Genomic DNA, 70,043 nt, shown 5'->3' with positions numbered 1-70,043 from the left:
CCCTTTCTCTCCTTTCCTCTCTCTCCTTCCCTCTTATTCCGTTCGTCTCTCCTTCCCTCTCTCCATCCCTCTCCTTCCTTTCCTCCCTCTCCTTCCCTCTCTCCTTTTTTCTCTCTCCTTCCCTTTCTCTCCTTCCCACTCTCCTTCCTGCTCTCTCCTTCTCTCTTTCATTCCCGCTCTCTCCCTTCCCCTCTCTCTCTTTCCCTCTCTCACGCTCAAACCTCTCTTGTCAGTAAATGTCCTATTTATAGTTTTGCTGTAACCCAAACTGTTGTATTGGTTGATGTTTCCATGAAGTCAGAGTGCATCATATTTTTTTATTTATTTTTTATTTATTTTTTATTTTTTTATCCCATTTTCTCCCCAATTCTCGTGGTATCCAATCGCTAGTAATTACTACCTTGTCTCATCGCTACAACTCCCGTACGGGCTCGGGAGAGACGAAGGTCGAAAGCCATGCGTCCTCCGAAGCACAACCCAACCAGCCGTACTGCTTCTTAACACAGCGCGCCTCCAACCCGGAAGCCAGCCGCACCAATGTGTCGGAGGAAACACCGTGTACCTGGCCCCCTTGGCTGGCGCGCACTGCGCCCGGCCCGCCACAGGAGTCGCTGGAGCTCGATGAGACAAGGATATCCCTACCGGCCAAACCCTCCCTACCCCGGACGATGCTATGCCAATTGTGCGTCGCCCCACGGACCTCCCGGTCGCGGCCGGCTGCGACAGAGCCTGGGCGCGAACCCAGAGACTCTGGTGGCGCAGTTAGCACTGCGATGCAGTGCCCTAGACCACTGCGCCACCCGGGAGGCCCAGAGTGCATCATATTAAAAATGACAACAGGGATTGGATTTGAAAAGGCTGGGTGTTGGCGTGCAATGTCACATCTCAATGTCTTTGGCTTGCAAACGTACAGGCTAAATGAGTTAAACTATTGAATGTATGTGTAATATTTGTTTGATAGAACACATGGTAGACCTGCCCTGAACTGATCTGAATGACTAGACCTGGGATAATCTCCTCATTCAGAAGACTGTTCAACATGATATACCTGCCCTAAACTGATCTGGCTGACTAGACCTGGGATAATCTCCTCATTCAACATTATATACCTGCCCTGAACTGATCTGACTGACAAGACCTGGGATAATCTCCTCATTCAACATTATATACCTGCCCTGAACTGATCTGAATGACTAGACCTGGGATAATCTCCTCATTCAACATTATATACCTGCCCTGAACTGATCTGAATGACTAGACCTGGGATAATCTCCTCATTCAACATTATATACCTGCCCTGAACTGATCTGACTGACTAGACCTGGGATAATCTCCTCATTCAACATTATATACCTGCCCTGAACTGATCTGAATGACTAGACCTGGGATAATCTCCTCATTCAGAAGACTGTTCAACATGATATACCTGCCCTGAACTGATCTGACTGACTAGACCTGGGATAATCTCCTCATTCAACATGATATACCTGCCCTGAACTGATCTGAATGACTAGACCTGGGATAATCTCCTCATTCAGAAGACTGTTCAACATTATATACCTGCCCTGAACTGATCTGACTGACTAGACCTGGGATAATCTCCTCATTCAACATTATATACCTGCCCTGAACTGATCTGAATGACTAGACCTGGGATAATCTCCTCATTCAACATTATATACCTGCCCTGAACTGATCTGACTGACTAGACCTGGGATAATCTCCTCATTCAACATTATATACCTGCCCTGAACTGATCTGGCTGACTAGACCTGGGATAATCTCCTCATTCAACATTATATACCTGCCCTGAACTGATCTGACTGACTAGACCTGGGATAATCTCCTCATTCAGAAGACTGTTCAACATTATATATCTGCCCTGAACTGATCTGAATGACTAGACCTGGGATAATCTCCTCATTCAACATTATATACCTGCCCTAAACTGATCTGACTGACTAGACCTGGGATAATCTCCTCGTTCAACATGATATACCTGCCCTGAACTGATCTGACTGACTAGACCTGGGATAATCTCCTCATTCAACATTATATACCTGCCCTGAACTGATCTGACTGACTAGACCTGGGATAATCTCCTCATTCAAAGGAAAGATATTAAGTCACCGTACAAAGATCATGTTCCATGAACCAGATCAGATTTACATTTCTATTTTAGTAATTTAGCAGACGATCTTATCCAGAGTGACTTACAATTATCAGATATGATAGATTTTAAGAACCTCCTCAAGTTCAATTATGTTCAGAATAACAATGAGGTTAATAATAAACAATGATTTCCTTTCAGGTCCAGTTGCTCTGCACCTGAAGTATGTAAACATTAAGACTGAGTTCGACCGAAACCATAAAAACCACACGTCTGACCTCTATGGGATAGATCCGGAATCTCCTCATTACCGGCTATCAGAATAAGCCTAGCTTTAGGCTATTGTTTTTATGTGTATTTCACACTATGTTGGGGGGTAAATCGGACTGTAATACTTGTATGGATGTTGTCCCCAAAATTGTAATGTCATCATCACCACAGTTACAAAAAAACATGTCAAATTTGCAGTTTCAAATGTGCACAGGTGAAATAGCTATTTTCACATGTTGAACTTAAATTTCACATGTGAAACTATATTTCCACATGATTACATTTAGAATTCACACGTTAACACCTTCTTTTCACATGTGGGGCAAATAACATGTTTTCACCATTTCACATGTGATGTTTGTGTTTTCACATGTTAACTCAACATGTGGAAATCTCAAGTTCATATGCGGAATTGCATTTTCAAATGTGAAAAACATTTATGTGTGTCACGACTTCCGTCGAAGTTGGTCCCTCTCCTTGTTCGGGTGACGTCGACCGCCGAACGCCGCCCGAACAAGGAGAGGGACCAACTTCGGCGGAACACATAAATGTTTTTCACATTTGAAAATGCAATTCCGCATATGAACTTGAGATTTCCACATGGTTTCCACATCGGGCGGCGTTCGGCGGTCGACGTCACCTACCTTCTAGCCATCGCTGATCCACTTTTCATTTTCCATTGGTTTTGTCTTGTCTTCCATCACACCTGGTGCCAATTCCATCAAGTACATGTTGTGTATTTAACCCTCTGTTCCCCCCCATGTCCTTGTCCGTAATAGTTTGTTGTAGTGCTTGTGCACGGTATGCTGGTATTGACCGGGTTTTGTTTGACCCATTTATTTTATTGTTCTGTTGACGGTGGTTTCTGGTTATTAAACACGACCGTTGTAAATCAGTTTCCGCTCTCCTGCGCCTGACTTCTCTGCCGCCAGTAGCATCACATTACAATGTGAAAATCACATTTGTCATTTCACATGTAAAACAACACGTGAAAATGTCACATTCACATGTGGAATTGCACGTTCACGACACAAACGCTCACAATCAATAAATCGAATTTTATTTATAAAGCCCTTTTTACATCAGCCGATGTCACAAAGTGCTGTACAGAAACGCAGCCTAAAACCCCAAACAGCAAGTAATGCACATGTAGAAGCACGGTGGCTAGGAAAAACTCCCTGGAAAGGCAGGAACCTAGGAAGAAACCTAGAGAGGAACCAGGCTCTGAGGGGTGGCCAGTCCTCTTCTGGCTGTGCCGGGTGGAGATTATAACAGAACATGGCCAAGATGGTCAAAACGTTCATAGATGACCAGCAGGGTCAAATAATAATAATCACAGTCATTGTAGAAGGTGCAACAGGTCAGCACCTCAGGAGTAAATGTCAGGTCTGGGACAAGGTAGCATGTCCGGTGAACAGGTCAGGGTTCCATAGGTGCAGGCAGAACAGTTGAAACTGGAGCAGCAGCACGACCAGGTGGACTGGGGACAGCAAAGAGTCCTCAGGCCAGGTCGTCCTGAGGCATAGTCCCAGGTCTCAGGTCCTCCGGTAGGGGAGGGAGAGGGAGAGGGAGAGAGAGAGAGAATTAGAGGGAGCATGCTTAAATTCACACAGGACACCGGATAAGACAGGGGAAATACTCCATATATAACAGACTGACCCTAGCCCCCTGACACAAACTATTGCAGCATAAATACTGGTGGCTGAGACAGGAGGAGAGACACTGTAGCCCCGTCCGACGATACCCCCGGACAGTGCCAACCAGGCAGGATATAACCCCACCCACCTTGCCAAAGCATAGCCCCCACACCACTAGCGGGATATCAACAGACCACCATCTTACTAGCCTGAGACAAGGCGAGTATGGCCCACAAAGATCTACTCCACAGCACGAGCCCGAGGGGGCGCAGGACCGGACAGGAAGATCACATCAGTGACTCAACCCACTCAAGTGACGCACCCTTCCTAGGGAAGGCATGGAAGAGCACCAGTAAGCCAGTGACTCAGCCCCTGTAATAGGGTTAGAGGCAGAGAATCCCAGTGGAGAGAGGGGAACCTGCCAGGCAGAGGCAGCCGACTCTCTCTCTCTCTCTCACACACACACACACACACACACACACACACACACACACACACACACACACACACACACACACACACACACACACACACACACACACACACACACACACACACACACACACACACACACACACAAACACTCTCACACACACACACACACTGTGATGCCTAGCTTTTGTCTTTGCTCATTCAAAGGGCTTAGAGGACTCTCTCCCTCTGGTTCATGGTGATGACCTTTTATCAATCTAAATGTTCTCTGCACCATAACATTTCGGTGTGTTTTGTGTGTGGTTTGTGCAGTTTAATATATCTGTATTTTTCTGACAAACTTCAATGTGTAAATGTCCAGCTTGTTGACAGTTGAATGTACTGCTGTCTTCTAAATGTATTTTTCACTGGAGACGTGCTCTATGACAGAAACATGCTCTATGACAGAAACATGCTCTATGACAGAGACATGCTCTATGACAGATACATAATCTATGACAGAAACATGCTCTATGACAGAGACGTGCTCTATGACAGAAACATGCTCTATGACAGAGACGTGCTCTATGACAGAAACATGCTCTATGAGAGACGAGCTTTATGACAGAGAAGTCTCTATGACAGAAACATGCTCTATGACAGAGACATGCTCTATGACAGATACATGCTCTATGAGAGAGACGTGCTCTATGACAGAAACATGCTCTATGACAGATACGTGCTCTATGACAGAGACGTGCTCTATGACAGAAACATGCTCTATGACAGAGACGTGCTCTATGACAGAAACATGCTCTATGAGAGAGACGTGCTCTATGACAGAAACATGCTCTATGACAGAGACGTGCTCTATGACAGAAACATGCTCTATGAGAGAGACATGCTCTATGACAGATACATGCTCTATGACAGAAACATGCTCTATGACAGAGACGTGCTCTACGACAGAAACATGCTCTATGAGAGAGACGTGCTCTATGACAGAAACATGCTCTATGACAGAGACGTGCTCTATGACAGAAACTTGCTCTATGACAGAGAAGTCTCTATGACAGAGGCCTGCTCTATGACAGAGACCTGCTCTATGAGAGAGACCTGCTCTATGACAGAGACCTGCTCTATGACAGAAACATGCTCTATGACAGAGACGTGCTCTATGACAGAACTTGCTCTATGACAGAGACGTGCTCTATGACAGAGACGAGCTCTATGACAGAGACGTGCTCTATGACAGAGACGTGCTCTATGACAGAGACGTGCTCTATGACAGAGACCTGCTCTATGACAGAGACGTGTTCTATGACAGAGACATGCTCTATGACAGAAACGTGCTCTATGACAGAGACGTGCTCTATGACAGAGACGTGCTCTATGACGGAAACGTGCTCTATGACAGATACGTGTTCTATGACAGAGACATGCTCTATGACAGAGACGTGCTCTATGACAGAGACGTGCTCTATGACAGAGACGTGCTCTATGACAGAGACGTGCTCTATGACGGAAACGTGCTCTATGACAGAGACGTGCTCTATGACAGGGACGTGCTCTATGACAGAGACGTGCTCTATGACAGAGACGTGCTCTATGACGGAAACGTGCTCTATGACAGATACATGCTCTATGACAGAGACGTGCTCTATGACAGAGACGTGCTCTATGACAGAGACTTGCTCTATGACAGAGACCTGCTCTATGACAGAGACTTGCTCTATGACAGAGACGTGCTCTATGACAGAGACGTGCCCTATGACAGAGACGGGCTCTATGACAGAGAGGTGCTCTTTGAAAGAGACGTACTCTGTGACACTGCATGTTTGCGCTATAGCTGATTATCTATTGGTTGATGTGAGAAAGCATGAAATGGAAACCAAGGTAACCTATCAGCTTGAGGTACACTGTGTGGACGGCCTTTTCTGAACCAGCTCAGCCAACACTAACCCCAAGGTCAACCATGTGAAAACCATGACTTTAATTCATGCTCATATAAACCTTTTAAAAGCAGTAGGTTACAGCAACATAAGGCCTCCTGCAGGTTGATTTTGTAGTTGTGTGGTATTTCTGCTTTCTCTTTGAAATGTGTGTTATTAGATACAAAAAGTGCTTTGTTTTGTACATGTGTAACATGGTTGACAAAGCCCTTGGCACTATTTCCCATGCTTGTTGCGTAACCTTCTCATTGGCTGATGAGGTTCAACAATATCAGGTGTGATGAGACCTGGGTGTGGCCGCCCAGAGGAAGGAGCAGATGAGAGGAAATAGAGCTGTTGGTTTTGATTTGACAAGTTTGACCCAGTTTTTGAAGAAAAATTTATAGTTTGATGCCCAGTTTCCCCCTGACTTTCTCCTGCCCCTTTCTAGTTGTAAGTATATACTGTTCTGTTGATGATGAACGTTGAGTGATGTTAATCCATCTGGTCCACTAATCTACATGTTGAGTGGGCCTTGTCTTTTTCTAACTCTAAAGAACAGAGAAAATAGATACTGTACCGTTCCCTGGTGATGGTTTGCTCATTTCCACATTTGTCAGCTCAACCTGGATTGTTAGAACCTGTGTATAATGTGTTAGGCAGAGCTCCTTATGCTCCTGTTTAAACCTGGGGTGGTTTAGTATGGCAGTGTTACACATTCATAATATACATTTAGCATGATCTATTTCTTGTAATAAGACCCATGATAATTGTAATTTGAAAATGAATTCTAATCATGTTGAACGTTGGTACTGACCATATAGTAGCTATTATGTTTAGTACAATCATTAACCCCCCTCACCCTAAACACCACACCATGTTGTTTCATGTGAAGGGAATCACCACACCATAACTATTTATAGTCATTATTTATTGAGAAATAAACCCACAGGACATGATTTTCAAACTTCCTCTTTCCCCCACAATGGACATAACAATAATCAACAAATTACAAAATGACTAAATATAACTATTAGGTTATAACAACATCACATTGACATATTTTGGGTAAATGGTCAACTGGAAAGAAACACATCCAGCTATTATTTTTGCATAAAAGCGTGTTTAAAGGATTAATCAATAATTCAAGCATAAACAATACCACATCAATCCTTTGAATTAATGAAAAATAAACCAACACATGATTAATAAACTGTAGTAGCTCAAAGAATATGCCTCCATTCAAAAGCAGACAAACTTAGTAAACATCTGTGTAATAAAGGACTTTTTGATAAGATATGAAAATTCAGACCAAATTTAAACCAAAAAATATATGACAATACTCAAAATTGCATATAATGTTTTGACTACACCGTTTCCGTAGAGGCTTGCTATTCCAAAAGTAGAGGAAGGCAACATTCCAGAGAAATAGAATGGAAACGTTGGTAAACAGCAACAATTGGACCATCACAAGGTTAAAGTTTTTCCTCAAGGATATTTATTTTCCTTCTATCTCTATATGGACCTGTGAAGGCTACAGTCCCACCAGAGAACAGAGTAGCCAGTCAGAAACATACAATCTGACTATTAATAACATGACCCTGCACCCTTATAGTTCAACACATTTGTAGAAACTGAATGGTGTTAAATGTCAACATTTTAACATTAAAATAGTAATTTATATTCACTTCATTTATATAAGTAAATGAGAGAAATGAGGAAATGCACCACCCTATTACAAAGAAAAAAAACGAATTACGAAGACAAAAGACATTTAAAAATGAACATGGTTACATATTATTGTAAACACTAGGACACACTACTAGCATGAAGAAATCTGGTGTGTTTGTGGTAACATTCCACTCCTTTGTGCATTTATCAAGAAGGCACGCCAGCGCCTGTTCTTTCTCAGGCAGCTGAAAAAACTTTCTACAGATGTACCATTGAGCTGCATACTGACTGGCTGTATCACCGCCTGGTACGGCAGCTGCACCCCTCTCCACCACAAGGCTCTACAGAGGGTGGTGAAGGCTGCACCCCTCTCCACCACAAGGCTCTACAGAGGGTGGTGAAGGCTGCACCCCTCTCCACCACAAGGCTCTACGGAGGGTGGTGAAGGCTGCACCCCTCTCCACCACAAGGCTCTACGGAGGGTGGTGAAGGCTGCACCCCTCTCCACCACAAGGCTCTACGGAGGGTGGTGAAGGCTGCACCCCTCTCCACCACAAGGCTCTACGGAGGGTGGTGAAGGCTGCACCCCTCTCCACCACAAGGCTCTACGGAGGGTGGTGAAGGCTGCACCCCTCTCCACCACAAGGCTCTACGGAGGGTGGTGAAGGCTGCACCCCTCTCCACCACAAGGCTCTACGGAGGGTGGTGAAGGCTGCACCCCTCTCCACCACAAGGCTCTACGGAGGGTGGTGAAGGCTGCACCCCTCTCCACCACAAGGCTCTACGGAGGGTGGTGAAGGCTGCACCCCTCTCCACCACAAGGCTCTACAGAGGGTGATGAAGGCTGCACCCCTCTCCACCACAAGGCTCTACGGAGGGTGGTGAAGGCTGCACCCCTCTCCACCACAAGGCTCTACAGAGGGTGATGAAGGCTGCACCCCTCTCCACCACAAGGCTCTACGGAGGGTGGTGAAGGCTGCACCCCTCTCCACCACAAGGCTCTACGGAGGGTGGTGAAGGCTGCACAGTTCATCAATGGGGGCGAGCTCTGAAGCATTAAAACTGCTGAACAGCTTATCAATGACTGTCTACCTGCAAACACTGGCTGTCTACACACACCACTCCACACAATCCCACCCACCCACACTCACGCACACCCACATTCATACACAGTGTATTCTGTGCACGTGATGAATAAACTTTGATTTTTGATTGATTCTTGTCATGCCTTGCGGCCAGACTGTTTGGCATGGCAAGAAGTGTCAAGTAGTGGAATGTTAGCACAAACACAGGACTATAACATCTTTAACTTTAAATCATCATAGACTTCCTGCTGTCAGTCATATCTCCCAACACTCCAATGCAGATTAGGAGCATAGTGACTGTAGTATTGTGACATCCTGCTCTGGAAGAGGGACCGCTTGCTGCCCTTTGTCCAGCGGTCGAGGACCAACCCAGGCCATCACATTCATCAGTGGGAAGCTGCTGCTGCCATTGGTAGAAGAACGGGATTAAAAATGTTACTGTAAATGTACATACTTCCCATCAAAATACATAAGACTACACACATAATAATGCACACTATGGGAATACACATGATGAGAATACACATTCCGAATACACACATAAGAATACACACTATGGGAATACACACTCTGAATACACTATGATAATACACATTCTGAATGCACAGATAATAATACACACTATGTGAATACCAACTCTGAATACACACATATTAATACACACTCTGAATACACACATATTAATACACACTCTGAATACACACATAATAATACACACATAATAATACACACATAATAATACACACTATGGGAATATACACTGAATACACACATACTAATACACACTCTGAATACACACATAATAATACACACTATGGGAATATACATTCTGAATACACATATACTAATACACACTATGAATACACACATAATAATACACACGATGGGAATACACACACAAAAATACATACTATGGGAATATACACTCTGAATACACATATACTAATACACACTATGAATACACACATAATAATACACACGATGGGAATACACACACAAAAATACATACTATGGGAATACACACTATTGGAATACACACTATAGGAACAATATACTCAATTCAATTCAATTCAACTCTCTATCCACAAAATGTATTCTGTCTGTACAAGCCCTAAGTGAGGGCCGTCTATTTGAAATATGATGGTTATTTTGGGAAGCTTTGCAATTACAGGGGCCGTTCTAATGTCCCTCCATGTTTCAGGAACTCATAGTGGGAGAGCAATAATAATAAATGATATGACATTTATCAGACACTTTTATCCAAAGGGACTAAATATATTTCTGCATATATTTTTACAAATGGGTGCACCTGGGAATCAAACCCGCTATCCTGTCATTGCAAGCACCATGTTTTACCAACTGAGCTACAGGGGACAGGAGGAGTTTGATCTTACCCAGGTCCTGGACAAGACAAGGTTCATGGTTAAGGAGAGCTTTGTAGAAGGCAGATTTCACTCTTGTTCCTCCTGCTTGTACAGCATCAAACAGTAGTCTCATTTGCTCCTGACTGGGCCAAGCCATGAGGATTCTTGAGTACAATTCATCTGGGATCATCTCCTCCACAAGCAGGTCATCTGCTACATGCACCACCATCCTGACCCTCTGAATGAGATCAGCCATATGCTTATCCACAAACTCCTCACCCGAGAGCTGCTTCAGTTCAGCCTCAGCACCTGAGATTCATGACAGAAAATGCATACACAACTAGGTCATATTATTAGAGTCATAATTAACTAAAACCCTGAAGAACAACTGTGTTCTACATAACAAGCCACTAAATACAACAACACATATCTAATGACCTGAATGTGTCTCTCTTAACACGACTGATCACTTGATGATGTACATAACAAGACACTAAATACAACAACACATATCTAATGACCTGAATGTGTCTCTCTTAACGAGACTGATCACTTGATGATGTACATAACAAGCCACTAAATACAACAACACATATCTAATGACCTGAATGTGTCTCTCTTAACGAGACTGATCACTTGATGATGTACACAACAATAACAATGATTGATTATTTTGCGTAAGACAAGGCTCAAACACATTCCATATCAGACATTTAGCCACAGACAATGAAAGAGAAAACAAAACCCTACCTGGATTAGGGTTGATCGGGTTGACTTGAGGTGGTTCGAAATCTGGAGAAAATAGAAACACATTTATTTTATCCTGTGTGTTGAATACAGTTTAAATAAGTATGGGGTGAGGGGTGTACAGTGTGTTGAATACAGTTTAAATAAGTAGGGGGTGAGGGGTGTACAGTGTGTTGAATACAGTTTAAATAAGTAGGGGGTGAGGGGTGTACAGTGTGTTGAATACAGTTTAAAGAAGTAGGGGGTGAGGGGTGTACAGTGTGTTGAATACAGTTTAAATAAGTAGGGGGTAAAGGGGTGTACAGTGTGTTGAATACAGTTTAAATAAGTAGGGGGTGAGGGGTGTACAGTGTGTTGAATACAGTTTAAATAAGTAGGGGGTGAGGGGTGTACAGTGTGTTGAATACAGTTTAAATAAGTAGGGGGTGAGGGGTGTACAGTGTGTTGAATACAGTTTAAATAAGTAGGGGGTGAGGGGTGTACTGTGTGTTGAATACAGTTTAAATAAGTAGGGGGTGAGGGGTGTACAGTGTGTTGAATACAGTTTAAATAAGTAGGGGGTGAGGGGTGAACAGTGTGTTGAATACAGTTTAAATAAGTAGGGGGTGAGGGGTGTACTGTGTGTTGAATACAGTTTAAATAAGTAGGGGGTGAGGGGTGTACAGTGTGTTGAATACAGTTTAAATAAGTAGGAAGTGAGGGGTGTACAGGTTCATAACAAACTGGCATTTGATCTAACCTGTTGGAACTAGACACTCCCACACTCTTTGGTCGTTACTTCCTCTGTCTAAAAGACTCAGTCTGATGTTCTCTGCACCCGACATGCAGTCTAAAAACACCTGAAATGTGGGGTGGAAGTTTGGGCTATAGTCATAGTCAAACTCCCCACTCTGAAACACAGAATGAAAGATAATATTAACCAAATGTAGACAGTAACAGAGAGCTAGAATTACTGTAGCTGGTCATATAGCACATAGAATGTTTTTTCCTGTGAGAACTTCATGGTGTCAGGTACATGCACATAAAAACTACACATCAAACCCAACACCACAAACCAGTAGTAGCACATTACAAAGGAATACTTACACTGAGTGTACAAAACATTAAGGACACCTTCCTAATATTGAGTCACAACCCCACTCCCCACAGTTTTGTCATCATGGCTGGATGTCCTTTGGGTGGTGGATCATTCTTGATACACACGGTAAACTGTTGAGCTTGAAAAACCCAGCAGTTTTGCAGTTCTTGACACAAGCCAACTTCTGTACCATACCCCGGTCAAAGGCACTTAAATCTTTTGTTTTGCCCATTCACCCTCTGTATGGCCCACATACACAATCCATATCTAAATTGTCTCAGGGCTTAAAAAATAGTATTTAACCTGTCTCCTCCCCTTCATCTATACTGATTAAAGTGGATTTAACAAGATTTATCTGGTCAGTCAATGTCATGAAAAGAGCAGGTGTTCCTAATGTTTTGTACACGTTGTGCATATAGGAATGTATGGTAGTATGTGATGGCCATGCTTACTTTTGGCTGTATGGTAGAATTTGCCACCAACTCACAGCAGAGACCATATTTTCCTTTAGGAGTCAATGTGCAGTTGGAGCTGGTTTTAATGAAAGTACTCCCCTTCTGTTGATGTTTCACCTTCAAAGAATAAAGGTACATTACTTCAGGGTAAACTGATCAAATACATTCACACTAACAGTTCTGGGAGAAGTCAAGTAATGGTAATGAGACATTTTACCACCATTTATCCTTCTAGAACAATATCTACGTTCAAGTTCATTCTACAAAACAGCTCTTGCAGTGTACAGAATTAATTCCTTCATACTGTAAACATTACCTCACAAAGTGGCACATTTCTGGGCAACAAAATAACATTCAGTATGCTCTTCTGGGGTCTGTTCCCTTGTGGTCGGAGGAACAGCAGCACCTGGCTTCGGACCGGGAGGAAGGAGAACACATCCCTGATGAGGCCAAAGAGGGAGAGGTGTGTGACGTTTACAATCACGTGTGTAGCAGTCGTCTTGAGTGGCTGAACAATCTCCATGTTGCCATCAGTAACATGGGCCACGGACAATTTGTCATCCTTCTCTGCAGAATAAGAACAATGCTTTAATTGACTGTAAGTCTCATCCAAAGTATATATTATTATTGAATGTATTATTCAGCGTTATTGTCCCATTATACCTGTTATATAATTGTATTAGAATAATCTTGATATTTTATATTAAAACAATCAATATACTGAAATGATGCATCACTTACCATCACACATACAGTGAGGCATCACTTACCATCACACATACAGTGACGCATCACTTACCATCACACATACAGTGACGCATCACTTACCATCACACATACAATGACGCATCACTTACCATCACACATACAGTGATGCATCACCTACCATCACACATACAGTGACGCATCACTTACCATCACACATACAGTGACGCATCACTTACCATCACACATACAGTGACGCATCACTTACCATCACACATACAGTGAGGCATCACTTACCATCACACATACAGTGATGCATCACTTACCATCACACATACAGTGATGCATCACCTACCATCACACATACAGTGACGCATCACTTACCATCACACATACAGTGACGCATCACTTACCATCACACATACAATGACGCATCACTTACCATCACACATACAGTGATGCATCACCTACCATCACACATACAGTGACGCATCACTTACCATCACACATACAGTGACGCATCACTTACCATCACACATACAGTGACGCATCACTTACCATCACACATACAGTGAGGCATCACTTACCATCACACATACAGTGATGCATCACTTACCATCACACATACAGTGATGCATCACTTACCATCACACATACAGTGACGCATCACTTACCATCACACATACAGTGACGCATCACTTACCATCACACATACAGTGAGGCATCACTTACCATCACACATACAGTGATGCATCACTTACCATCACACATACAGTGATGCATCACTTACCATCACACATACAGTGATGCATCACTTACCATCACACATACAGTGACGCATCACTTACCATCACACATACAGTGACGCATCACTTACCATCACACATACAGTGAGGCATCACTTACCATCACACATACAGTGAGGCATCACTTACCATCCCACATACAGTGAAGCATGACTTACCATCACACATACAGTGAGGCATCACTTACCATCACACATACAGTGACGCATCACTTACCATCACACATACAGTGACGCATCACTTACCATCACACATACAGTGACGCATCACTTACCATCACACATACAGTGACGCATCACTTACCATCACACATACAGTGACGCATCACTTACCATCACACATACAGCGATGCATCACTTACCATCACACATACAGTGCCGCATCACTTACCATCACACATACAGTGAGGCATCACTTACCATCACACATACAGTGCCGCATCACTTACCATCACACATACAGTGAGGCATCACTTACCATCACACATACAGTGCCGCATCACTTACCATCACACATACAGTGATGCATCACCTACCATCACACATACAGTGAGGCATCACTTACCATCACACATACAGTGACGCATCACTTACCATCACACATACAGTGAGGCATCACTTACCATCACACATACAGTGAGGCATCACTTACCATCACACATACAGTGAGGCATCACTTACCATCACACATACAGTGAGGCATCACTAACCATCACACATACAGTGCCGGATCACTTACCATCACACATACAGTGATGCATCACTTACCATCACACATACAGTGAGGCATCACTTACCATCACACATATAGTGAGGCATCACTTACCATCACACATACAGTGTGGGAGATGCAGTTGGCGGACAGACTGCTCAGGACAGTCAATGCTGAATAGGGGTCCTGCTGGTATCCTGGAGCCCAGGAGTCTGCTGTCCCATTGAGTCACCTTGTAAACCACATGTCCCTTCCCTTCCATCAGAAACACCAGTCCAGTGGAACTGCACTGGAAAAGACCTGACTTGGGGCATTGGAGCCTGCAAGGCAGACGAAGGGAAAAGATGACAGTTGTAAACTTTTGGGGGGAATAAAAAGAGTCAAGCACTCTTTCGGTAAACATGACCATAGGAAAAGGCCATGATAAAGCAGTGGACGTTTCAGTGATCAATAGTTACCTATACGTAGGCTTGTGGTTATGTGTTGTAAGATCTTTGACAATCTCAGGATTTAACATTGTTACACCTGTTGGCACCTGTAACAGAAAAAGGAAGACCAGGCAACTCTAGCACATGGGATCAAATACTCTCAGACTGAATTGTGGATGAGATGTGGTTAATCAACTCCCCACAAACATACCTGCACGCGCTTCCTTCTATTCCCAGACTGTGATTCAAATGTAGTAGTTTTTGTGTGTAAATCCAGTCTTTGGGTGAATTGTACTGTACTAGAGCAACCCATCAGTTTCTCATAGTACATCTTCATCTTGTTATACTCCACAGTGACATCATCTGCACAAGAGGAAGGATTCAGAACAAGCAGCAACTTTTAAGATTTTTATAATTTGATGTTAGATAGTGGCCAATCCCCTGAAATTAACTCTATTTGGTTTGATGTTACTTTAAGGTGATTTGACCATTTCATTTTAAGAAGAAAAAACACATGATCAAATGTTCCCATCATTTCTATTGTTTGTTAGCTTGTGGTGGCTAAAGTTCGCTGAAGTTTGTAGTGGCTGTTTAAAGAAAACCAAACATGGATTACAGTTTCTCCTGGCCAATGGATTACTTTAAGGTTGAGGAACCAACTGTCATGGTTCCGCCTGTCACCAGAGGGCAGCAGAGAGCGTCCTGGAGACATTAATGACACTCCGGTGTGTCCTACTACTCATTATGAGTTCCCTGTTAAAAGAGGTGTGTTTTCTGGTTTCCTTTGCAGAAGCTTGAATTGTTTACCATGTACATTTGTCTCCTGAATGAGTTTGAGACAGTGTTTGTTGTTTTTCCAGTGTTACTGTGATCATTCGGTTACCGTTTCTCAGTAAAGAATTTATGTTTATCCTTAAGCACTGATTCCTCGACTTCTCTGCACCTGGGTCCAATCTCACCAGGTCACACTAACATCAAGTTGTAAAATCCTCAACTTCTCCTTTAAGTAAAAAGCTTTCTAGCTGTCATCCAATATTGAGGTTTCTTTAGTCATTTTAGACTGCTATGGACAAAAATCCTGAAATGTTTTTGTGTTCTTGACTTACTTTATTATAACCCAAAATATAAATGTTTATTACTCAATTGTTTACAAACAACAAGATTGAAAGTAACGTGAGTAATGTATAACTTGAAAACATTTACTTATGACACGAGCTAAATGCAGCTCAAGATAAAGTGGACATGGTTTCCAGACTTGTTCTGACAAGTACTTGACTTGATTTCAACTATATTAGAATAGGTAAAGCATTTGGTTCGTTTCATTTACCTGGGAGGAACGAGCTGTTGGGGGTCTTCAGTGAGAGATCCATTGATTCTTGTAGTTTACACTTCAGCTGCATCATGATGTGATCCTAATGTAGTACAGACATTATTATTTAGTCCACTCTCACACTACGTGAAGATTGTGCTTTACCACAACCAAGTCTAAATGCTGTGCACTGGGTGTTCATAAACTAGGTTCTTCTTGAGGGTATTTTGGTGTGCTTTCAAGCCGCAAATACTTGAATTCAGCAAGTGTGATCATAATCTCTATGGTGGCCTGTGGAAACATGCAGATCCCAAGAGAAGTACTAACCTAAACCCATCTGAAAATGCACCCCTAACCTGCTGTGTGAAAGCAGAAATGACAATAGCAACAGCACTTGAGTACATTTACCTTTAGCAAACATCAATCCGTCTGCTGTGTAAACTGAAGGGTTGTTATATGTACAGACACAAATGTACTTCATTTGAACCCTAACATACACTACCGGTCAAAAGTTTTACAACACCTACTCATTCAAGGGTTTTTCTTTAGTTTTACTATTTTCTACATTGTAGAATAATAGTGAGCACATCAAAACTATGAAATAACACATATGGAATCATGTAGTAACCAAAAAAGTGTTAAAGAAATCAAAATATATTTTATATTTGAGATTCTTCTAATAGCCAACATTCTCTCAAACACATAGGCGGAAATCCCAGGGGGGACGGGGGGGACACGACCCCCCCCATCCTGGGAAAAATATGACTTGTCCCCCCCAATATATCACTGTAAACATAACTATGTAATTTCAATAATATTAATAATACGCAATGAAAGCACGTGTGCTGATTATAGACACTTAATAGCGCGTTTTTAAGTTTCACAAGATTACGACCCCCCCGCCTTTTGCCTCACAATGGTTTGATCCACTGCCAGTTCTTTAGCTTGCAAGGTAATATAGGGTTCGTATCTACTGTCCGAAAGGCACTCGATGTACGTAACTGACATGAGGTAATCCAGTCAATCGCGCCATAGCAATGTATATATTTTTTTTAATGTTGCAGGGTTCACACACTAGCTGAATTTGCAGAGCTTTCGCGCAAACTAAAGCAAACATTAACTATCAAGCTAGCTAGTACCAATTCCATTTATGTGGCGTCATCAAAGATGGAATATTTGCTATCGTCAGTTTATTCCAAGATTAGCATGCAGCTGTAGTGCTTCAAAGTCCCTGTGATAAGGTTAGCGATAAACTGAAGTCCAATCTGAACAGAACTACACTCTCTTCTTCTTTAATGGTCTCGTAGCCAAAGCTAAATTGTCGCTAGTGAATTATCTTTTTTTTCACCTTTATTTAACCAGGTAGCAAAGATTATAGCAAACACCACAGAAACGGAGTTGGTGCTCGCTAGCTTTGCAAATTCAGCTATTGTTGGAAGCCAGCCAATATGAAACAAACTATGTTAAAATTATAAAAAGGTTGCAGCATGTGTTGTGTAAATGTGTGTGTGTGCAGCTAGACCAGCCAACCAGGTAGAAACATTTCAGAAAAAAATTAAAAGACGGACATCAGAGTATTTTTCAGTACACCAAAACGCAAAGTAAGAACTCTAGTAGCCTAATATCTCAAAGACAAGTTGATAAAATGTTCATAAGAAAGAAGTGAAATGCTAATGAAAATGTTTCACAATGATGTCATTAGGCAGAGCAGGCAACAGATGGCACACAGACAGCAGAGCTGGGGACAGATATGCAGGGACAGACTGGCAGAGACAGGGAGTCTCAGGTAAGTTTGTTGAGTGTTTGTTTGGCAACATTATGAAAGGTTCTCAATTTTTTTGATTTGTAAAATAGGGACATCATTGGAAAATGCCATGGATACCCCCACTCAACTTAAACTGGTGACTAAACTAAGATTTGTTAAAGGCAATGGTATTGCTGTTGTGATTAATTGTGTAGTTTTGGGTACCGGTAGTTAGGAGTACAGCAGACACCTTATTTATTTTCTAGGAGACAGACTGTGAGTCATTGAGGGTGGTGAAAGGGAAAGAGCCAAGGAGAGAGACTTCAGAGGACCGTGTCATAGCCACGGCAGGACCAGGTGTCACCCTTGTTGCCAGCAGCACCAGTATAGGGGACAGTGGCACAGAATCGTCCAGTTACCTCAGTGATGGCACAAAACCATATCAGCCACACCCACAATTTATAGAACCGCAAACTCTTGCCAACAGAGTGTTGACGTTTCAAGAGAGATGGTTTCGCGATTTCCCCTGGCTACATTATAATCCATCAATAAAAGGAGTGTTGTGTTTTCACTGTAGCCAAGGGTTTTCAAGCCAGCCATCTTTTGGCCAAAGAGCAGATGCTGCCTTCATTAGTGCAGGATTTAGGAACTGGAGAAAAGCCATTGAAAAATTCACAGCACATCAAAACTGCCAAACCCACCGCCACTTTGTAACTGTAACAGCACACCAGCTAAATCCAATCAGTGTCCAGTTATCCAGCGCGTGGGGTAAACAGCAGGAGGACGCAAGGCATTGCTTGATGAAAATTGTTAGTTCGGTGCGGCATGTAGTAAGACAGGGACAAGCCTTTAGAGGCCACACGGATGACAGTGGGAATTTATACCAGCTTTTGAAACTCAGGGCAGAAGAGGATGATCCCATTTTACTGAAGTGGTTAACAGAGCGTACCACAATGTACACAGGCCCCAAAGCACAGAATGAAATTCTGAACATCATGGCCAATACAGTCATTCGAGGCATTGCAGCTGAGATTAGGTCTCTTCCGATTGTACAATTTTCATTAATTGTTGATGGTACTCAAGATGTCTCTGGTGCTGAACAGGAGAGTGTCTGTCTGCATTATGTTGACCATGACCTTGTCCCTCACAAGGAGTTTATTGGGCTATACAGGGTGTCGGAGACAACAGGCGAGGGCATTGCGAAAGTGGCAACTGATGTGTTGTTGAGGCTCAATTTGCCCATGTCTAGCTTACGTGGGCAGAGTTACGATGGTGCCTCAAACATGGCAGGAAAATACACAGGTGCACAGGCAATTGTGAGGAGGCAGCAGCCATTAGCCCTCTATGTCCATTGTGGAGCACACTGTGTAAATCTGATTACACAGGCTGGCTGCTCAGCCTCCCCACTGATCCGGAATTCCCTTTCCTGGTCCATCAGTTAGGTGTCCTCTATGGCCAGTCAGGAAAGTTTAAGAGCATGTTTGAATCAATTGCCACGTCCAAAGATACAAATCTGACCACCCTGAAACCCCTATGTTCAACAAGGTGGACTGTGCTGAATACTGTTATTAGAGCTGTGCTAGGGCAGTATGAGCGGGTACTAAGCAGCCGAGAGGAGATGGCAAAAACTGCATCCAAGACAGCTTCAACTGCCAGTGGCTTATTTGAGCACTTCAGCAAAGGCAAGACTGTGTTGGGCCTCACACTTGCCTCTGCTGTTCTTGGAGAGCTTGAATGTCTAAACATTTCACTGCAGAAGAAAACTCAGACTGTCTCTGGTATGCAGGCTGCAGTCGAGTGTGTGCGGTCATCTCTTAGGGGCAAGAGAAATGACGAAAGCTACCTTGCTCTGTATGAGAAAGCAACAACTTTGATTGACTATCAATTTTTTTAAGTGTTGGATGGTGTGGAGGTTCAGTTTGGCGACTGTTTGGACCAAGACAGTCTAAACGTCCTGCAAAAGTTGGAAAGAGCGCTTCTCACGGGGGAGTTGGATGAGTCTCTAGATCAGTACCCTGAGCTGAACATAGATTCTCTTTCAGTGCAGATCCCTCTCTTTCACAAACAAATACCCCTGTAGCAGCAGTTGAGAGGCAGCAGAGGTCCTCAGGAGGCTTCCAGTGGAGGTGCGGAGGATGTTTGACCGAGTTGAGGTGCTGATCAGAATTTTGTTTGTGGTGCCAGTGTCTTCATGTGAGGCTGAGAGGAGTTTCAGTGCACTCCGCAGGTTAAAGACTTGGCTACGGGCTAGCATGGGCCAAGAGAGACTGAATGGCGTAGTTGTCTGTAATGTACATAAAGACAGGCTGGACAGTCTCAAGAGGGAAAATATCTGCCAGCAATTTGTTGGATCCATTGAAACCCGCAAACATATGTTCGGTTCTTTTGTTCAGTAATGTGTATAGCAGTGGTTCTCAACCTTTTTTGGGTACTGGAACCCCTGCATATTTTGAGGCAAGGCAGGCAAGGTTTTGAGCGGTCCTCAGGGACCTCCACCCCCTCTATATTATATGTAAACGTACTGGAAACCTTGTGGTACTGAATACGTTCATTACACTTTTTTTTATTTCACGGACACCTTGCAATTAGTCCATGGACCCCTGTTTGAGAACCCCTGGTGTAATTGATATTTGTTCTTTTGTTTAGTAGTTTTTAGTACATGACAGTACACTTACAAATTATTTATTTAATGTTATTTTATTTAAAATTGCATACTTTGTGTGACATACTTGTCCATAGCTGCTGTTTGAAGAGTTGAGACACTGAAGGATATTTTGTTTGATTTATTTGGGTTTTTCATTGAAGTAGTTATTTTGCTTTTAGAACTGTACTTATTTTAAGCTTTTTGTTCTTGTAAAGATATTGTAGTAGACTCAGGCCAGGTGCACATATTTAATGACTATATAAATGTATCACAAAGCCAAATTAAAAGGTCAATTCAATACGGAGACCAACTCTGTGATGGAGATTCTTTTAGATGTGATCACACCATGTTCATTGTATTTATGAAAACTACACCCATACAGTGTACAGTACCATTGCCGCCTTCTGGCCTTTCTTGATATTGCTGGTTGTAAGTACGAATACCTGCATACATACTGGACTGATAAGGAACACTGCTATAACTATTATTAGTAGTAGTATTATAATGATTTAAACAAGTTGGGGCAACCCTTCAGTTAACTACTGTGCCTATCAATTATCCAGTAGTAGTAATTATGGTTCCTCAATATACATTTAACATATTACAACGTAGGCTGTGTTACAGCACTACTTTTGGTGTCCCCCTCAGGAATTGCTCTTGAGAAAATTTCATGTAATTGTCCCCTCCAAGGTTGATATCAGATTTTCGCCCCTGCTCAAACAGCACAATGTAGAAAATAGACTGAATTAAGAAAGAGGCTTGAATGAGTAGGTGTTCTAAACTTTTGACCGGTAGTGTACATGCCACATGCTGCTATTCAAGGCAATATGGGCTATAAACCTATATGGCTTCACCAGTGGCAATGTATTTCTTTTGAATTTTCAGAAATTTTGCAGCATGACAAATGAACGTCTATGTAAACGTTTATTTTATGTGATTGTGATGTTGCTGATTAACAGACCTGAAAGTAACTTTTGGGACAGAACCCTATGTACGTAATGTTTTATCCAAGCAATATCAACACTATTTTGCCAAATCTAGATGTGGAGTGGCCCCTCTCTCTATTGAGACTGGTCGAAACAAAGCACTCCCCTAGATAAACGTATATGTACTTTTTGTAACGATGATTTCCTTTGAAACTGAAGCTCATGCATTATTTTACTGTGGGTTATACAACAAAATCCGCGTCATCTGACCACTTCTTTATTGAGCGAGTCACTGGTATTTCCTGCTTTAGTTTTTGCTTGTAAGCAGGAATCATGAGCATCTAATTGTGGTCAGATTTGCCAAATGGAGGGCGGTGGAGAGCTTTGTATGCATCTCTGTGTGTGGAGTAAAGGTGATATTTTTTCCCCTGGTTGCACATGTGACATGCTGGTAAAGATTTGGTAAAACAGATTTAAGTTTGCCTGCATTAAAGTCCCCGGCCACTAGGAGCGCCACTTCTGGGTGAGATTTTCTTCTTTGCTTATGACCTTATAGAGTTGGTTGAAAGTGGTCTTAGTGCCAGCTTCGCTCTGTGGTGGTAAATTGATGGCTACGAATAATACAGATGAGAACTCTCTTGGTAGAATGTTTTGTCGACAGTTATCACAAGGTACTCTACCTCAGGCGCGCAATACCTCGAGACTTCTTTAATATTAGACATCGTGCAACAGCTGTTATTGACAAAAAGACACACACCCCCACACCTCGTCTCACCAGAGGTAACGTCTCTGTTCTGCCGGTGTATGGAAAATCCCACCAGCTCTATATTGTCCGTTTCTTCGTTCAGCCACGTCTCGGTGAAACATAAGATGTTACAGTTTTTAATGTCGGGTTGGTAGGATAATCTTAATAGTAGGTCATCACTTTTATTTTGTAACAATTGCACATTAACAAGAAGAACGGAAGGCATTGGGAGTTTACTCACTCGACTCCGGCTTCTCAGAAGGATCCCCAATCTAGTTACCCTTTTCCTGCGTCTTATCTTCACGCAAAAGGTGTGTATCTGGGCCTGTTCCAGTGAAAGCAGCATATCCTTCTCGTCGGACTCGTTAAAGGAAAAAGTTTCTTCCAGTCCGCTGTGAGTAATCGCTTTTCTGATGTCCAGAAGTTATTTTCGGTCATAAGAGACGGTAGCAGCAACATGTACACAATAAGTAGAAAAATAAGTTACACAAAGCGCAAGCAATATTAGGAAGGTATTCCTATTTTTTGTACACTCAGTGTATTACCATTATTAGAGCGGTCACTTGTGTAACGGCTTTCTTCCTGGGGTGAAGGAGAGGACCAAAGTGCAGCGCGGCTGGTGTTCAACATGTTTAATACAAGAACAAGTGAACACTACAAACAACAAACAAAATAACAAACCGTGAAAACCGAGACAGTCCTATCTGGTGCAGAACAAACACAGAGACAGGAAACAAACACCCACAAAATCCCAACACAAAACAAGCCTCCTATATATGAGTCTCAATCAGAGACAACGACTACCATCTGTCTCTGATTGAGAACCCACACTAGGCTGACATAGAAACAGACAAACTAGACACACAACATAGAATTCCCACCCAGCTCACGTCCTGACCAACTAAACACATACAAAACAACAGAAAACAGGTCAGGAACGTGACAGAACCCCCCCCTCAAGGTGCGAACTCCGGGCGCACCCCTAAAACTCAAGGGGAGGGTCTGGGTGGGCATCTGTCCGTGGTGGCGGCTCCGGCGGTGGACGAGGGCACCACTCCACCATTGTCTTTGTCCACCTCCTTAGCGTCCCTTGAGTGGCGACCCTCGCCCCCGACCATGGTCCAGGAACCTTCACCAACTCCCCTCTACAATAGAGGAGACAACTCAGGACAGAGAGGTAGTTCAGGACAAAGAGGTAGCTCAGGACAGAGAGGTAGCCCAGGACAGAGAGGTAGCCCAGGACAGAGAGGTAGCCCAGGACAGAGGGACAACTCCGGACTAGTGGCAGCTCATGACTGGAGGGCAGCTCATGACTGGAGGGCAGCTCATGACTGGAGGGCAGCTCATGACTGGAGAGCAGCTCATGACTGGAGAGCAGCTCATGACTGGAGAGCAGCTCATGACTGGAGGGCAGCTCATGACTGGAGGGCAGCTCATGACTGAAGGGCAGCTCATGACTGAAGGGCAGCTCATGACTGAAGGGCAGCTCATGACTGAAGGGCAGCTCATGACTGAAGGGCAGCTCATGACTTGAGGGCAGCTCATGACTGAAGGGCAGCTCATGACTGAAGGGCAGCTCATGACTGAAGTGCAGCTCATGACTGGAGGGCAGCTCATGACTGGAGGGCAGCTCATGACTGAAGGGCAGCTCATGACTGTAGGGCAGCTCCTGACTGGCTGGCGTCTCTGGCAGCTCCTGACTGGCTGGCGTCTCTGGCAGCTCCTGACTGGCTGGCGTCTCTGGCAGCTCCTGACTGGCTGGCGTCTCTGGCAGCTCCTGACTGGCTGGCGTCTCTGGCAGCTCCTGACTGGCTGGCGTCTCTGGCAGCTCCTGACTGGCTGGCGTCTCTGGCAGCTCCTGACTGGCTGGCGGCTCTGGCAGCTCATGACTGGCTGGCGGCTCTGGCAGCTCCTGACTGACGGACGGCTCTAGCGGCTCCTGACTGACGGACGGCTCTAATGGCTCGGGACAGACGGGCGGCTCTAATGGCTCGTGGCAGACAGATGGCTCAGACGGCGCTGGGCAGACGGATGGCTCAGATGGCGCTGGGCAGACGGATGGCTCAGACGGCGCTGGGCAGACGGATGGCTCAGACGGCGCTGGGCAGACGGATGGCTCAGACGGCGCTGGGCAGACGGATGGCTCAGACGGCGCTGGGCAGACGGATGGCTCAGACGGCGTTGGGCAGACGGGCAGTTCAGGCGCCGCTGGGCAGATGGGCAGTTCAGGCACCGCTGGGCAGACGGCAGACTCTGGCCGGCTGAGACGCACTATAGGCCTGATGCGTGGTGCCGGAATTGGAGGTACCCGGCTGAGTGCACGCACCTCAGGGCGAGTGCGGGGAGGAGGAACAGGGCTCTGGCGATGCACTGGAAGCCTGGTGCGTGGTGTAGGCACTGGCGGTACTGGGCTGGGGTGGGAAGGTGGCGCCGGATATACCGGACCGTGAAGGAGGACACGCGCTCTTGAGCACCGAGCCTCTCCAACCTTACCAGGTTGAATGGTCCCCGTAGCCCTGCCAGTGCGGCGAGGTGGAACAACCCGCACTGGGCTATGCAGGCGAACCGGGGACACCACCTGTAAGACTGGTGCCATGTACGCCGGCCCGAGGACATGTACTGGAGGCCAGATACGTTGGGCCGGCTTCGTAACATCCGGCTCGATGCCCAACCTAGCCCTCCCAGTGCGGCAAGGTGGAATAGCCCGCACTGGGCTAAGCACGCGTACTGGGGACACCGTGCGCTTTACCGCATAACACGGTGTCTGACCAGTACGACGCCCTCTCACTCCACGGTAAGCCCAACGGGGAGTTGGCTCAGGTATCCAACGCGGCTTCGCCAAACGCCCCTTTAGTCCCCCCCCCCCCCCCAAGAATTTTTTGGGTGAGCCTCTCGGGCTTGCAGCCTCTCTTACGTGCTGCCTCCTCAATCTAGCGCTCCTGGGCTGTGGCTGCCTCCTTCTCCTCCCAAGAGTGGCGATTCTCTCCCACCTTTGCCCAGGGTCCTTCTCCGTTCATGATTTCCTCCCATGACCATTCCTCCTGGTACCGCTGCTGCTGTTGCTCTGCCCGTTGCCACGCTGCTTGGTCTGGGTTTGGTGGGTGTTTCTGTAACGGCTTTCTTCCTGGGGTGAAGGAGAGGACCAAAGTGCAGCGCGGCTAGTGTTCAACATGTTTAATACAAGAACAAGTGAACACTACAAACAACAAACAAAATAACAAACCGTGAAAACCGAGACAGTCCTATCTGGTGCAGAACAAACACAGAGACAGGAAACAAACACCCACAAAATCCCAACATAAAACAAGCCTCAATCAGAGACAACGACTACCATTTGTCTCTGATTGAGAACCCACACTAGGCTGACATAGAAACAGACAAACTAGACACACAACATAGAATTCCCACCCAGCTCACGTCCTGACCAACTAAACACATACAAAACAACAGAAAACAGGTCAGGAACGTGACAACTTGGCTACCTTGGAGTCAATATAATAGCTTTGGGTCAAAACGAAAGGAACTGGTTTCTGTCCATCTCTTAATACGTCCTGTTTTAAAAGGTGTGTAATGTGCAAAAGTACAATGTTAATAGCAAAATTGCAAAATAAAATTACAAAATGTCCCAAATTTTGTAATGTTTATTGACCGAGTTGTAAAACGTGTTGACATTGTGCCAGGGGCTTAGCTAACTTAACTAGCTAGCTTGCTAAGATTAAATTAATGAATATGGAGGAAGTGCTAGCTGGCTATACCTCCCTGTGTTAGTACACTTTACTCACTAAAATAGTTATTGCTAGCTTTGAGTCTGAAATAGGGAATTGAAATTGAATGCTTTGAATATGAATATTTGTTCAATCTATTCAATAAAAGTACAATTTAAAAATGAAAATGGGAGGATTCTGGTAGGATTCTTTGGCGATGTCCTCAGCAATTGTTTTCTGTGCTAGCCTGTTGTCAATATGGGGGCGCTGTTTTCACTTTGTAAAAAATCGTTCCCAAATTAAACTGCCTCGTGCTCAATTCTTGCTCGTACAATATGCATATTATTATTACTATTTGATAGAAAACACTCTCTAGTTTCTAAAACCGTTTGAATTATATCTGTGAGTAAAACAGAACTCATTTTGCAGCAAACTTCTTGTCAGGAAGTGAGAAATCTGAAATCGAGGGCTCTGTTCCAGGGTCAGTTTATAAATTTGCATGGAATCTATGGGTCTACATGCACTGCATACGCCTTCCCCTAGATGTCAGTAGGCAGTGAGAATTGGAATGGGGTGTCTAGCTAGATCTGAGGCCGAACAAGAGCTCTTGGAACCGTGGGTGTAGTCTTTTCACCGTTCGTCTTGGCGCGAGACAGACCTGAGGATTGCGTTCTGAAAAGCTGTCGTTATAGGCCTTAGATATATCCGGCTCTGATTTTATTCGATATATGTGTTAAAAACATCATAAACTAGTTATATTAAACCGACTTATAGCAGTTTATATCGGTTGATTGCGATTTTCTGGAATTTCTTTGTCTTGCGTTATGGTGCGTTGGACACTGCTGCGCCACATGGCTAGGTTTGGCTGCTAATTCTACAGATGAAGAGGGCATTCTACAACCAAACAATGATTATTCTGGACAAAGGAAAACTTGTACAAGATTCTGATGGAAGCTCATCAAATAGTAGGAACCATTTATGATATTATTTTGTATTTCTGTCGAAAAATGTTAAGATATTCTGACCAGATTTCGGGCGCTGTTTCGCTGTAACGTAAGCTGTATGTCGTAATAAGGTTATTTTTAAAAATCTAACACAGCGGTTGCATTAAGAACTAGTGTTTCTTTCATTTGCTGTCCAACCTGTATTTTTAGTAAAGTATATGATTAGTTATTTGATTAGATGATGTGAGTGTCAGAAATATGTCCAGATTATTTTGGGAAGTTTGGCTAGTATTCACATTGTTCAACCACGAATTGTACCGCTAAATATGCACATTTTCGAACAAACCATATATGTATTGTGTAATATGATGTTATAGGACTGTCATCTGATGAAGTTTGAGAAGGTTAGTGAAAAAATGTATATCTTTTGCTGGTTTATTCGCTATCGCTAACGTTCCTTGATTGAATGTGGCTGTGTGGTAGGCTATTGTAGTAAGCTAATATAATGCTATATTGTGTTTTCGCTGTAAAACACTTACAAAATCTGAAATATTGGCTGGATTCACAAGATGTTTGTCTTTAATTTGCTGTACACTGTGTATTTTTCATAAATGTTTTATGATGAGTATTTAGGTAATTCACGTTGGTCTCTGTAGTTATTCTAGCTGCTTTGGTGAGATTTTGTGATGGTGGCTGCAATGAAAACTATGATTTAAACCTGAAATATGCACATTCTTCGAACAAAACATATGCTATACAATAAATATGTTATCAGACTGTCATCTGATGAAGGTGTTTCTTGGTTAGTGACTATTTGTATCTTTATTTGGTCGAATTTGTGATAGCTACCTATGCAGGAAAAAAATGGTGGAAATATGCGGTTGGGTCTTTTGCTATCGTGGTTAGCTAATAGAAATACATATTGTGTTTTCCCTGTAAAAGATTTAAAAAATCGTAAATGATGGCTGGATTCACAAGATGTGTATCTTTCATCTGGTGTCTTGGACTTGTGATTTCATGATATTCAGATGCTAGTATTTACTTGTGGCGCTATGCTAGGCTATGCTAGTCAGCTTTTTTACTGATGAGGGTGCTCCCGGATCCGGGATGGTGACTCGTGAGAAGCTAGCTAGCTAACGTTACATTTGGAAAAAGTTTATAAAATGTTCATATTACTTTTAACATTCTATATTGTAGGATGTCCATATTTCTTTTTGATAAGGAATGATTTATACATGCTGAATGCATGGGAAAATAGATATGACAGTATATTGACTGCATAAAATTCATACACAGAACTTTATTGTTGGTATTATAGATCAGTGGGAAACTGCACAGTTAATTACCACGAAATGATTAGCTATAAATGCTTTATGAATGGGAAAATAGATTTGACTTTACTTTGACTGCATATAATTCATTCATAGACCCTTAATGTGTGCGTTATAGACCAGTATGACCATCTTAATTGTGATGTGGAGGAGGACTGTTAATGAGTTATGATATGAACCTTAACTACACGATTTGATCCATAAAATGTACTCTAGGGATTCAACCCTGTGGGGATCTTCATGCACTTTCGACCTCAGTGAGAGGAAGAAGAAGGTAAGTCATGGGCCTATAGCGGCCGGTGGGAGAAATGGGGCTGGTACATGCTACATTTCAGCTTAATTTTCAAAACGTGGTTTGGCATAGTCTCTAGCACTGGAATGGCAGAAGCACACTTTAGAGAACAGCCATAATGATGACACTAGGCTGTCATTGTAATGATACATCTATTAAGATATTGTACCTAAATATGAGCTTTTGCATAGCATGACACAAACGAGCTATAGATATGCTATGAAAATATTTCATTAATCTTTATTGATGCGTTTGGGACCTGTAATAACAGGTTCATGAAACGCTTAGTGTAATAAATGCATTATGGATATGTAGTCAAAGTCAATCCTTACCCTTTTATTATTTGTTTTTATGCATGCATGTGTATAGATGATGTCATGTATTATAGATGAAGCATGTACCATGTTTAAGTATGATTGTTTTTAGTGCCTCAAAACTCCATTTCATGTGTTATTTGTTTATCAGTATTTTGTATAATTGTTTCATTGTTGAGTGTCACTTAAATGCATTTTTCAAACTCTAACTCGCCGGTACAATGTTTCAAACCTTTAGGTTGGTTAAACAAACCAGCATATCTTCCTTGGCCTTCTGGAATATGTTGTTATTCTTCATGTGCTGATGTAGCTCATCTTTCATCCTTTTCAGAGAATCTTTTCCTGTCTGCTCTGATGCCCCTAAAACACAGTCATCATATTGTTTCCATAACCATTGTATCTGCTATTAATACATTTAAATATGTTTAAGAACGTGTTACTTCCCAAATATCATTATAATTTTCATTACTAGAATACAACACTTTCTCAGATAATACATTTTCATTTTAAGACTTACTTATATAGCATCGATGCATGGTGTCCTTGATTGACTCGGTTAAAGTGGAGTAGATTTTTTTCTTTTTCTCTCGGAGGTCAAAGATTAGTTTTGCCTTCAATTCAGTTTCCTTTCAGATAGAAAAACATGGTCAAGAAGACCCTAATTTAAGTGGTTTCCAGTCTATGGACCAGATAAGAGTAATCTTATTTCTGGAGGGTGTTTACATGGCTACTTTCAAAAAATGTGGTATGTGGGGGTGGGGGGGGTTCAATGTTGCATTTCCTGATTGTTCGTTTAAAAATTCAAAAAGGTACTTGTACATCTGAGCTATCTTCTATCTTTGTAGCAGGTGCATGGTAACAATTGAATACTTGGAAGACATGAGAAAACCGCACAATCCTCTTGCTAGTATCATCGTTCTTTATCAAGCTTTACATATCAGCCTCAAAACTGATTTCTTTTTAAACCCTACCTCTGTCTTGAGGAATGTCAGATGCAGTGACACTTCTGGGTGCTCCCCAACCAAGCTGTTCGTGTCAAGGGTGAATGTCTCAATCTGCTCCCTGATTGGGCCACCTTTGCCCTCGTTTCTGAAACACAATATGTTGAAATCAGAAAGATGGTTACAAGATTTGATTAAACAGGGCCCTAATCATTCCATGTGTATTATTTACACACTGTCACGATCGTGTGGAGGAGAGACGGACCAAAACGCAGCATGTGGAAAATAAGCCATCTTCTTTTATTTATGAAGAAGGCAAAACGAAACAAAACACTTACAAACTATCAAAACAACAAACAACCGTGAAGCTATAAACGTAGTGCACATACACAGGCTACAAACGTTCACCATAGACAATTCCCCACAACAAACTAAAGCCTATGGCTACCCTAAATATGGCTCCCAATCAGAGACAACAGAAACCAGCTGTCTCTAATTGGGAACCCATTCAGGCAACCATAGACTTTCCTAGACAACTACACACAACATAGACACAGCTAGACAACTATACTAAACATAAACCCAACTACTCTAAATAAACCCCCTAAACCTTACAATCACCCTGGACACTACAAAACCCACATAAATACCCATGTCACACCCTGACCTAACTAAAATAATAAAGAAAACAAAGAATACTAAGGCCAGGGCGTGACATAGCCCCCCCTTAAGGTGCGAACTCCGGGCGCACCAGCACAAAGTCTAGGGGAGGGTCTGGGTGGGCATCTGACCACGGTGGTGGCTCAGGCTCAGGGCGAGGTCCCCACCCCACCATAGTCAATCCCAGCTTATATCTCCCCCTACAAATGACCATCCTCATATTACCCCCACTTAATCTTTTGGGTAACATCAACACAAGGGGCAGCACCGGGATAGAGGAATAGCTCAGGACAAAGGGATAGCTCAGGACAGAGGGATAGCTCAGGATAGAGAGGTAGCTCAGGATAGAGAGGTAGCTCAGGATAGAGAGGTAGCTCAGGATAGAGGGGCAACTCCGGACTGAAAGGCAGCTCCGGACAGAGAGACAGCTCTGGACTGAGGGGCAGTTCTGGATAAATAGCCGCTCTGGGCTGAGGGACAGCTCATGACTGGCTGACGGCTCTGGACGCTCATGGCTGGCTGACGGCTCTGGACGCTCATTGCTGGCTGACGGCTCTGGACGCTCATGGCGTCAACTATACTAAACATAAACCCAACTACTCTAAATAAACCCCCTAAACCTTACAATCACCCTGGACACTACAAAACCCACATAAATGTCACACCCTGACCCATGTCACACCCTGACCTAACTAAAATAATAAAGAAAACAAAGAATACTAAGGCCAGGGCGTGACACACACATTCGGAAAGTACTCAGATTCCTTTACTTTTTCCACATGTTGGTGCGTTACAGCCTTGTTCTAAAATGTATTAAATAAAAACAATTCCTCTTCAATCTAAACAGAATACGTCATACCAATTTGTAAGTCGCTCTGGATAAGAGCGTCTGCTAAATGACTTAAATGTAAATGTAATCATAATGACAAAGCACAAGCAAATTTATTAAAACTAAAAAAGTATTCATACCATTTGCTATGAGACTCAAAATTGAGCTCTGGTGCATCCTGTTTCCATTGATCATACTTGAGATGTTTCTACAACTTGATTGGACATGATTTGGAAAGGCATACAGCTTGGCACACCTGTATTTGGGGAGTTTCTTCCATTCTTCTCTGCAGATCCTCTCAAGCAATGTCAGATTGAATGGAGAGCGTCGCTGCACAGCTATTTCCATGTCTCTCCAGAGGTGTATGATTGGGTTCATGTCCGGGCTCTGTCTGGGCCACTCAAGGACATTCAGAGAATGGTCCCGAAGCCACTCCTGCGTTGTCTTGGCTGTGTGCTTAGGGTCATTGTCCTTTTAGAAGGTGAACCGCCACCCCAGTCTGAGGTTCTGAGTGGTCTGGAGCAGGTTTTCATCAAGTATCTCTCTGTACTTCTCTCTGTTCATCTTTCCCTTGATCCTGACTAGTCTCCCAGTCCCTACTGCTGAAAAACATCCCCACAGCAGGATGCTGCCACCACGATGCTGCCACCACGATGCTTCACCATAGGCATGGTGCCAGGTTTCCTCCAGACGAGACGCTTGGCATTCAGGCCAAAGAGTTCAAACTTGGTTTCATCAGAACAGAGAATCATGTTTCTCATGGTCTGAGAGTCCTTTAGGTGCTTTTTGGCAAACTCCAAGTGGGCTGTGAAGTTCATTTTACTGAGGAGTGCCTTCAGTCTGGCCACTCTACCATAACGGCCTGATTAGTGGAGTGCTGCAGGGATGGTTGTCCTTCTGGAAGGTTCTGCTATCTCCACAGAGGAACTCTGGAGCTCTGTCAGAGTGACAAATTGGGTTCTTGGTCACCTCCCTGACCAAGGCCCTTCTCCCCTGATTGCTCAGTTTGGCCGGGCGGCCAGCTCTAGGATGAGTTTTGGTGGTTCCAATCTTCTTCCATTTAAGAACAATGGAGGCCACTGTGTTATTGGGGACATTCAATGCTGCAGAAATGTTTTGGTACCCTTCCCCAGATCTGTGCCTCGACATAATCCTGTCTCGGAGCTCTATGGACAATTCCTTCGACCTCATGGCTTGGTTTTTGCTCTGACATGCACGGTCAACTGTGAGACCTTACATAGACAGGTGTGTGCCTTTCCAAATGATGTCCAATCAATTGAATTTACCACAGGTGAACTCCAATCAAGTTGCAGAAACATCTCAAGAATGATCGATGGAAACAGGATGCACCTGTGCTCAATTATCGAGTCTCATATCAAAGGGTCTGAATAGTTATGTTAGTAAGGTTAATTCTAAAAACCTGTTTTCGCTTTGTCATTATGGGGTATTTTGTGTAGATTGATGAGCGAAAAAAAATATTTAATCAATTTTAGAATAAGCCTGTAGCGTAACAAAATTTGGAAAAAGTCAAGGGGTCTGAATACTTTCCAAATGCACTATATATATATACACAGTGGGGAGAACAAGTATTTGATACACTGCCGATTTTGCAGGTTTTCCTACTTACAAAGCAATAAAATGCAAATTAATTACTTAAAAAATCATACAATGTGATTTTCTGGATTTTTGTTTTAGATTCCGTCTCTCACAGTTTGAAGTGTACCTATGATAAAAATTACAGACCTCTACATGCTTTGTAAGTAGGAAAACCTGCAAAATCGGCAGTGTTTCAAATACTTGTTCTCCCCACTGTATATATATTTAGATAATGATTAAATGACTTACGGGAAATGTATCTTAAACTGCTCATCAATGAGAATTCTCATACATGAGGCTAAACTCTCATTAATGTTGATTCCTCTTCTCCTTTCCTTTTTCCCTTTTGGTTTGTAAACGCCGCCATTCTTGCATAAAGCCTTCACTACTTGATATCCACAGCCTTTTTTCCCTCTCTGGGAATAAAAAATGAACATATGTTAAACGTTTTTAACAGCACAGCACTGGAAATCTGTCATGGATGAGTATCTCTTCAATAGTTGCTGTTCCAGTATCGTGCAAGCCTACAGTATGTCTGTGCGAACCAATGTGTGCTATCGCCAGAGAAATGTGAAAATCGAGAGACTGGATACATGATAACTTCATGTATATAAGAACTTACAACTCTCCCATTTCTTTCTCCCTCTGGTAGTTTGGATAATGACGACTTGTGCACATTACTTCGGTTAATTGTGGGTTCTTGAGTCTTGAAGCACAGACTGAGTCATGAGGGACAGACAAGTGCTTCTGTTGGTGTTTTGGACCCGGGTTTGTGCAGAAATTATATTTTTCTCTGGCTTCAGTTAGATGGTTGCTTCTTTCTCGCTCTAAGTTGCCTTCTGCTGGTTGTCTTTTAAGTGCTTTTTGGGCTGGCCTGTCTTTCAGTGCCCTTGCTGCAGCTCGCCAAAGAAAATCCTTCTTGGGAGACTGTGTTGGGGAAACCTGATGGTGTGGCCAGTCCATTGGAGCTGTGCATTTCTTCTGTTTGCCCTCTGCATTACCTCCAGGTTGGGGACCTTGTCTTACCACTGCATACCCATAATAGATCTCAGAGATTGTGTATGGAATGTTTCCAGCTGTTTGATGTGGTGACTGTTCAGGGTCCAAGTTTCACAGACATACAGCAGGGTTGTGATCACTACCATAGTATAGATTTTCAGTTTCGTGGAAAGAGGGATGGTGTTATGGTTGAGTATCCTGTTCCTCAGTCTTCCCAATGATTGGCTTGAGCCGTCCTCAGAGATGGTGCTCCCCATGTATGTAACGTGTTCGACATTCCGGAACTCACATGAGTTGCGGTAGATCCGTTGAGGCGCAATCGTCAGCAAAGAGGGCCTTATGGACAAGATGTTCTTGTGTTTTGGTCTTTGCACTTGTTGGCTGATTTTCCTTCACTCTGCAGTCCAACTCATCCCAAACCATCTCAATTGGGTTGAGGTCGGGTGATTGTGGAGGCCAGGTCATCTGATGCAGCACTTCATTACTCTCCTTCTTGTTCAAATAGCTCTTACACAGCCTGAAGGTGTGTTTTGGGTCATTGTACTGTTGAAAAACAAATGATAGTCCCACTAAGCGCAAACCAGTTGGGATGGCGTATCGCTGCATAATGCTGTTGTAGCCATTCTGGTTAAATATGCCCTGAATTTTAAATAAATCACTGACAGTGTCACAAGCAAAGCACCCCCACACCATCACACCTGCATCCTCCGCTCACTTACTCTGCATCTCACAAAGACATGGCGGTTGGAACCAAAAATCTCACATTTGGACTCATCAGACCAAAGGATTTCCATCGGTCTAATTTCCATTGCTCATGTTTCTTGGCCCAAGCAAGTCTCTTCTTCTTATTGGTGTCCTTTAGTAGTGGTTTAGTTGCAGCAATTCGACCATGTAGGCCTAATTCACGCAGTCTCCTCTCTCCTCTCTCAGTTGATGTTGAGATGTCTGTTACTTGAACTCCGTGAAGCATTTTTTGGGCTGCATTTGGAGGTGCAGTTAATTGCAGATTTCTGGTAACTCTAATAAACGGATCCTCTGCAGCAGAGGTAAATCGGGGTCTTCCTTTGCTGTGGCGGTCCTCATGAGAGCAAGTTTCATCACAGAGCATGATGGTTTTTGCGACTGCACTTGAATGTCAAGAACTTTCAAAGTTCTTGACATTTTTCGGGTTGACTGACCTTCATGTCTTAAAGCAATGATGGGCTGTTGTTTCTCTTTGTTTATTTGAGCTGTTCCATAATATGGACTTGGTCTTTTACCAAATAGGGGTATCTTCTGTATACCAACCCTACCTTGTCACAACACAACTTATTGGCTCAAACGCATTAAGGAAATAAATTCTTACCGGAAACAAAAATCTCCTTACCGGAAGGCAAAACATTTCCCTGTTAGTCATCGCATCCCACACTCTGTTAACAGATGCTGCCAATACCGGTTATGTTACTTGCATCCGTCCATGAAAGATTACTCTCCCATTTACTTTATGTTTCTATCTCACGCTAAACTGAGTTACAAGAAGTAAATCACATCGCTTTTGGGATCCTGGTTGAGTCTCTTGATTTTCAGCTTCTCTGGCGCTAGCACAAACTGGCTAGCACGGATATACTGTACACTGATTTTACAAAACATTAAGAACACCTGCTCTTTCCATGACAAAGACTGACCAGGTGAATCCAGCTAAAAGCTATCATTCCTTATTAATCTCACTTGTTAAATCGACTTCAATCAATGTAGATGAAGGGGAGGAGACAGGTTAAATAAGGATTGTTAAGCCTTGAGACAATTGAGACATGGATTGTGTATGTGTGCCATTCCGAGTGTGAATCGGTAAGACAAACGATTAAGTGCCTTTGAACGGGGTCTGATAATAGGTGCCAGGCGCACCTGTTTGTGTCAAGAACTGCAACGCTGCTGGGTTTTTCACACTCAACAGTTTCCCGTGTGTATCAAGAATGGTCCACCACCCAAAGGATCATCCAGCCAACTTGAACAACTGTGGAAAGCATTGGAGTCAACATGGCCCAGCAACCCTGTGAAGCACTTTCGACACCTTGTAAAGTCCATGCCCCGACAAATTGAGGCTGTTCTGAGGACAAAAGAGTCCGGGTGCAACTCAATATTAGGAAGGTGTTCCAAATATTTGGCAAACTCAGTGTAGGGTGACAGTGCAAAAGCAGCTATTCTTAAAACATTTTTTTTTTTAAAGTAGCTTACTGGTGCTATCACTTTATTCATTAATTTTTCGCATGATTCTTCTGACTGTCGAACTCCTTCTGAGAGGCATCGTTCAAAAGTCTCATAAGCCTCATCCATAGTTTGACCAATGGACTTGATCTTATCCTTGAGTCTCTGTTCCAGAACCTGGCACACCTCTTCTTTGCTGTCTGTCTGAAATTCAAACTCAACATAATCAATATAAAACACTGATTCACATGTAAGGAGTATTTTAACTTGCTGTAAGTACAATACCATGTCACTGCTTTTGGCTCCTTCTATCAGAGAGAGGATCCCATAGGCTCCAGAAACATAATCTGAAGTCTTTGTACTACGATCATTGAGATTTCTGAGAAATTCCTGAAGTTTGGGTATTTCTGAAACATCAGTTAAAAACAAAATATTTATTTCTACCTTTGGTTGGTGTCAGTGTTCTTTGATGCTCTTATTGATCCTGGATTAAATTCTTGATAATTTAATTTTCCTATTTCTGTTTGAGTTTGATTAACTGAATTATTGATTATGGGCATAATCCTAGTTATGCATGCAGAATTTCAATTAGGAATCAGCGCATAGTAGTGGTCAAAAGAGCAGGATGTTATTTCCCGAGAAGACCAGTCTCCTTAGAATATAGTGAAATGTTTCAGAGGACATGAGGATAGCTTAGCATTCTGTATGTATACACACTACCCACAATATTTGAGAGACAACAACAACCTGCATTATTGACTATCATATGGTCCAGGTTACACTTGTAATTGTTATTGATTAAGACATATTGCATGTTTAAATTTTCCAGATACGACAGGTCATACTCAAATATGCATGCTGCTTAGGTGAAGTTTGTTGCTATGTAAGGTAATTAACAACACAAATAATCTAAAAAAAATGCATAGGCCTAAAAATAGGGGACACAATTGTCTCTATGTTGTAGTATCAATAAACAGGTTCAGTTATCGTACCTGTCTCTTCTTGTTGCAAATGCTTTTCCTTTTGGTATTCCTTGGAACTCACAGTAAACACCTGAAGGAAATCCTTTCCCCCACTGAAGTGTTTCTGAAGGGTGTTTATGAGACAATGACAGCCAATTAAATCATGTCCACACACTGACATTTTGCAAGCTCGAAATTCATTATGCTCATGCAAACAGATGTGCTTCAACCATTTAAAAAAAATAATTCAATACATTTTGAAGATTTTGATATGACTGATAAATATCAGATTATAACAACTTTCTTACCTTATCATAAATACAAATAAGCACCTATTACTCAATTGTTTGTTTTGTACATTAGACAACACAAATGTCTAATGAAAAGCTTTAGTGTACAATGTAATCTTGCTTTCATTTAATTCCATGAAATTCTTAATCTTCACCACTACAACATACAGTATGAGCATGTTGACAAGTCACAAAAGATTCCTTTATGTCAGTTGGGACTTACCTTGACTTCTTTTTGTTTGTTGAATTTGTCCCTCACTTGCCTCTTGGTTGTTTCATTTCTGCGCAAAATCCAGGTACGTGCATTTGCCTTTTGATTCTCCTCAATGTCGTCTGTCTTGGTGCAGATGAAACTGATGCTTCGACATTCTCCACCAGGCCCGATGAGGCTAACGGTGCTGTCTAAAATCTCCCATGATTCCTTTTCTGAAGTTGCTCTTGCAATGTCGCTCACAATCCATACAGCAGAGCAGTTTCCAACAAACTGAAGAAGTGTAACATTAACTTAAAACATCCCAACATTAATGGTGTAAAATACACAATACACATAATATTAATAACATACTTAGGCCTATATAATATGTTTAATCAATTGAATATAAATAAACTCAAATACATAGATATAGCCAGACATTTGGCCCTGTACCTATGATGTTAATCTAACATCAACCAAATTAGAAATTGTATGTATACAATTCTAAATAGAATATCGAACCATTACCAATAAGAATTGTAAATAATTACCGATTTCCACATCTCATCTCTGCTCTTGTTGCTGTCTCCATTGCCTGGAAGATCAACCAGCACAACATGCTCCAGCAGGTCTTTGGAGTTTGGCACCTTGATGGTTATACACTTCACAAGCGGCCAATACTGTCTTTTAAATGTATCACTCTGTGTGTCACTCCGTGTGTAACAAGTTATCTTTTCAGAGAGTTCTTCTGCCTGCAATTGTAATAAAGTATCATTACATGCATTGGTGAAAAAGTGATTTTCTCCTAAAGAACACTTTGACAAAGATCAAAGAGCCTAAAAGATGTACAGTAGTTCCATATTTTCCAGCAATCGCTTACAAAAGGGAATTTGTTGTGGCCAACTTCTCGCAAGTTTGTGGCAAATCTGCTGCAAATTACATAGTGGGCCACGAAATGTTCCCAGAAGTTTGCAAATGTTTGCCGCTAGTGGTGAGTTTGTGGCAATTCTTTGGCCAAAATAATATTTATTCCCACTAGTGGCAAAGAGTTTACTAGAAGCCGCTTCTGGTGAACACATGAGTTCCAAGACCTGTATCCATTGACGACCAATCAGGGGGATTTGAAAATCTGTAGGAAGCTTGGTTTCCATTTATCTAGCTAGCTAGCTACCTACCAAAGTTGTGAGTGTCTAACTTATTACTTAAACATCTTAATAAACTTTGAAATTGTGTTGGCTAAGTGATGCCTAGTAAGCAATGTCATGTTTTATGGGATACAGTGAAACACATTTTGTTGATATCAGTTTTAATCTGTCAGCACCACTGGCTGGCTAGTGCTTAGCTAACTAACGTTAGCTATCCTATTTTTTCACAATTAATGTGATAGCTAGCTAGATAACTAATGATATGCCTAAACACTTATCTTTTTTGGAGAATACATTGCTGTAATTTAATACCAATATACATGTCAATATGCTAGAGTCTCTGTTCACTAGCATGTTAGCTAGCACAACAGCTAAGGTAGCAACAATATGAGCTGACTTGACATCAAAGCAAGACTTCACTTTTGCAGATGGATACCCTTCCCCTATCCGTGGTGTTGGAGGAGGATTCATTAACACCCTGGAAAGATGCTTGTGGTGCACTCACTCATAACACGTTTTCTGAGTGATAAATTGGTTTATCATCTTCAAGCTTGTTACAGGCTTTGGTTTTTCCATTTATGTTTTGAGGTTGGACTTCAGCACGTAGGGCACACCGGTTGGTGTCACCTCGTTAGTCATTATGTGTTACACCAGTGCTGGTTGCCATCTCTTTAGTGGGAAGGTGTTTCAGCTGTGCTTGCCCAGGTGCTGTTTAAGAGTGCCTGGCCCAGTGTTCTAGTTGTCTTGAGAGATGTGTAGGGTCATCACCTGTAGTTGGCGCTCCCTATTTGATTTATAGGAGAAAAAAAATCATTTTTTGGGGGTTGCATCCTGTCTTTATGTTTGGTGTGGGTTTTTCTTTTGTTTGCCTCTTCTTTGTGAGCGCTCATGCTGAGTGTATTTTGGGTTCCAGTTGTTGTTGCTAGTCAACTTTCAGTGGACACCCCCATGAGTGTCTTTCAGAAGCCCTCCTACAACCCCACCTGTTTCGTTTTGGTTGTTGGTCAGTGAGTCTGTTAGTTCCCCCTTCTGTTTGAGCGACATTTTTGGTTTCCTTGCTGGGGACAAGCTTAATAATGTAAGCAAATACATGTATTCTCATAAATGTAGCCCAAATATTAATTCTTTGACATAATTATGTATTTCATTGCTTTAAACTAGTAGCTAGCGCATCTTGATCATGTGCTGTTCCTTCTCTCTTTCTAGAAGCAATCAGTTACAACGCAAATAGACAGATTGAGGCATTCAATAAAACTGAGGACAGATAAATATGTGTACACCAGGTCAAGGCTTCTTGCATGCATAGCGTTGATATGAAGTTAACAATATTACATTTTGGAAAAATTATTTGACTTGCCATATTAGGCATAACTCAATTTTATGTTGCTTTTCTTCAACCAAAGATGTGTTTTTTTTAATGTAATCTTTATTTAACTAGGCAAGTCAGTTAAGAACAAATTCTTATTTACAATGATGGCCTACACCGGCCAAACCCAGACTACGCTGGGCCAATTGTGCGCCGCCCTATGGGACTCACAATCATGGCCAGTTGTGATGCAGCCTGGATTTGAACCAGGGTGTCCATAGTGACACCTCAAGATCTGATTCAGTGCCTTAGACCGCTGCGCCACTCAGGAGCATCTACATTCTGAAGGTATTCAGATCCCTTGACTTTTTCCACATTTTGTTTTGTTACAGACTGTCACGCCCTGACCTTAGAGATCCTTATTATTCTCTATGTTTGGTTAGGTCAGGGTGTGACTCGGGTGGGAAAGTCTATGTTTTCTATTTCTTTGTTTTTTTGGCCGAGTGTGGTTCCCAATCAGAGGCAGCTGTCTATCGTTGTCTTTGATTGGGGATCATTAATAAGTTGTCATTTTACTTTTGGGTTTTGTGGGATCTTGTTTTCTGTTTAGTATCTGAGCCTGACAGAACTGTGCGCTTTCGTTTTTTTTGTCTTTGTTATTTTGTTTGGTGTTGTCAATAAATATACAATGTATGCCTACAGCGTTGTAGGCGCCTTGGTCTCCTTCTCCCAACGAGAGCCGTTACACAGACTTCCTCTAAAATTGATAAAATATGTTTTTTTTCATCAATCTACACACAATAAACCATAATAACAAAGCAAAACGTTTTTTTTAAATGTTCGCAAATGTGTATATAAAATAAATATCACTATTACATAAGTGTTCAGACCCTTTACTCAGTGCTTTGTTGAAAAACCTTTGGCAGCGATTAAAGCCTCGAGTCTTCTTGGATATGACACTACAAGCTTGGCACACCTGTATTTGGGGAGTTTCTCCCATTCTTCTCTGCAGATCCTCTCAAGCTCTGCCAGGTTGGATGGGGAGCATCGTTGCACAGCTATTTTCAGGTCTCTCCGGAGATGTTTGATTGGGTTGAAGTCCGGGCTCTGACTGGGCCACTCAAGGACATTCAGAGATTTGTCCCGAATCCACTCCTGCGTTGTCTGTCTTGGCTGTGTGCTTAGGGTTGTTGTACTGTTGGAAGGTGAACCTTCCCCCCAGTCTGAGGTCCTGAGTGCTCTAGAGCAGGTTTTCATCAAGGATATCTCTGTACTTTGCTCTGTTCATCTTTCCCTTCATCCTGACTAGTCTCCCAGTCCCTGTCGCTGAAAAATATCCCCACAGCATGTTGCTGCCACTACCATGCTTTACTGTATGGATGGTGCCAGGTTTCCTCCAGATGTGACGCTTGGCATTCAGGCCAAATAGTTCAATCTTGGTTTCATCAGACCAAAGAATCTTGTATCTCATGGCCAGAGTCCTTTATGTGCCTTCTGGCAAACTCCAAGCTGGCTGTGAAGTTCATTTTTACTGAGTAGTGGCTTCCGTCTTTCCACTCTACCATAAAGGTCTGATTGGTGGAGTGCTGCCGAGATGGTTGTCCTTCTGGAAGATTCTGCCACTGTGTTCTTGGGGACCTTCAATGCTGCATACATTTGTTGGTACCCTTCCCCAGATCTGTGCCTCGACACAATCCTGTCTTGGAGCTCTACGGACAATTCCTTCGACCTCGTGGCTTGATTTTTGCTCTGACATGCACTGTCAACTGTGGGACCTTATATAGACAGATGTGTGCCTTTCCAAATCATGTCAAATCATATTGAATTTACCACAGGTGGGCTGAAAATCAAGTTGTAGAAACATCTCAAGGATCATCAATGGAAACAGGATGCACCTGAGCTCAATTTCGCGTCTTATGGCAAAGGGTCTGAATACTTATGTAAATAAAGGTATCTGTTTATTTTTAATACATTTGCACGAATTTCTAAAAACCTGTTTCGCTTTGTCATTATGGGGTATTGTGTGTAGATTGAGGGATTTTTTTTAATTACATTTTAGACTGAGGCTGTAACGTAACAAAATGTGGAAAAAGTCAAGGGGTCTGGATACTTTCCAAATGCACTGAGTCAGGAAGAAGAGAACTAGTAGACAACTGTCTTAGTGATGTATAGTGTATACTGTGGATCTCTAGGAACAGTTGGCCACACATTTTAAATGTAGTAGTTTTTAGTAGACCTAAGTCCCAGTTTATTCTCGATACTTTGTTTGTTTATGTAGCATTTATACAAGGCAGAAAAATTGTTTCCATGCTGAAAAATATATAGAATTCCAGTTTCAGTGAGAAGCATTGCAATATCAAGGCAACTTTGTAACAGCTGACCCAGTTTTTCCAATGCCAAACCTGGCAATTAGCCGCTGAGTCTACCTTTTAACTTCTTATGGCTGCAGGGGCAGTATTGAGTAGCTTGGATGAAAGGTGCACAGAGGTGCCTATAGTAAACTGCCTGCTCCTCAGTCCCAGTTGCTAATATAGGCATATTATTATTCGTATTGGATAGAAAACACTCTGAAGTTTCTAAAACGGTTTGAATGATGTCTGTGAGTATAACAGAACTCATATGGCAGGCAAAAACCTGAGAAAAAATCCAAACAGGAAGTGGGAATTCTGAGGTTGGTCGATTTTCAACACAGCCCCTACAGAACACACAGTGGGATATGGATGAGTTTGCACTTCCTACGGATTCCACTAGATGTCAACAGTCTGTAGAACCTTGTCTGATGCCTCTACTGTGTAGTGACTGTGTAGTGGGGCCGAAGGAGACAAGAAATAGTCAGGTCTACCATGACCTGGCCATGCTCTGACCATGCGCGTTCCATCGCACATCTGAAGTCAATGTAATTCTCCGGTTGGAACATTACTGAAGATTTATGTTAAAAACATTCTAAAGATTGATTCAATACATCATTTGACATGTTTCTACTGACTGTTACGGAACTTTTTGACATTTCGTCAGCTTTTAGTGAACGCGCTTTCTGACTTTGGACTGGTTTACCAAACAAGCTAACAAAAAGAGCTATTTGGACATAAATGAAGGACATTACCGAACAAAAGGAACATTTCTTGTGAAAATGGGAGTCCAGGTAGTGCATTCCAACGAAGATCAGCAGAGGTAAGTGAAGATTTATAATGATTTTTATGAGTTTTGTTGACTGCTTCCTTTTGTGGCTGAACGCTGTTCTCAGATTATTGAATGACTCCTGTCTTTGGCTGCAAAAATGACTGTGTTTTTCTGTGATTTTGCGGTGACCTAACATAATCGTTTGTGGTGCTTTCGCTGTAAAGCCTATTTGAAATCGGACACTTTGGTTGGATTAAAAACAAGATTACCTTTAAAATGGTATAAGATATATGTATATTTGAGGAATTTTAATTATGAGATTTCTGTTGTTTGAATTTGGAGCCCTGCACTTTCACTGGCTGTTGTCATATCATCCCGTTAACGGGATTGCAGCCATAAGAAGTTTTAAACTTCCATTGGTTGAAAGCTATTGCTCAATTGTCACTTGGCTCATGTACATTCATGTATTTGCCCTTTTAAACATCCTAAGATCAACAACCCCTTAGTGTTCAAATTTCTCTGATATACAGTAGATGTTGTAGCAACTGCACATAAAACTACAAAATAAACAATTTACTTGCTAAATATCTGGTCTTTGCTCTTATCTTCATTAGCATGCTCACTTCAAGTTGTATTGGATACATTTTATCTGTTAAGACATTGCATACATGTTTAGTCCATTTAGTAATTTTTGTATGTTTGGTTTAGTTTTCTGTGAGAAGCAACTTCATTTAAAGTGAATGTGATTTGGTTTACGTAGATACAACATTTCAATGTTAACACAGAGTAACCAAAAACCTGATTTAATTTCATATGTATACTATGTTTGCAGCAAACAGTTACATTTTTGCCACAAGCTTCCCAGAATTGTTTGCCACAAGTTCACAAGTCACTGCAAATTTGCCGCAGTAGTTTGCCGTGAAAATATGCGCTTGCTGCAAATTTGTGCCAAATTGGCCAAAGGTTTGCCACAACTGTTTGCCAGAAGGCAGTTTTTTTGGTAAGGGAATAAATACATGATTTAATATAATTTGCAATCAGATGTGGTTACCTTCCTAAAATGATTTTTTAAACAATGATTTTCACCAAAGCACACAATCTTCACAGAAGTGAACTAGCATGACAGTAACTTACTGTGTCACATAGAAATATTTTCTTGACTGATAAACGAAACTCTGGAATTTCTCTGAAGTGCTTCCTGTCCATTAGTTCTTCTAAGGTTGCCCCACGTCCATCTTTTCCATACAAAGATGATATCTTTCCATCATCATCGCCATCATCGTCGTCGTCCCTTTCATGGTCTTCATCATTTCCATCCTCACAAGATCTGTCGCTTAAGATGGACCATAGCTCCTCTTTCCATTCCTAATAAAAATGTAAAACCATTACAAATGTGTAATGCATACTCTCTTCATTTGAAAGCTAAGTCCTGCATTACGAAACCACCTAGCCCCCCAAATGGTGACCAACACATAGAATACAAATAGGGGGAAAAAGGCGGTATGCCAAAACTAAAGATTTACACACAAGAAACGTGGGATGGCCCAAGAGGCTACAGTCCAGCATCACTGCAATCTGACTAATTATGACCCACACCTCAAACTCACTCGCAACTTACTACTGCTGTTACTACAATTACTGCTCTGCTATTAGGCCTTCTACTACTACTACTACTCCCTTCAGTCACTATTACACTATGGCAACTAACCCACAACTATTTATAGTAGTCACTACTAGTCTCTCTCTCCACATCAACTCCCTTCCCCTCCCACAGAGGTGTAGAATTGTGGCTAGAAACCAGTTTGCCGTTTCCAGGTGGGCACACCCTTTACCATGTTACTGTGCAAGAAGCATTATCCACAAGGGCACATCCCGTCCCTTTACCATGTTACTGTGCAAGAAGCATTATCCACAAGGGCACATTCCGTCCCTTTACCTCATTACTGTGGAAGGTACCGCAGTGTGCACCCTTATAACTTGTTCAACCTTAAATAATGTTCTGTGGCATGTAGCACAGTTTCTGATCAACTCTCATACATACCTAAGAACTACAGGAATGAAGACTATCAGATACTGCAGTGGGAATCTACCTCTCTATTTGTATAAAACCTTTGTTTCCTCATATCTGTCAGAACATCAAAGTGTTTAACCCTTTTCATCTGGACCTGATTGTGTAACAGCGAAGCACTTTACACCAATCAGAGTGCTGAATTAGCCATCATGTTGAGCCTGCGTGCTGGCCGCTCTGATGAACTCTCATTCTGCCACTGAGTCATTACTAAAGAACTACAGATCATGTAAATCGAGCGCTATTTGCATGTGAAAATGTCACGGGATGCATTTGTTCTATTGTTACCATGTTTGTTGGAGGCCCAGTCTTTGAGGTTACTCACAAATGAAAGAGTGTGACTTGTATTCATTCTCATCAGCAGCTCCACAAACCCTGCTGACTTACTACCTGCAACATGCTATCACCCTGTTTCCTCTATACTGGAAAATGATGATTTATGTGACTTGCTTCAGCAGTCACACTCTACTCTCCAGTCACACTGGATAAGAGCGTCTGCTAAATTACCAAAATGACAAATCTAACACATGGCGTGTGGCAATTCCCTGCAATTCACACCTCCTGTGTAGATGGTGTTGATTAGCATAAAAATCTGTGCTCGCTCCCTCTTTCCCGCCCAAAATGGGTCTGTAGATCAACGTTGACGCGTGAAACCAGCTGATAGGCAACCTCAGCACTGGCCATTTTGCCTGTGATTTCACCTCCTCATGAGGTCAGTATCTTCCAAAACAGAGATTGGAGAAAGGAATATAGGGTGTGTAACAGTTTTCCTTGGGTTTAATTTAAATTTCAACCCTGCCCACCACCCAAATAATCATCAATTCAGAGCACAGCTGCAAGTGACCCATCGTAGCATTAATATTTTTATGTGCAACCTGGAATTGAAATGTAAAAGGACCAGGACCAGGACCAGCACATAGCAAGAAAATCCCCCTCAAATTTGTGTCGTTTGCGAGCAATGTTAAGCTACATTGTATCATTGTTCCTTTTATCATTGCTTCTTCTTTTAAATTAATGCAAGGTGTCAATTGGATCAATGACAGACCTCGATTCAGATATTAGTTTTAGTGGCCCTAACATGTTTCATTCATTAAATGTACTGTTCATCATGACACCACAAAACATTGTGAGATTAGGATATAAACAGATGCTATTACCTCCTCTGTCATGAACTCAATCTCTGCCATGTATTTAGAGTCCGAGTCTGTCATATTGGCCTCCACCTGAATCATGACCGAGGTGCACGCCCCTTGGTTTCCAGAGGGCAGCAGTTTCTTCTCACCCAAGATGGTGTTAATCAAGAAACTCTTACCAGCTCCAGTCTTCCCAAAAACACCCACTATCTCTTTTTTGTCTTTCTCCAAAGTTTGGATTTTACCTCTGTTAGAAATGAAAGACGAAAACAATTAAAGCAATTTAGTGGATTATATGCATCCCCCCACATTTAAAATTGCATACCTGGAGACTCCCGAGTGGCACAGCGGTCTAAGGCACTGTGCTAACTGCGTTACTACAGATCCTGGTTTGATCCCAGGCTGTGTCGCAGCTGGCCGTGACCGGGAAACCCATGAGGCGGTGCACAATTGTCCCAGCATCGTCCGGGTTAGGGAAGGGTTTGGCCAGCTGGGATGTCCTTGTCCCATCGCGCTCTAGCGACTCCTGTGGTAGGCCCGGCGCATGCACGCTGACACGGTCACCAGCTGTACAGTGTTTCCTCCGACACATTGGTGTGGCTGGCTTCCAGGTTAAGCGAGCATTGTGTCAAGAAGCAGTGCGGCTTGGCGGGGTTGTGTTACAGAGAACACACATCTCTCTACCTTCACCTCTCCCGAGTCCGTATGGAGGTTGCAGCGATGGGACAAGACTGTAACTACCAATTGGGGAGGAAAAGGGGTAAAAAATGTTTTTAAATTATGCTTACCTGAGGAAGTCAATGAGTTTGGTAGAAGGCAGATCATCAAGTTTGCTTTTGATACGTTGCATGATCTTCTTCACCTCTGTCTTGGTTTCAGTTTCTGTCAGAGTTAAACACAGGTCACCAGTCAGCTATAATCTTGTTGTGTCAACATGTTTATAAAGATGGAAAGGATATTACAGGGAAATAACGTGAGTAATGCACAGTGGCATTCAGATCTGCTATATAATATATATATCCAGCAGCATACCACCCTGCATACCACTGCTGGCTTGCTTCTGAAGCTAAGCAGGGTTGGTCCTGGTCAGTCCCTGGATGGGAGACCAGATGCTGCTGGAAGTGTTGTTGGAGGGCCAGTAGGAGGCACTCTTTCCTCTGGTCTAAAAAATATCCCAATGCCCCAGGGCAGTGATTGGGGACACTGCCCTGTGTAGGGTGCCGTCTTTCGGATGGGACGTTAAACGGGTGTCCTGACTCTCTGAGGTCATTAAAGATCCCATGGCACTTGTCGTAAGAGTATGGGTGTTAACCCCGGTGTCCTGGCTAAATTCCCAATCTGGCCCTCAAACCATCATGGTCACCTAATAATCCCCAGTTTCCAATTGTCTCATTCATCCCCCTCCTCTCCCCTGTAACTATTCCCCAGGTCGTTGCTGCAAATGAGAACGTGTTCTCAGTCAACTTACCTGGTAAAATAACGGTTAAAAAAATAATACACTGAGATAACCTTTTTCTGTGTGCTGATGTTAGAGGAGTAAAGGAGTACTCCACTCAAACAAGTATATACAGTATCTACTACTCTTAGAGAGATGGCTACAAGAGCAGAGCACTGGAATCTATAACACCACAGACACACTTTGATTTTGGAGTGAACTGCAATTGTAGCTTGTCCTACCGTGCAACATGCAAACAGTGAACAGAACAGTGAACTGGCAGTCATGTACATTTGTATGATTCTGTCTACAATACATCATGTGAAATGGTTTCCAATTAAACGAGTGTTTCTTAAAATGATTGTGGTCCATATAAACACCTTCATCCACCTACCAAATGTTTCAGTTATTCTGGATACAGCAACACGTTGTCGTTTCTTTGTTTGTTTGTTTGCATCGGTCTCATCAGATTTCCTTTTGCCTGGAAACAATTGGAAACGTATTTTATTAATGAATACACAAACCATCCAACAGCAGTAATAGACCTTCCAATCTCCTTACAACCAATGATGTGATGCAAATCAGTTGCATCAGTCGGTGGAAAATAACTTCAGATTATCCACACACTGTGTGCATATGGTAAAGGATACAAAGGGTACATGCAACTCAAGTGTATAGAATCTCATAATTCAATGCGTAACTGAGTGAGTTTTATTATATGTTTTGGAAAGATAGTACCACTACATTTTTCTCCTTGTCATCTTCTAAAACTAGTATTTTAGCATCATTTTTCTGTAAGTGGAGATCTGAAACAACTGTGCTTTTTACCTGGGATATTCACTTGAAGAGGGCGTATTTTACTGGTTGAGGGTTCACTCTGAAGAAACACATAGATAATCAACAGGTTAACAAAGGAATTGTTCCACAAAACTTACAACACAAACATTTCCCTATTGTTACCCTCTATGTAGCTATTATCTGTGGTTTTCTTGCTTTAGTTTGAGATGCATTTTCTTTTAATAATTTGGGTTTCTACCTGTATGTTGTATGTTGTTTTCACTGACTGTTGTTGTTTATAGATTAGATGTTTTCTAGATGTTTTCTATGTTGTATAGGGCTGTGACTATGAGAAAGCGCTTGCTAAATACATTTGATTGTTATTATCTTAAAGTATTATTTTAGTCCCCGTGGAGTGCACTGCTATCCTAATGTATGATAATTCATCTCTGTAAAATGGCCTGAAATCTTTCCAAGTTGTGCCAAGAAGTGATGCCTTAGCTGTGACCACGGACAAATGAGATATAGATTTTACCCACCTGATCATAGACTGTTTCCCCCACTCCAGAGGTGTTCAGTGTGGGCACACTTCCTCCAAGTGTACCAAAGAGTTTATCCAATGACCTGGCGACAGACTCACAACAATTGTCATTTTGTTGACACCAACGGGATATTATATGTAGTCAGTGATGAATAAAGAAATTATGTGTTTCTTACCTTTTAGTCTCTGATCGTTTAGGAGTTTGATTTCTGGGTTTTATGATGGCCTTTTGACAAGACTCTTGATTGACCATCTCACCAGTAACCTGGGGACGGAAGCCGTGTTGAGTTATAGGGTGACAAATATAAAGGTCTGTATACTGATCTAAATAAAACAACTATGCATTTGGTTTAGGTAATTCGGGCTGAGATTTCATGTAATGTATATGGTTATATAAGAGGGTAAAGATGGTACATTTTGTGAGGAACTCTTGGAGGCCTTAATGGATACTGATGACCACGTGGCCGCTTGAATGTTCTTATCATCATCGGGTTGATTCTGTTTCTGCAGTTAAAAAACAACATTCTCTAAGTTGTTAGGCAAAGAACAAGAACGGTACAATAACAGTTCAGACTTTAGTTACAACAAATTCAATCTAATTATATTGGTCACATACACATGATGTTCGTGCAATGTAGTGTATTTGAGGTTTAAAATGGCTTCTGAAGTTTAATTTCCATTTTGAAATTTCACACTTGATTTTTCCTATCGAAAAATGCATCAACCACTACAAAAAAAGTCCATTAATTATAATCAACATAATATTTCACATTTCCTATTGCTGCAAGACTATTTTCATGCTGTAGCAAACTGGCTCAAACAAAGTAAACTTTCTTTAACTAGGCAAGTCAGATAAGAACAAATTCTTATTTACAATGACAGCCTAGGAACAATGGGTTAACTGCCTTGTTCAGGGGCAGAACGACAGCTTTTTACTTTGTCAGCTCAGGGTTTCGATCTAACAACCTTTCGGTTACTGGCCCAACGCTCTAACCACTAGGCTACCTGCCACCCCTTAAAAGAGGATTTTATCCTGACTCTGCCACCTGTGTATAGTCATTACTATATTAACAACATTATATTTTCGTCATAAACATCAATTCATTTAAAAGTTTTGACTTCCTGGGCATTCGTCTGTTCATAGTGCACCACAAAGTCCAGCATTCATAGCAAATGCAGGTACCGCCCGCTAGGTAGATGGGACGTGACCACAACCTTGGTTGATGCCGTTGTTTACTTCGGATGACCAACGCACAGTAATCTCAGAACATATTGTAGCATTTTATGTTTTTAAATGTTTGTTTTTCACTAACGTTTGTCATCATGCCCGTGTGTTGTTCTGTCTGGCTGTGCTAACTACAACAAGCGTGAAAAAGAGTTATCTTTCACTGTTCTACCTACCAAAGATTTGCCCCGATGCTGCCAGTGGTTTGCGGCTATCGAGAATGATGCTTACGGTGACCAAAGATTAACAGAGGGATTTTCTGGCTGAACGGAATCCATTTAGTCGACACCTGAGAAGTGATGCGATACTGTAACAGCATTTTCTCTTTTCACAACAAAATGGAAGATTCTTGATTAGAAGTAACATGACATTCGCTGGAATAGGTAAATTAGCTAACTAACATTACAGTCGTGTATTGAACTCGGCAACGTTAACCCACCAGCTAATTCATATAGCTAGCTATCTTTTGGATGCACACTGTCAATCAATTTCGCCTATGCCATTGTAGTCACTAGAGGTTGACATGGGAGTGAATATTCATTCCTGTCCCATCTTGTCCTGTCAATTTTTTCCAGTATTGTCTTGATCCTGCAACAGTTCTATAACCCTGGAACTTTCCTGTCCCATCTGAATTAAAAATCACTCCTGTCCTGTGAACATTTTTTACACGCGGAAATCTGAAATAACTTCCTACAAGCTGCGTTTCCTCTCTGATTCAGACGGGCTGGGTTAAATGCATTAGACACATTTCAGTTGAATACATACAGTTGGACAACTGCCTAGGTATCCCCTTTTCCCTTATCTTTCCCTTTCTGTCTGTCCCCCTCTGCGCAAGCATCGCATGATGCGCAGAGTCTCTCACTGTTGCTCCCTGTTATAGACCCCCCTCAGCTCCCAGCTGTGCCCTGGATACCATATGTTAATTGATTGCCCATCATCTATCTTCAGAGTTCGTTCTGTTAGGTGACCTAAACTGGGATATGCTTAACACCCCAGCAGTCCTACAATCTAAGCAAGATGCCCTCAATCTCACATAAATTATCAAGGAACCCACCAGGTACAACCCTAAATCCGTAAACATGGGCACCCTCAGAGATATTATCCTGACCAACTTGCCCTCCAAATACACCTCAGCTGTTTTCAATCAGAATCTCGGCGATCACTGCCTCATTGCCTCTCCGCTATGGGTCCGCGGTTAAACGACCACCCCTCATCACTGTCAAACGCTCCCTAAAACACTTCTGCGAGCAGGCCTTTCTAATCAACCTGGCCCGGGTATCCTGGAAGGATATTGACCTCATCCCGTCAGTCGAGGATGCCTGGTCGTTCTTTAAAAGTAATTTCCTCACCATCTTAAATAAGCATGCCCCTTTCAAAAAATGTAGAACCTAGAACATATATAGCCCTTGGTTCACTCCAGACCTGACTGCCCTTGACCAACACAAAAACATCCTGTAGCGGACTCCAATAGCATCGCATAGTCCCCGTGATATGCAACTGTTCAGGGAAGTCAGGAACCGATACACGCAGTCAGTCAGGAAAGCAAAGGCTAGCTTTTTCAAACAGAAATTTGCATCCTGTAGCTCTAACTCCAAAACGTTTTGGGACACTGTAAAGTCCAAGGAGAACAAGAGCACCTCCTCCCAGCTGCCCACTGCACTGAGGCTAGGTAACACGGCCACCACCGATAAATCCATGATAATCGAAAATTTCAATAAGCATTTCTCTACAGCTGGCCATGCTTTCCTCCTGGCTACCCCAGCCCCGGCCGACAGCTCCGCACCCCCCGCAGCTACTTTCCTGAGCCTCCCCAGCTTCTCCTTCACCCAAATACAGATAGCAAATGTTCTGAAAGAGCTGCAAAACCTGGACCCGTACAACTCAGCTGGCCTAGACAATCTGGACCCTCTCTTTCTAAAATGATCCGCCGCCATTGTTGCAACCCCTATTACCAGTCTGTTCAACCTCTCGTATCGTCCAAGATCCCTAAAAATTGGAAAGCTGCCGCGGTCATGACACTCTAGACCCAAACTGTTATAGACCTATATCCATCCTGCCCTGCCTTTCTAAAGTCTCCGAAAGCCAAGTTAATAAACAGATCACTGACCATTTCGAATCCCACCATACCTTCTCCGCTGTGCAATCCGGTTTCCGAGCTGGTCAAGGGTGCACCTCAGCCACGCTCAAGGTACTAAACGATATCATAACCGGCATCGATAAAAGACAGTACTGTGCAGCCATCTTCATCGGCCTGGCCAAGGCTTTTGACTCTGTCAATCACCGTATTCTTATCTGCAGACTCAATAGCCTTGGTTTCTCAAATGACTGCCTCGCCTGGTTCACCAACTACTTCGCAGACAGAATTCAGTGTGTCTAATCTGAGAGCCTGTTGTCCGGACCTCTGGCAGGCTCTATGGGGGTACCACAGGGTTAAATTCTCGGGCCGACTTTTTTCTCTGTATACATCAATGATGTCGCTCTTGCTGCTGGTGATCCACCGCTACGCAGACGACACCATTCTGTATACACCTGGCCCTTCTTTGGACACTGTGTTAACTAACCTCCAAACGAGCTTCAATGCCATACAACACTCCTTCCATAGCCTCCAACTGATTTTAAACGCTAGTGAAACCAAATGCATGCTTTTCAACCGTTCGCTGCCCGCACCCGCCCGCCCGACTAGCATCACTACTCTGGACGGTTCTGACCTAGAATATGTGGACAACTACAAATACCTAGGTGTCTGGCTAGACTGTGAACTCTCCTTCCAGACTCATATCAAACATCTCCAATCCAAAATTAAATCTAGAATCGGCTTTCTATTTTGCAACAAAGCCTCCTTCACTCACACCGCCAAACTTACCCTAGTAAAACTGACTATCCTACTGATCCTCGACTTTGGGGATGTCATCTACAAAATAGCTTCCAATACTCTACTCAGCAAACTGGATGCAGTCTATCACAGTGTCATCATTTTGTTACAAAAGCCCCTTGTACCACCCACCACTGTGACCTGTATGCTCTAGTCGGCTGGCCCTAGCTACATATTCGTCGCCAGGCCCACTGGCTCCAGGTCATCTATACGTCTATCCTAGGTAAAGCTCCGCCTTATCTCAGCTCACTGGTCACGATAACAACACCCACCCGTAGCATGCGCTCCAGCAGGTATATCTCACTGGTCATCCCCAAAGCCAACACCTACTTTGGCCTCTTTTCCTTCCAGTTCTCTGCTGCCAGTGACTGGAACGAATTTCAAAAATCGCTGAAGCTGGAGGCTTATATTTCCCTCACTAACTTTAAAAATCAGCTATCTGAGCAGCTAACCAATCGCTGCAGCTGTACATAGTCCATCTGTAAATAGCCCACCCACTTTACCTACCTCATCCCCATGTTGTTTTTATTTACTTTTCTGCTCTTTTGCACACCAGTATCACTACTTGCACATCATCATCTATTCATCTATCACTCCAGTGTTAATCTGCTAAATTGTAATTACTTCGCTACTATGGCCTATTTATTGCCTTACCTCCTCACGCCATTTGCACACACTGTAAATAGACTTTATTTTTTTCTGTTGTGTTATTGACTGTACGCGTGTTTATTACATGTGTAACTCTGTGTTGTTGTTTGTGTCGCACTGCTTTGCTTTATCTTGGCCAGGTCGCAGTTGTAAATGAGAACTTGTTCTCAACTAGCTTACCTGGTTAAATAAAGGTGAAATAAAAATAAAAATAAAAATATATATATAACAATTATTAGCTGGAAACTTTAGACTGTTCTCAGGGCTTTGTTGTAGCTAGATATGTTTAAGTTGCGTCGGGATAATTTTAGCATTTTAGCAAACCCTATTCCTAAACTAAACCTAATTATCTTAACCTGCCACGTTAATTCTCCAAACCTACCACGTTAATTATCCTAACCTGTTACAGAAAGTCACTTATGCTATTCAAAACTGGAAGATATGCCCAGAGCACGAAAGGGGGTTACCTAGTCAGTTGTACAACTGAATGCATTCAACTGAAATCTGTATGCCGCATTTAACCCAACCTCTCTGATTCAGAGAGATGTGGAGGGCTGCCATAACTGACACTTCCCCACACGAGTTGTAGTCTTTCAGAGACTGGAAAACATATGCCAGTTTGTAGATTTAGCAATTAATCCTCTGATAGGAACATCACTGAAAAGACATCCAATGGATCTATAATTATAATCTGTGTAACAGTAGCTGTTGTACACCTAGTTTGTAAAGTACCTTGAGAAATTCTTTGTGTTTGTTTCTAAATGCAGACCTTGGTCCTATTTTTGGAATCAAGTTGATGAAGTCTTTCTCCTTAAGGAAGAGGAAACTTTCTTCATCAATTTCTTCATCTGAAATTAAGGAAATATACATTTTAGGCATCTCAATATCATAAAATAATAATGACTGTATCAAATTAACAAATAAACATACATGTTTACAATTGAGGTGAAATCTTTAGTTGAATGTGTAATAATACAATGTACAATAATACCTACATTATTTTAATCAAATCAATCAATAATTGTATTAATACACAATGTATTATACAATGTAGAATAATACATCACAAATGTCTTCACCTTCAAACCTCTGAATCAAGTCACTGAGGTTCCACTCAGTTAATTTGTCTCTGACGAAATCAAATGATGCCATGAGACTTTACTATGAAGGGAGAGAAACATAGTACAGTTCACATATTTGTGGTAGGCGATATCACATACATTTTATTCCAAAAGGTGCAAGTGGAACTATAAAGATTAACATGATGATTTATTAAAACAACAAAAGCACATGCCATACAGTATTTAAGCTTCATTTTCAAGAGAAAATCAAGTGCTCATGTTCTTGTGATTCCTAACCATTTTGTTATTGTAGGATGTCCGCAATCATTTTTCATAGACTTCTTTGTTCTCAGATGAGTAAAGTTTCTCTGAATGCAAGTATATCGGTCTTTTCAACCCTTATCTACATATTATCTTTTTAAATATATATGTCAACATTCTACTATTTACTTTGCTATAAGCAGTATGCCAGCAGCATACCACCCTGCATACCACTGCTGGCTTGCTTCTGAAGCTAAGCAGGGTTGGTCCTGGTCAGTCCCTGGATGGGAGACCAGATACTGCTGGAAGTGGTGTTGGAGGGCCATTAGGAGGCACTCTTTCCTCTGGTCTAAAAAATATCCCAATGCCCCAGGGCAGTGATTGGGGACACTGTCCTGTATAGGGTGCCGTCTTTCGGATGGGACGTTAAACGGGTGTCCTGACTCTCTGAGGTCATTAAAGATCCCATGGCACTTATCGTAGGGGTGTTAACCCCGGTGTCCTGGCTAAATTCCCAATCTGGCCCTCAAACCATCATGGTCACCTAATAATCCCCAGTTTCCAATTGGCTCATTCATCCCCCTCCTCTCCCCTGTAACTATTCCCCGGGTCGTTGCTGCAAATGAGAACGTGTTCTCAGTCAACTTACCTGGTAAAATAAAAAAATAAAAAAATAAAAACTATTTCAATTGAGGCGCCTTTCAAGACCCTTGTTTTTTATTATTTACCTCTGCAACACATAAACTTTTAATTTCTCTTTTACTTCTGATCTTCATATTGTTTTGTCTTTTAATTTTCATTAGGGATGCTAATTTCAGTCAATTTTGATGCCGACTAACTAACTAAATGAATTCCAAAAAGTACAATTATGTGACCATTGAAAATACTATGCATGGGTACAAGGACTCAACATTTGTCATTAAGAGGTTAACCTGTCTAGGAACGGGGTTCTGTCTAGGAACCCCGTTCCGCTAGTGGAACCCCTCGCCAACAGCCAATGAAATTGCAGGGCGCAGAAAATCTCATAATTCAAATTTCTCAAACATACAAGTATTAGACACCATTTTAAAGATAAAATTCTCGTTAATCCAACCGCAGTGTCCGATTTCAAAAATGCTTTTCGGCGAAAGCAGAACATATCATTATGTTAGGTCAGCAACTAGTCACAGAAAGCATTCAGCCATTTTCCAACCAAAGAGAGGAGTCACAAAAAGCAGAAATATAGATAAAATTAATCATTAACCTTTGATGATCTTCATCAGATGACACTCATAGGACTTCATGTTACACAATACATGTATGTTTTGTTCGGTGAAGTTATATTTATATCCAAAAATCTGAGTTTACATTGGCGCGTTACGTTCAGTAGTTCCAAAACATCCGGTTTTGTGGCCTGCTGGAGGTCATTTTGCAGGGCTCTGGCAGTGCACCTCCTTGCACAAAGACGGAGGTAGCGGTCCTGCTGCTGGGTTGTTGCCCTCCTACGGCCTCCTCCACGTCTCCTGATGTACTGGCCTGTCTCCTGGTAGCGCCTCCATGCTCTGGACACTACGCTGACAGACACAGCAAACCTTTTTGCCACAGCTCGCATTGATGTGCCATCCTGGATGAACTGCACTACCTGAGCCACTTGTGTGGGTTGTAGACTCCGTCTCATGCTACCACTAGAGTGAGAGCACCGCCAGCATTCAAAAGTGACCAAAACATCAGCCAGGAAGCATAGGAACTGAGAAGTGGTCTGTGGTCACCACCTGCAGAATCACTCCTTTTTTGGGGGTGTCTTGCTAATTGCCTATAATTTCCACCTTTTGTCTATTCCATTTGCACAACAGCATGTGCAATTTATTGTCAATCAGTGTTGCTTCCTAATTGGACAGTTTGATTTCATAGAAGTGTCATTGACTTGGAGTTACATTGTGTTGTTTAAGTGTTCCCTTTATTTTTTTGAGCAGTGTAGTTTTTTGGGGTATCTGTACTTTACTATTTACATTTTTTACTTTTACGACACTACATTCCAAAGAAAATAATGTACTTTTTACTCCATACTTTTTCCCTGACACCCAAAAGTATTCGTTACATTTTGACAGTAAAACGGTCCAATTCAAACACTTATCAAGATTACATCCATGGTCATCCCTACTGCCTCTGATCTGAAGGACTCACTAAACACAAATGCTTCTTTGTAAATTTTGTCTGAATGTTGGATTGTGCCCCTAGCTATCCGTCAATAAAGAAAAACAAGAATATTATTTGTTTGTTTTACTGGGTGACTTTCCCTTTTACTTGAGTCATTTTCTATTGAGGTATCTTTACTTTTATGACAATTGAGTAATTTTCCCACCACTGACACAGGTGAATATCTCCATTAGAAACTTAGAAAGAGGGGAAATATAAATATGCTACAACTAGGATGGGTTGTTAATATGACTTCTTGAGCTGACAAAAATCCTAGTCACCAAAAGTGGCAGCATGAATTAAGTTAGCTTGAATTAGGGTTTAGCTTAGGTCAAATTTGATTAAGATTTTGATTACTATCTTGAAAGATGATAATTCAATGCTAAAGTTATTGCAAATGAGATAAGAAAGTGATACATGTTTTATAGACATTACAAAACTGTTGTACGATAGAAGCAACCTCCACTCTACTGGTGAATTGATGAAACAAGCTCTTTTTCTATGGCCAAATAGAAAGTCACGTCAAACCAAATATCGAGTTGATTTCCGTTGGTTTTATCACTACCGATGATTTTGCTAACTTGCTTGCTAACTCTATGGGTCTTGGGCCAACCTGCAGAGGGCACACTACATCACATATCTCTGCCCAGGTCTCAGTTAGAGACACACACGAATCATCTCCCTCACTAGGGAGACCCATTTCCTGGGAACCACTGTCTATATATTCTCAGAAAATGTTGTGATGTTTTTTCTCCCTGTTCAGAGAAATGAGTCATTGAAGTTGTTAGGTTTATGTCTTAACATACATCCTGATATTACCAGGTTCTGACCAATAGATGGTACTGGTCCCTGATGGTGTTGTTCCCTCAATGTTAAAAGTGTAGTTCACCTAAATTACTAAATCACATATTGGTTTCCTTACCCTGTAAGCAGTTTATTATGGATAAGGTATGACAGCAACCCATGCTTTGGTTGGAGAGCTCTGCTAAGTTAAAATATGGAATATTTTTGTTAAGTGGAACTGAGAGCGTTTTAGCAACATGAAACCTTGTTAAAATATGTTCATATACACCCCAAGAAGAATATCACACTTTTTTATTTTATTTTTTTCGACAAGCAAGCACTTAGATATTGTCATTTTCACATTTTCATACTTTCATAGAATGTTTGGGAATGACGTAGAGTAAGACATTTATAAAAATTCTATAGCAATATAGTGGGAAAGCAGTTGTGCATTTTGACAATTTATAGACACTGATCTTTGAACTGGACTGTGTGTTTACATGCAATAGCAACAGTGCAACTTTAGATAAGTAGAAAGCATTGGCCACAAGCCAAAAAATACACCTGGATGGATTTCTGCAAATATGCAAACACCATGGGAGTCCTATTACATTTGGGAACTTTACAGTCCTATTGATCAAACAACCATGAGAAGTGAGGCTCTCTCTCCCTCAGTTGCCTATGCACATCAACAACAAGATCAACAACTAATACTAGCCAGAGTCAGATAAGCAAATATCTAACAAGGGAACAGTAGATAAACCCTCAAACTTTTTCAGCTTGTAGTTGGCCATCAAAATTGCCTGCTCGCCCTTCTGCAGCTTGCCTGCCAATGCATGATTGTTCCAACCCACATTTTGACAACTGAATGGGAACTTGCCTGCCTGCTCGCCAATTTGATCGATCCCAGATACATTTGATTGACAACTAAGATATATGCTAACTGTGGATAACAGTCGTTCAAGTTCACCATAGCTAGCAAGCAAAGTGATTCACATTTCTCCAAGCTAACCAAATGACACATGCAACTATGGCTGTAGCCACTGAAAAGGGGGCTAAAAGTTGGCCACGCCCAATGACATGACATCCTCCCAAAAGCTAGAAAGTTTGCTACTGTAGCTAACACATTACCAGCCTTAGTTACATTTGTCAATTTTTGTCCAAAGTACTGAGTCATTGAAACTGAAACAGTGATCATTCTGAATGGGTGGAAGCAGCAAACACTGTACCAGGCCAGCTGTGATTTACAACCTGATAGCAGGGTTTGTTGGACTACCAAGAAATGTATTGGTGAATTATATTAATCATGTATTGAACTGCATCTATCTGTTCTGCCAACAATGCCTTACTGTACGTCATGGAATTACCTATTTGTAAAACCTCTTATAAAGGTGGTTTCGTAGCATAAACTAGGAACTTGATATTTTTACTGAAATTATGATTGTCTGTTTGTTTCATATCTGCCAAGTAGATAAATGTGATTTAGCCATGAAAAAATACCATAGTAAAACATACAAACGCACCAGTAGAGTAGAGGTTGCTTCTATAGTAGAGCAGTCTGTAAAACATGAATTACTTTTCCATATCTCATTTGCAATAACTTTATCATTGAATTATAATTTTACAAGATATTACCCAAGCTAAATTCAAGTTAATTTAATTAATGCTGCCACTCTGATTTTTTTTTTTTAATACATGTACTCACATTACATAAAGGGTGCGTTCGTAAATTCACCTTGGCAATCTACTCCAATTTCAGAGCCAGAATAATTGAGGAATTTACAAACGCCCTAAACTCGGTTGTCCTGACAGGTGTAAGTAAACATAAATGGAATAAAACGTTTTCCAATAACACAGTTACAGTCATAAACCCTCTTGATAACACACAAGCAGCTCTACCAGGGCTCTGCCAAGGGCGAGTAAAAGGTTTAGAGAGTGTTTTTTTCTCTTGTTTATTGTACGTCTCTAAGTAGCTAACAAGCTAGCCAACTTTAGCCAGTTAGCTTGTGTGCTTGACTGCCATTGTGAGGTCAGAATGCTTGGATCAACCCTACTCCAACACTCAACGCTCCAACGCTACTCCAATCTGACAACGCTCTAAATTTACAAATGCCCAGAGTGCACTCTGAGCGCACTCTGACACTCTAGAGTGAATTTACGAATGCACACAAAGTTCTCCAATCTCCAAATTACAAAATCTTCTCATTTGAAGGAATTTTAGCATTTCATTATCACCTTTTAAGATATTAATCAAAATTTAGCCCAAGCTTAACCCTCATCAAAGATAGTTGAATAAATGTTGCTACTTATATAAAACAAAAATATATTTTTATACTCACATAAAGTTGCAAATCTCTTCAAAATTACTGATTTGTTTCCTTACTCTGAAAACATGAAATGTGTGAAAAGTTTCAACAAAAACATGCTGATACTTACCACATAAAGGCAAGGTTCAGCAAATGTATATTCTGTGCTACTGACACAGTCCTCTAGCAAGAAAACACACTGAACAACAGGAGCATGTGGTGTTGAAAGGAGTACAGCCGTATGGGTATACTGTAGGTGTGGCTGTTCTTTGTCATGTTGTGACGCAGGTTAACGTTCATTTTCATTTGTCTTGTCCTGGAGGCACAACTGAGCGGTTTCCGTTAGATGGGCCAGCTGCAGACAAAATTGGTTATATCGTAAAAATGTATAAAAACAAAAATGAGCTTTTAGGAATTCATTTAAGGTTAGGTTTAAAATGACATTTTATGACTTTGTGGCAGCTAGTGGCCACTCTGCAGACCGCTAAAATATACCTTTTGGCTGGACAGCCAAAACAGATCATCGCTAATTTTGTTGTATAACCCACAGTAAAGCAAGGCATGAGTTTCAGTTTCAAAGGAAACCATTGTTACAAAAAGTATGTACGTTTATCTAGGGGAGTGTTTTGTAAGGCAACATTTCAGAGAAATAGAATGGAAACTTTGGTAAAAAGCAACAAAAGAAAAAAATTGAATTACGAAGACAAAAGACATTTAAAAATGAACATGGTTACATATTATTGTAAATACTAGGACACACTACTAGCATGAAGAAATCTGGTGTGTTTGTGGTAACATTCCACTCCTTGGTGCATTTATCAAGAAGGCACGCCAGCGCCTGTTCTTTCTCAGGCAGCTGAAAAAACTTTCTACAGATGTACCATTGAGCTGCATACTGACTGGCTGTATCACCGCCTGGTACGGCAGCTGCACCCCTCTCCACCACAAGGCTCTACGGAGGGTGGTGAAGGCTGCACAGTTCATCACTGGGGGCGAACTCTGAAGCATTAAAACTGCTGAACAGCTTATCAATGACTTTCTACCTGCAATAAATGGCTGTCTACGCACACCACCCCACACGTTCCCACCCACAAACACTGACGTACACCCATATTCATTAATTTACACACACACTGACACAGTGAATCCTGTGCACGTGACAAATAAACTTTGATTTGATTTTGATTGATTCTTGTCTTGCCATACAGCCAGACTGTTTGGCATGACAAGAAGTGGAAAGTAGTGGAATGTTAGCACAAACACAGGACTATATCATCTTTAACTTTAAATCATCATAGACTTCCTGCTGTCAGTCTTATCTCCCAACACTCCAATGCAGATTAGGAGCATAGTGACTGTAGTATTGTGACATCCTGCTCTGGAAGAGGGACCACTTGCTGCCCTTTGTCCAGCGGTCGAGGACCAACCCAGGCCATCACATTCATCAGTGGGAAGCTGCTGCTGCCATTGGTAGAAGAATGGGATTAGAAATGTTACTGTAAATGTACATACTTCCCATCAAAATACATAAGAATACACACTATAGGAATACACACATAAGAATACACACTGAATACACACATAATAATACACACTATAAGAATACACACTATGCGAATACACACTATGAGAATACACACTATGAGAATACACACATAAGAATACACACTCTGAATACACACACATGTGAATACACACTATGGGAATACACCCTATGGGAAAACACACTCTGAATACACACATAAGAATACACACCATGGGAACTCATACTCTGAATAAACACACATGTGAATACACACACTAATACACACTATGGGAAGACACACTCTGAATACACACATATGAATACACTCTGTCCACAAAACTGCACTGAACTCTGCAGCAAAACCTTACAATATTGTAGCAGGAATGATCTGGTAACTGATCTTTAATAGTGTTGTATGCTGTCTATAAGAAGGCAGTGATTGCTTAAGCAACAAAATAATTACGAAGTTTAAAGAAGAAAGTGGGGGAAATGTAATGCACGCAATGTTGCTATATTCCAAACACGCAGAAATGAGTTGAACTTTTGATGGACAGACAAATACTTAATGTATTAAAACTGTACAAGCCCTAAATGCGGGCCGTCTATTTGAAATATGATTGTTATTTTGGGAAACTTTGCAAGTTACAGGGGCCGTTCAAATGTCCCTCCATGTTTCAGGTACTCATAGTGGGAGAGCAATAGTAAAAAGTGATATGACATTTAGCTAACTCTTTTATTCAAAGGGATTTAACTAGGCAAGTCAGTTAAGAACAAATTCTTATTTACAATGACAGCCTACCCCGGACGACGATAGACCAATTGTGCGCCGCAGTGCTTGAGGTGTCATTACAGACTTGGGTTTGATCCTAGGCTGTGTCACAACCGGCCGTGACCGGGAGTCCCATAGGGCGGCGCACAATTGGCCCAGCATCGTCCTCGTTAGGTGAGGGTTTGGCCTGGAGGGCTTTACTTGACTCATCGCGCTCTAGCGACTCCTTGTGGCGGGCCGGGCGCCTGCAGGCTGACTTCAATTGAACAGTGTTTCTTTTTTCATTTTTCATTGTACCATTTGCATGTATTTATTCCTCTGCCCCCCCCCCCCCCCCCCCCCCCGTCGTGTCTTTGTATGAAATAGTTTTTGTTATGTGCTTCGTGTGTACGCGCCAGGCTGGGTTTTTCCCCGTTATTCCGTGTTTTTTCCAGAAAGGATGTTTATGGTGTAACATTTGATCATTTTTGTGACTGTTTCGCGCCTTGCACTTTTACCTTTGGCTGGAGGTTTTGACGCAGTGGCGTCTGTGTTTTTTTGTCTCTGCCTAAATAAAGTGTGCACCTGTTCACAACTCTCTGCTCTCCTGCACCTGACTTCTCCACCAGTAGCACACACAATGACACAGTGTTGCAGTTCTCGACATAAACCAACTACCCCATTCAAAGGCACTTAAATATTTAGTCTTGTATGGTAGTATGTGATTGCTATGCTTACTTTTGGCTGTATCCTAGAATTTGCCACCAGCTCATAGCAGAGACCATATTTTCCTCTAGGAGTCAATGTGCAGTTGGATCTGGATTTAATTAAAGTACTCCCCTTCTGTTGATGTTCCACCTTCAAAGAATATAAACTCAGCAAAAAAAGAAACGTCCCTTTTTCAGGACCCTGTCTTTCAAAGATAATTCGTAAAAATGAAAATAACTTGACAGATCTTCATTGTAAAGGGTTTAAACACTGTTTCCCATGCTTGTTCAATGAACCATAAACAATTAATGAACATGCACCTGTGGAACGATCGTTAAGACACTAACAGCTTACAGATGGTAGGCATTTAAGGTCACAGTTTTGAAAACTTAGGACACTAAAGAGGCCTTTCTACTGACTCTGAAAAACACCAAAAGAAAGATGCCCAGGGTCCCTGCTCATCTGCGTGAATGTGCCTTAGGCATGCTGCAAGGAGACATGAGGACTGCAGATGTGGCCAGGTCAATAAATTGCAATGTTCTTACCGTGAGATGTCTAAGACAGCGCTACAGGGAGACAGCTGACCATCCTCGCAGTGGCAGACCACGTGTAACAACACCTGGACAGGATCGGTACATCCAAACATCACACCTGCGGGACAGGTACAGGATGGCAACAACAACTGCCCGAGTTACACCAGGAACACACAATCCCTCCATCAGTGCTCAGACTGTACGCAATAGCCTGAGAGAGGCTGGACTGAGGGCTTGTAGGCCTGTTGTAAGGCAGGTCCTCACCAGACATCACCGGCAACAATGTCGCTTACGGGCACAAACCCACCATCACTGGACCAGACAAGACTGGCAAAAAGTGCTCTTCACTGACGAGTCGCAGTTCTTTTGGAGGGTGATCGTTGGATTCACGTTTATCGTCGAAGGAATGAGCGTTACACCGAGGCCTGTACTCTGTAGCGGGATCGATTTGGAGGCTCCATCACGGTCTGGGGAGGTGTGTCACACCATCATCGGACTGAGCTTGTTGTCATTGCAGGCAAAATCAACGCTGTGCGTTACAGGGAAGACATCCTCCTCCCTCATGTGGTACCCTTCCTGCAGGCTCATCCTGACATGACCCTCCAGCATGACAATGCCACCAGCCGTACTGCTCGACTGTCAGTGTTCTGCCATGGCCAGCGAAGAGCCCGGATCTCAATCCCATTGAGCACGTCTGGGACCTGTTGGATCAGAGGGTGAGGGCTAGGGCCAGTCCCCCCAGAAATGTCTGGGAACTTGCAGGTGCCTTGATGGAAGAGTGGGGTAACATGCTGGTGGCAGATACTGACTGTTACTTCCCCCACACCCCATTAATGGTAATGCTTCATTTTACCACCATTTATCCAGCTAGAGCAATATATAACCTAGAGGAATATCTAGGTTAATTTTCAATCTAGAAAACACCTTTGGCAGTGTGCAAACACCGCTCTAGCTCTGTCATCTTTCACCGCAGATGTGGAAGTGCAACGTAGGGGGATGGGGTGGATTTAGACGCATCCAATGTAAAAAACATATCTCTAACTTAAACTGGAACATTTTTAATGGGTATTTTTTTATTATGCTAATTATTTTTTCCAAGGGGGTGCGGACATCAACATTAGGGGGTTTTAAAGGAGTACTCAGCTCAGATCATCATATATCTAGTACTCTTAGAGAGATGGCTAAAAGAATCATCATATATCTAGTACTCTTCGAGAGATGGCTAAAAGAGCAGACCACTGGACTCTATAACACCACATTTGATGTCTGAAAACATCTGACATTGTTTTTGGAGTGAATTGTAATTGTAGCTTGTCCAACTGTGCAACCTGCAAACAGAGAACAGACAGTCATGTACATTTGTACGATTCTCAATTAAGAATGTCTACAATACATCATGTTAAATGGTTTCCAAATAAACGAGTGTTTCTTAAAATGATTGTGGTCCATATTAACACCTTCATCCACCTACCAAATGTCTCAGTTATTCTGGACGCAGCAACACGTTGTCGTTTCTTTGTTTGTTTGTTTGCATCGGTCTCATCAGATTTCCTTTTGCCTGGAAACAATTGGAAACATCTTTTATTAATACACAAATCATCCAACAGCAGTCATAGATCTCCCAATCTCCTTACAGTCAATGCTGTTAAGCAAATGAGTTGCATCAGTCGGTGAAAAATAATTTTTGATTGTTTACTTACTGTATGCATATGGTACACGGTACAAATGGTACTTGTAAGTGTAAAGTATCTTATAATTCAATAGCATGACCTTAAATTATTTATACTTTATTGTTTATAAATGTAATAAATATAGAATCACTCTACATGCTTCTCATTTTCGTCTTTTAAAACTAGTATTTTTGCGTTGTTTGTCTGTATGTGTAAATCTGCAACATCCGTGCTTTTTACCTGGGATATTCACTTGAAGAGGGCGTGTTTTACTGGTTGAGGGTTCACTCTGAAGCACATCGATAATCAATAGGTTAACAAAGGAATTGTTCCACAAAACTTACAACACAAACATATCCCTATTGTTACCCTCTATGTAGCTATTATCTGTGGTTTTCTTGCTTTAGTTTGAGATGCATTTTCTTTTAATAATTTGGGTTTCTACCTGTATGTTGTTTTCACTGACTGGTGTTGTTTATAGAGTAGATGTTTTCTATGTTGTATAGTGTTGTGACTATGAGAAAGCGCTTGCTAAATACATTTGAGTGTTATTATAATTATTTATATCTTAGTCCCTGTGGAGTGCACTGCTATCCTAATCCTAATGTATGATAGTCCATCTCTGTAAAATGGCATAAAAAAATCCAAGCAGTGCAAAGTGATGCTTTGGGATCACCACTGAGCACCTCCTTAGCTGTGACCACGGACACTGCTTTTTATTGACCATCTCACCAGTAATCTGGGGACAGAAGTGATGTTGGGTTATAGGGTGACAGATATAAAGGTCTGTATGCTTATCTAAATGATAACTATTAATTTGGTTTAGTTAATTGTACTTTCGGGCAGAGATATTCATGTAAATGGTTATATAGGAGGGTAAAGTTATTAATATACATATTAGGCACATTTAGGTAGTCTTGATACAATATTTTTAACAGAAATGCAAATTGTTCATTGGATCAGTCTAAAACTTTGCACATAAACTGCTGCCATCTAGTGCACAAAATCTAAATTGCACCTGGGCTGGAATAATACATGATGGCCTTTCTCTTGCATTTCAAAGATGATGGTACAAAAAAATACAAAAGAACGGTTGTGTTTTTCTTTGTATTATCTTTTACCAGATCTATTGTGTTATATACTGATACATTCCTTTCACATTTCCACAAAGTGCAAAGTGTTTCCTTTCAAATGGTACCAAGAATATGCATATCCTTGCTTCAGGGCCTGAGCTACAGGCAGTTAGATTTGAGAATGTCATTTTAGGCAAATTTTTTAAAAGGGGCGTATCCTTAAGAGGTTTTAAGCCGTTTTGCCACAACTTTGAAAGTATGCTTGGGGTCATTGTCCATTTGGAAGACCCATTTGCGACCAAGCTTTAACTTCCTGACTGATGTCTTGAGATGTTGCTTAAATATATCCACAAAATGTTCCTCCCTCATGATGTTATCTATTTTGTGAAGTGCACCAGCCCCTCCTGCAGCAAAGCACCCCCACAACCTGATGCTGCCACCCCAGTTACCTTATTTATTACAATGACAGTCTACCGGGGAACAGTGCCTTGTTCAAGGGCAGATCAACAGGGGCAGAACAACCGGGGAATCGATCGAGGAACCTTTCGGTTACTGGCCCAACGTTCTAACCACTAGGCTACCTACCACCCCATCTACGCTTTCAGTCTTCCAGAAATTTGAGACCGGGACGGTGGTTCACCTTCCAGCTGGACAATGACCCTAAGCATACTGCTAAAGCAGCACTCAAGTGGTTTAAGGGGAAACATTTAAATGTCTTGGAATGGCCTAGTCAAAGCCCAGACCTCAATCCAATTGAGAATCTGTGGTATGACTTAAAGATTGCTGTACACCAGCGGAACCCATCCAACTTGAAGGAGCTGGAGCGGTTTTGCATTGAAGAATGGGCAAAAATCACAGTGGCTAGATGTGCCATGCTTATGGAGACATGACCCAAGAGACTTGCAGCTGTTATTGCTGGCTCTACAAAGTATTGACTTTGGGGGGGTGAATAGTTATGCACGCTCAAGTTTTCAGTTTTTTTGTCTTTCTTGTTTTCTTTACAATAAAAAAAAAATCTTCAAAGTGGTAGGCACTCCTAGTGGCCGGAGACTTTAATGCAGGGGAAATTAAATGAGTACTACCAAATTTCCATCAACACGTTAAATGTGCAACCAGAGGGAAAAAATTATAGAGCACCTGTACTCCACATACAGAGACACGTACAAAGCTCTCCCTCGCCCTCCATTGGGTAAATCCGACCACAACTCTATCCTCCTGATTCCTGCTTACAAGCTAAAATTAAAGCAGGAAGCACCAGTGACTCGGTCTATAAAAAAGTGGTCAGATGAAGCAGATGCTAAACTACAGGACTGTTTTGCTATCACAGACTGGAACATGTTCCGTGATTCTTCCAATGGCATTGAGGAGTACACCACATCAGTCACTGGCTTCATCAATAAGTGCATCGAGGACGTCGGGCCCCACAGTGACTGTACGTACATACCCCAACAAGAAGTCATGGATTACAGGCAACATTCGCACTGAGCTAAAGGGTAGAGCTGCCGCTTTCAAGGAGCGGGACTCTAACATGGAAGTTAATAAGAAATCCCACTATGTCCTCTGACGAACAAACAGGCAAAGCATCAATACAGGGATAAGATTGAATCATACTACACTGGCTCCGACTCGTCTTGTGTGGCAGGGCTTGCAAACTATTACAGACTACAAAGGGAAGAACAGCTGCGACCCTGCCCAGTGACACAAGCGTACCAGAGGAGTTAAATCCCTTCTATGCTCGTTTCGAGGCAAGCAACACTGAGGCATGCATAAGAGCATCAGCTGTTCCCGACGACTGTGTGATCGCGCTCTCCGTAGCCGACGTGAGTAAGACCTTTAGACATGTCAACATACACAAGGCTGCGGGGCCAGAAGGATTACCAGGACGTGTGCTCCGGGCATGTGCTGACCAACTGGCAGGTGTCTTCACTGACATTTTCAACATGTCCCTGATTGAGTCTGTAATACCAACATGTTTCAAGCAAACAACCATAGTCCCTGTGTCCAAAAACACAAAGGCAACCTGCCTAAATGACTACAGACCTGTAGCACTCACGTCCGTAGCCATGAAGTGATTTGAAAGGTTGGTAATGGCTCACATCAACACCATTATCCCAGAAACCCTAGACCCAGTAAATTTGCATACCACCCAAACAGATCCACCGATGATGCAATCTCAATTGCACTCCACACTACCATTTCCCACCTGGACAAAAGGAACACTTATGTGAGAATGCTATTCATAGACTACAGCTCAGCGTTCAACACCATAGTACCCTCAAAGCTCATCACTAAGCTAAGGATCCTGGGACTTAACACCTCCCTCTGCAACTGGATCCTGGACTTCCTGACGGGCCAATCCCAGGTGGTGAGGGTAGGTAGCAACACATCTGCCACACTGATCCTCAACACTGGAGCTCCACAGGGGTGCGTGCTCAGACCCCTCCTGTACTCCCTGTTCACCCACGACTGCATGGTCAGGCACGACTTCAACACCATCATTAAGTTTGCAGACGACACAACAGTGGTAGGCCTGATCACCGACAATGAAAAGACAGCCTACAGGGAGGAGGTCAGAGACCTGGCCGGGTGGTACCAGAATAACAACCTATCCCTCAACGTAACCAAGACTAAGGAGATAATTGTGGACTACAGGAAAAGGAGGACCGAGCACGCCCCCATTCTCATCGACGGGGCCGTAGTGGAGCAGGTTGAGAGCTCAAGTTCCTCTGTGTCCACATCAAGAACAAACTAGAATGGTCCAAACTCACCAAGACAGTCGTGAAGAGGGCACGACAAAGCCTATTCCCCTCAGGAAACTAAAAAGATTTGGCATGGGTCCTGAGATCCTCAAAAGGTTCTACCGCTGCAACATTGAGAGCATCCTGACTGGTTGCATCACTGCCTGGTACGGTAA

General features: G+C 42.2%; 2 protein-coding genes across 2 annotated transcripts; both read right to left on the bottom strand.

Moving 5' to 3' along the window:
• Nucleotides 1–10,408: 10,408 nt before the first annotated feature.
• Nucleotides 10,409–13,319, bottom strand: LOC129832782 (uncharacterized). The gene is made up of 5 exons (XM_055896779.1): nucleotides 13,076–13,319; nucleotides 12,757–12,876; nucleotides 11,966–12,116; nucleotides 11,230–11,271; nucleotides 10,409–10,788 (listed from the first exon to the last, which is right to left on the bottom strand). The coding sequence occupies exons 1-5, from the start codon at nucleotides 13,280–13,282 to the stop codon at nucleotides 10,409–10,411; spliced, it is 900 nt and encodes a 299-aa protein (XP_055752754.1). The 5' UTR covers nucleotides 13,283–13,319.
• Nucleotides 13,320–15,087: 1,768 nt separating this feature from the next.
• Nucleotides 15,088–55,438, bottom strand: LOC129832781 (nuclear GTPase SLIP-GC-like). The gene is made up of 24 exons (XM_055896778.1): nucleotides 55,366–55,438; nucleotides 55,019–55,134; nucleotides 49,956–50,045; nucleotides 49,718–49,806; nucleotides 49,540–49,624; nucleotides 49,052–49,100; nucleotides 48,618–48,704; nucleotides 47,577–47,670; nucleotides 46,813–47,035; nucleotides 44,722–44,952; nucleotides 38,568–38,768; nucleotides 38,047–38,307; nucleotides 37,564–37,657; nucleotides 36,857–37,011; nucleotides 36,614–36,775; nucleotides 34,007–34,023; nucleotides 33,638–33,802; nucleotides 30,334–30,451; nucleotides 29,880–29,988; nucleotides 29,595–29,722; nucleotides 16,737–16,821; nucleotides 15,621–15,772; nucleotides 15,440–15,516; nucleotides 15,088–15,301 (listed from the first exon to the last, which is right to left on the bottom strand). The coding sequence occupies exons 1-24, from the start codon at nucleotides 55,436–55,438 to the stop codon at nucleotides 15,088–15,090; spliced, it is 3,075 nt and encodes a 1,024-aa protein (XP_055752753.1).
• Nucleotides 55,439–70,043: the final 14,605 nt, after the last annotated feature.

This window comes from Salvelinus fontinalis, chromosome 34, assembly GCF_029448725.1.
Source record: "Salvelinus fontinalis isolate EN_2023a chromosome 34, ASM2944872v1, whole genome shotgun sequence".
In the NCBI taxonomy this organism is placed as follows: Eukaryota; Metazoa; Chordata; class Actinopteri; order Salmoniformes; family Salmonidae; genus Salvelinus; species Salvelinus fontinalis.
This window is presented reverse-complemented; position numbering and strand designations above follow the sequence as displayed.

What these genes read in the sequence shown, in the direction of transcription:
- LOC129832782 (XM_055896779.1), bottom strand. Translation starts at nt 13,282, where the DNA reads ATGGAGATTGTTCAGCCACTCAAGACGACTGCTACACACGTGATTGTA. An exon ending in ATTCTACCATACAGCCAAAA is followed by an intron (nt 12,117 to 12,756) that starts GTAAGCATGGCC and finishes TCTGTGTTTCAG; the next exon opens with AGTGGGGAGTTTGACTATGA. An exon ending in CCCGATCAACCCTAATCCAG is followed by an intron (nt 10,789 to 11,229) that starts GTAGGGTTTTGT and finishes CATGAATCTCAG; the next exon opens with GTGCTGAGGCTGAACTGAAG.
- LOC129832781 (XM_055896778.1), bottom strand. Translation starts at nt 55,438, where the DNA reads ATGGCATCATTTGATTTCGTCAGAGACAAATTAACTGAGTGGAACCTC. An exon ending in AAACTCATTGACTTCCTCAG is followed by an intron (nt 47,036 to 47,576) that starts GTAAGCATAATT and finishes CATTTCTAACAG; the next exon opens with AGGTAAAATCCAAACTTTGG. An exon ending in TGACATTCCTCAAGACAGAG is followed by an intron (nt 29,989 to 30,333) that starts GTAGGGTTTAAA and finishes TCTATCTGAAAG; the next exon opens with GAAACTGAATTGAAGGCAAA.